The following is a 72,089-nucleotide window of genomic DNA, read 5'->3' as shown; positions in this document are numbered from 1 at the left end:
CCTTTGTAGCCTGGTTTTCATGGGATTCTATATATGTCAGTGTAAGGCAAGGGAAGATGGTGGTTGAGGGACAGAGGAATCTGCATGTGTCTCATCCTGGTGCAGACGTAATTGTTAAAGTAAGAAGAGGGACATCAGGAGATGGAGGTGCATGAAAAGGATCAGAGTTCATCCTAAGACCATTGAAATTGGACAGAAGTATATATAGTAAAGGGCAAGTATCTTAGTTGGGGTTTCCTAGAGGCTCATCCCGAAGAGTAGTTAATTTGAGTGGTAATGTCAGGAAGATCAGGAGAGTGGGAAAATGACCCATGGAAAGCAAGGAAGCAATACAGAATATGCCAATGGGCAGGTCGCTAGTGTGAGGAGTCAGAACTCAGTTGTCCTGGGATCTCTGTGGGGTGATAGGAAAACACCTCAGCGTTGTTGCACCCAAGGAATAAGAAGGTTGTTGAGGACCGTCCAACTTCCTGGCTAAGGGCTGCTTGCTATCTTGCAACTTCAAAGCATGCAGCGTCTGCCTTGCATGCAGCAGAGCATACCCTTAGAAAGCCTGGAGGTAGACAGTCACAAATTTGCACAGTATAAAACCATCACATAGTAAAAAATCATCTGGAGTTTACAGAGTGGTGAGTATGAACACGGGTAAGGCATCAACAGTGTCTGCTACTGGGTTATAATTATGGTCTAGGTGTTGTTCTAAGCACTGTGCATGTATTAACTCATACATACATGTAAGCCAATAGCAAGACAACAAGGTAGGTACTATTATCATCTTTTTATAGACTAGGCACAGAGAGGTTAAGTAACTGCCTAAGCTCAGTGGCTAGCAAGTGGCAGAGGAAAAATTATAAACTATGCAGTAAGCCTCCATGTAACTGCTATACCATACTACCAACACCCACTGCAATGCATGTTTGACCTTCACTACTTCCTTTGTTTTTCTACAAACTCTCTTAGATGCTTAAGATTTACCGTACATGGAACAACTTCATTTTTAAACAAGATAACAGAAGAACATTTAGGGGAGCAAGACACTTTATCCCCAACATAATAAAGTACTAGCCAACTCCGGACAGGATACCTGAGCTTCCAGGTAAGAAAGAAACACTCTTCTCTTCTTTAAGCCACTGTGTTTGGGAATCTTGTCATTACAATGGCCCAAATCCATATCCTAATTAACACAGAGAATAATGTTGGAGCTTTAGTTACAGCTCCCAGACACCAAACACAAAAGAAGATATGTGGAACCAGCCCTGCCACAACACTAAGAGCTTATATGGGAGGTGCTGAGTTAGCATCTGTATACCTGCTTTCCCGCCCCAGTTGTGCATGTTTCTTCCCTTGCTTTGAGTAAAGAAAGGCTCAGCCTCTTCTAGAATTTCCTTTCCTTGTACGGGGAACTGGTACAAGAGACAACATGATTGAGTCTTCTTTGGATCCTCCACAAGTCACTGCTTGATTTTGAGTCTGACTTACCAAACCAGTCCTGAGGTCTCAGCGCCCAGAGCTGTCAGTAAACCTCCTACTCCCTGTTTTTGTTGGCTTGTGTCACTGTGACACACTGGAGGTGTCGACTAAAGCTGTTTACTGGCTTAGTTTAAAAACACCTCAAGGTGTTCTTAAAATTCTGCTTTGAGCAGCAATATGGGATGAAGCAAGAAAATAATGGCGATAAAGAGAATATAACAAAATTGTGTTGAAATCACATGGAAGAGCATGAAGGAACTTTGAAAAAGTGATGTTATTTAAAACCACTCTCTCTCACAAGCACATGTATGTGTATACATATTCAAAACACACATATATGAATATGTACACACATATATAACTTCAGGAGATCTTACCGATTTTATGGAGCTCAGCCATCCATACCGCACACTATAGTGCAACTCCATAGCATATTCTTCTAGGTTAAGTAAACAACTAAAAAACAGACTAAAAATATAACTTTGATGCGCTTGAAAAATAGTCGCATCTAAAATCAGATTCCTGTTGCAAGAGCCACCACATAAGCATCCCTGCTGACTTCTGTAGGGTCAAGGACCATCTGAGAGTGAGATATGGGCAGAACCAGACCATACAAAGTAGAAGCTAACAATCTGCTGACGGAGAATCACGAGCTTTCCAGGTTAGAAAACCATCTATCCAATCTCCAGGAAACAGGCTCAAAGAGAAGATCACACCCTAGCCAGCAGCAGAGTCAGGGCCCAGATCTCTTCTCTTCAACACTCCATAATACTTTCTGGTCTCCCTGTTCTACTACCTGTACTTTATGACGGAGCACTGCAATGCCACATGAGAGGGAACGTCCTGAGACACAATCCTTTTCTCTCCACCACCCTCATATTGCCTTATCATGCTGCCTTTGCCACCTGCCTTACCCACCTCTGACCCATAGGGCCTGGCCACCCGTCTTGGTCCTTGCAGGTTGGGATCAGTAAAAAGAGGAAGTTAAAAGGGAAGTCAGGAGAGGAGTGGGGAATGCTCTTTGCAAGTGGGGAGGCTCAAGTAACAAGGACAGGAGTGGTCCTGCAGCCCAATGGCAACATCCAGATGTCCATCTCTCTGCCTCCCTCCCTCTCCCTCCCTCCCTCTCTGTGCTGACACACAGACTCTTTGTCTCGGATTGAAGCTTTCAGCACTAAAACCTACCGTCTATGTCATCTTTTCACCACAAGTTGAAGGAACACTTGTGGGGAAGAAAGAAGTGTTCCTAAGAATCACCTGAATGGAGGCTTATGACCCAAGCTTTCTGGGTTTTGTTCTTTCTCTGAAGTTACTCTGTAGGAGAGGAGCTTGCTGGAACCAAGGCACTGACATTCTCCAGCCCCTAGGTAGGCACAAATTGTCTTATCAGAGTAATCCACAAAATGCCAATATTGATGGACAGTTCTTTCTTTCTACTTGGAAAAGAAAGGACTTGTCCCTGATATGCTAGAAAGGGAGAAGTCAGGAGAGTGAACAGTCCAAGGCACATGTTAATAGCAGTAATGTCATCCAACCTTCACCCCAGCAGCATTTCTCAATGTAATATTCAATCATTGCTTTAAAAGTTACTACAATTCCACAAAACATTTAGGAAAATATGATCATGATTATCTTTCAGTAGTGGTTCTAGCTTACGACGTTAAAATACAATCACATGGAAGTAGGCCCTGCAAAAGACCAAAAATGGAGGAAACTAACATGTTGCACATTAGCACTGGTCTATATCTACTTTTGATTAATCTAAATATGTTTTAAAGCACTTCTCAGGGGGAACCAAGATGTCTAATATTTATACTACCACACCCCTAAATCTGATTCTCAGCTCTGGGTCACTAGGTTGATTGATATTACTCAACTCAGGCATACTTGGAAAATAAAGCTAAAGGACTGACAAATTTGAAAGATATAAAATGGATCCTTATATGTGTGCAAGTCTAAATTTTGTTCAATAACTATAAAAAGGGGAAAATAAAAAGGGAAAATTAAAGAAAGAATCCTAACACTCCCATGTGCTAGGTACTATTATTAGTCCCATTTTATAAACTGGGCTATCCAGCCTGGTTTGGTACTGCCTTGAGGCCACGCAGAGTCAAGAGGCGACCCAAGAAAGTCTGACTCTGGACTGTATGCTCCTAACCCATATGCTACATTGTCTCTCAATGCTTCAAATATTCTTAAATGTAGCATTTTTGAGATGTGTTCATTCATTTATATTTAGTGATGGTGTGTCTATGATAAGCATTTCACACTAGCTGCTAAGGATACAAATAGTTGAAAATGACCAGTTTCCTCTTCTTTGGAGTTTACATTCTAAACGCTTAGAATTAGGATTGCATAAAACAAAGAATAATTGTAGAAATAAAATTAATGTAAGTTGTGATGTAAGGCTATGAAAAAAAATTAAGACCCTAAGATATTAAATAATGGAGAGGATTCTCTTTATGTAAGTTCTCCATGGAAAGCTTGGCCAGGGATTACAAGAACAGTAGTTTATTTTGGGAAGTGACCCCTGAGAAGTGAAGTGGGGACTAGGGAAAGGAAAAGAAGGAAGGAAGAAAAGATGAAACTAGGGTAGAGGTTCAAGTTAGTCACTTCTGTGGTCCATGGGGTTGATCCTGCTGGGACACTAAGGAACTGTGTAGAATGCTCCTCAAAACTGTCTACCCAAGGGACAAAAGGGAGAAGCATTGGCCCATTAGCTTCTATTGGTCCTGGGTTGTCCATTCCTTCCCACTCCCAGGCTGCACGTGTGAAGGTCCTACTGTAGCATCAGAAAAATGTTGAAGTCTCTGGAACTCTGGAGCAGAAACTGAGAGAAGCCAAGTGCAGCTGAAGCTATCAGGTGATACCTGAACAAGGCTATTGTACCACAATGGCTGGAGTAAGAGGTGGGCTGAGAGGGTCTGACACAGGCACAAAGATGATCTGATTAGGTGGGTGGGTCAGAGTAGGCCACTGTAGAGGAGGATTCAAAGCTGAGATCAGGGAACAGAGAGCTAGATTAGCAAGATCTGGGAGGAGAGCATTTCTAGGCACAGAAAACAGCATATTAAAAGACCTTGAGAAAGAGCTTGCATCTTTCAGGAACCAAAAAATCAGGGCAGGTGTGGTAAGGAAGGGAGTGAGGGACCCAAGATGTGATAGTAAAAAGGACAGAGGCCAGATCATGCAGAAACTTGGAGGGCATGATCAGGATTATATTCTAAGTGAATATGAACTCATTAGAGGGTCATAAAAATGTAGCCTCCTAATCTCCAAGAACCACAGGTATGAAGCTGAGAAGTCATGCCACTCTGAGAAGGATAAACTGGTTGACAATACCACCGGCCAAAGATCCATACTGGGGCCCAAAGTGAAGACTTTCTTCCAAGTTGGGGCAGGGGTGATGGTTTGTCTTGGGCTGCACTGCCAGGCTCAACAGGCAGGAATCCAGTCATCAAGACATTGTCATGAGAACAACTTAGAACAAAGCTGGGATGGGACCAGGAACAGGATAGATAGATACTGCCCGGGGAACTCTTAGTGGTCAGAATGCCTTAATTTCCTTTGTCTGCTGTTAGCATTCATCATCATTTTAGAAAAAAGTGTCCAAGACCTGGAAGAGCAAGAATTCTGAAAGGAACTCTGGGGCGCCTGAGTGGCTGGGTCAGTTAAGCAACCGACTCTTGATTTTGGCTCAGGTCATGATCTCAAGGTCATGGGATCGAGCTCCCTCTGGGGCTCCATACTCAGCCGGGAGTCTGTTGGAGATTCTCTTTCCTCTCCCTCTGCCCTTCCCCCACTCTAAAATAAATACATTTTTAAAAAGGGAAGGCAAGGCAAGGCAAAGGAAGAAGGAACTCTGCACTGGAAGCTCCTCTCTGTCCTTGAGGTGCATTTTCATCCTCCCCTGAAAAGTCTTTCTGCTCTCTGCTGCAACTGCTGTGGTGGGCCCAAAGGAAGGCATTAACGTTCTGATCCAAGCCTCAACAAAACCCCTTTCCCTTGATGTATTTGTTGAAGAGGAATTGTTTGTCTGTTTATTTAAACATATTTGCCACATGATTAATGAGTAACATGAAACGCTTACACCTGGGAATCATTAAACCTGTCATTTCCATTTCCCTTGCCTATCTGACCTTTCCTTAGCTTACAGGTACAGCACTGTATATCCTATCCTGTCTCTGTAATACCTTTTATGGTTGTGTTACTCAAAGTAGGCTAGATGTTAACAAGAGTAAAATTTCAGCAGCTTAACCAACAGGTTTACTCTCATTGCTGTCAAAGTCCGATGCAAATTGCAGTGAAGTTCCACACAGTCATTCAGGGATCCAGGCTCATTCCTTCTTACAGTTCCACCTTCCCCTGAGTCTTTGGAATCATCTCCATTTGGCCAGCAAAGAAGCAAAGAGAGCTTCTGGGAAAGGTGCCTGGTCTTCAGTGAGGCATGCTGAGTCTGATGAGAACTAGTCTCATCTCCCAGCCCTGTTTTGCCCTGATACACAGGGAGTAAGAACCACCAAGAGTGGGAAATCCAAGAAGAGAGGACCTTGGATACCACCGGGAACCAGCAGCCTCCACCACAGTGATGAAAGAAAACGAAGCACCTTCTAACTTCTGTGACAAATATGGAAACTGTACATGTGCTGCATTATGTAATAAAGGGCAGGGACAAAGGCATATGCTTAACTTCCTAAAATACATAGAACAACAATACAGAGTACTCAAGCACATTTAGGTATCTTTTTTTCTCTCTATGACCCTATAGTTGTGAAACTTCGGAGCCTGCAAAGGTTTTGTTTGTTTGTTTTATTTTATTTTGTATTTTTTTAATTAACTTTTTTTTTTTTTAGTTGTGGTAAACTATATATAACATAAAATGTACTATCTTAACCATTAATTGTACATCTCAGTAAGTGTTAAGTACATTCACATTGTTGTGCTACTAACTTCAAAAACTCTTTCCATAACTTCAGAGTAATAAATTAACATTCAAGAAAACTTAAGAAGATCTATGTTTGTAATTCCCCACATGGAAACTGTAAACATTACTTAAGAGTTCTGTGACAGTACTGTTATTTTAATTTAAGATCAATTTATAGTACATGCTCATAATTAAAGAGTATTACTTATTCTTTTGTTTGTTTTTTAATTGTGATAAAATATATGACTCTAGAACCAGCCTCAGGTGGGGTCAAAGGATCTGCATAAAGTGGAGAGGATGTAGAGAGCTCCATCATTGATCAATGTCCAATATACCATTTGAATACATTTTTCCATGACTTTCTATAGTTCCTGCTTCATAAATGATAAATTATTTGAACTGAAAGGGACCTTAACTCATCGAGTTTCTGCAAAGACCACGGTAGGTTTCTCTCACACTGCTTTGAATTCAAGTCTGTATATAATCCTTTACTGGGCTGCACCAGACTGTGGGGATGATGGAACTACCCTATAATGCAGTCATCTGAACTTTCCTGCTTTTTGTCCCATGTTTCAACTCACCTCCAAGTGCCACCCAACAGGGAGTCAAGCAAGCAGTTCCTCAGGAAGGCTCCCCATACTCCTCCTCTAGACCTCCTTTAGGAGGGCTCTTCTGGCACCCCTCACCACCACTGCCTCCATTGCTGCTACCTGGTCCCATGTCCCGGGAGCCATCACCTAGGATATGCTTCACAGGGTGTGACTCTTCCTAATGGACAGGCTGTTCTTCACTGGGATCAAACCCCGACCATGACCTGGGCATACCTGCAGAGTAGGGTTCCCTTCCATATTTCTTAGAAGCTAGAGAGCCATCTTCCCATAGGACTAATCTCTACCCTATATGGTGACCCCAGAGAACAGTCACTGACTTGACCTCTTTTTCCCTCCTTCCCCCCCAGCAAGCCCCAAGTACTGAGCACAAACCTTACCCTTGTTGGCTATCTTCCCCCAAAGCAAAGAAGCTCAGGGAGAGGGTTCCCTGGACTTCCAGCCCCATCAGTCCTTCATGCAGCCTCTGACATGGCTGAATACGAGGTTCATGTGCTTTTTGGTCTTTCCTGGACGTCATTATCTCTCTGAGACAGAAGAGCTGGTGTCTTCTGTGTGCACAGCACAGAGAGCACTACAGCTATTAACTGCCTGACAATGAATGAGTAAAGGAGCAAAGATACACACTACAGTGCCTTGGTGGCCTAACCATTCCCAGACAGGTGGTAGAGAGGTGTCATATTATCTCTAAAACAACTGTTTTGATACATATGGGTTTTTATTTATACAACTTACTATGCTTCTGATCTCTCCAAATCTGACATTTTCCACTTGACTACTAGAAGTTAATATTCACCAGCACCATAGGATGAAAAATATGATCAGATTCCACCACAATGATTATTTATGATTTCTACTCAAATAATAAAAATATTCCTTTTGAAAAAGTCCTACCAAGATTGCTCCTGCCATGTGCTGCGGCCCAAACAACAGTGGAGAGCCTGGTAATCAGACACCTGAGTTCTTCACTATGTAGCAATGAATGATTCTTTTCTTTCTCTGTTTGCTGGTCTTTTCTAGTCCTGCCTTCCACTTCACAGCTTTGTTAAACATCCAGGTCAAGGTCAGAGCAAGGAACTATTTCAGGGTGGGAGGAGCTGAATTTGGCTTACACAGGGCCTCTCCCCATTGAAAACACTTAGCACCCAGCTAAGGAGTCTGTCTCTAGATTCCAGCAGAGAAGAAAAACAAAAACAAAAAACAAAAAAACAAGAGAACCTCCCTCAAGAAAATGTCAGTTTTGCTTTGTTTTGCCCCAGGCTAATCCTGTTTCGTGTTACAAGGCTGCAGATCCTTGCACAGAGGAAAGTACTAAATAAACCTGAACTCCAGTTCTAGCCCTCACTCCAATGCTCCTTGACCTTGTCCTGGCCACTTCATCAGCGTTGCCCTACCCTCTGCCCCATCCTGGCTCCAAACTGCCACCCTCTAGCATTCTCTCCTTACTGTAGTGTTGTGTGTAAGTGTGTAACACTAGGGGAAATTCTCTAAAACTTCAAACCCAAGTGGTCTTCATTACAAGAAGCCACGAGTACCAAAGAGCTGAAAGGGGTTTCTGGGAATGAGCCTCAAAAGTCTAGCTCCCGTACTTGTCACATTAAAAGTCTAAAACAGACCTAACATGACCACTAAGGAGTGGGGACATGGGAATATACAAGAATTTACCCCTTACCTTGAAGGCATGAAAGTATCCACAAAATCTCCTACAGGAAGCCATGGGAAACCAGTCTGTGCCCAGTCCCCACTGTAGGGATTTACTCTGGTCTCATGGAAGCCATTTGTAGCATTGGCATCCCTAAGTTGTTGACGCAAATAAGACTGATCCTACTAGTGAGGGGAGGGGAAAAAAAAAATCCCTTTTGGAGATGCCAGTCACAGTATATATTGTGAGAAGAAAAGCCATCCTGAGAAAGAGTAAGTCCATTTTTCTAATACTTTGTTCAGACCGTGATTACACATGGTGCTGCAGCCATGTCACTTGGGGCAGCACAGGCTTCCTTGAGAAGGCACACTCTGGAGGAGAGCAGCCGAATCAAATAGTGACTTTACCTCTTAGGCACTGTGTGACATTGAACACCCAGATCACATTCTGGGCTCAGAAGCTTCTATACATGGAGTTCCTTCATGGACCTAACTGATCATATTTTGAGACAAAAGAGAAAAAACCTACATAATGTTTTTAGCTCTGTGTCTGAACGTGCCAACCACTTTATGAATGTTACCTATTAACAATAATAGTTATAATAATAGGGCTCATGAAGAACAATGTCATAGCCAGGGAACTCATGAAAAATGACCAAAAGAACTAATCCTATTAACTCCTTTTGGCCCTAAAGCATCCTAATAGATAACCTCTGTCTTAGCACCTATAACATGTCATTGTACTCTTTGTTTACTTGTTTATATCCCCGCTATTCTGAATCTCCTCTCTTTCATCACTTTAACACAATATCTCTCTAGTACATTTCCTACAGAATCTTTATTGAGTGAATAGAAAATCAAGTCATAAATTAATGAGTGAAACAGTAAACAAAAGAAAGAACACTCTTTAGAAGGAAAAATTTGTCTTATTAAGCCAAAGCAATTGTTTCTTACACAAATTATTTCTAGAAAAATAGCATTTTGCTTATTTATTATGAACTGTTTTCCCTTTCCCTCCTCTGTCTGTCAGGATCACCAAGCCCCAGATTCAGAGTAATTTGCCAAGAGTTATTTAGGTGCTAAATCCATGAAAGATTTTTGATGGGATGAGTCCATTTTCAACCCGGTTGTGGCCTGCAGACGTGGAAGCTAGGAATTTCAAAGTGGATAAAAGGAAAGAGAGGTGCTAACTGCATGAATGAACATCTTACTACAGAACTATCTGGGTCTTTGAGGAGTGAACACCCTCTGCTTTCTAAAGGACTAGGAGCCAACAGTGTGAAACAACTCTTGCCCGGATGCTTGCTCTCATTCCGGCAGTGTGCTGTTGCAGCTCACCACAGATGTGATGCCAGGGGGCCCAGTTCAGTCTGTAGAACCTTGTCTGATCCATCACAACAATCGCCATACATATATGGAAAAGTACGAGAATCAGCTTCAGCAGTTTATCAACTAACGGCAGGCCATTATCTCAAATTGGAACTTAGGAACTTATTGAAATCATTATTCAAGCTTATTCAAAGGAATCTGAGCTCCCACTAATAGGACTAGCTATATAATTTGCAAATCCAAGTACAAAATGAAAATGCAGAATCCTCTTCAAAACTCATTAAGCGTCTAAGGATGGTAACAGCAGATCAGTAACCTAAGCATGGGCAATGCCCCAGGTCAGAGGCTCTAAAACCAGCCTTGCCTGCTAATGACAACTTCCTAAGTCAAGCACCAGCTACATACAACTCCTCCACAGTAGGCCAGCTGCTGCAGCAGAATAACAAAAAACTGACACCATTAAAACCGCAATGTCATCCCTCTCCAAAACGACCACATTGCCTCACAGCCTCCATCAGATGGCCAGTTTCCACTAGTGGTTTCCCTTGCAAGTAGTGTTCACAAAGCAATGAAAGGGTATCAAGTGTGCCCCCTCCCCACCCCAACCCGCCCGCGCGCGCACGCAACACACACACACACACTGCATCTAAAGTCCTACAGAAATACCTCCCTAATATTTGCAGTTGGTGTTGAATGATGTGCCTGAGTGGGGGTGTCAAGTAGAAACATCACACATCAAAGCCAAAGAAGCGAAATTCAAGGTTGCAAGCCAAAATCCCACGGAAACACTGGTAGGAGACACGCCCCCGAAGTCTCTGCCTCACACAGTAAGCTGCACAAGGAAACTGCTTTCTGAATATTCCTTTCAAAACTCGGCGGGGGGGGGGGGGGGGGGCGGCATAAATCCTGAAATGGCCGTAATTGCAGAGTGAAAAGAGAAGCTGAGATAACAGGCAGCAGGGGCGGAATTTCATTCTCGATGGTGTATAATTTGATAAGAAACCTGGATTCTGAGCGGCCGCACAATGGCCTATTTATCCGGCTCTCACGCACCACCCGCAGCCCGGGCTGGGAATCACGGGGGTGGCAGCCGTCCCCGGAAAACGGCGGCGCTCAGGCACAAGAAAGCCAGCTGATAAACTGATCTGCAGACAACGCTTCTTCCTTCCTGGGAAACAGCTACAAAGGCAACCAGCTGACCTCGGTCGAAAGCTGTTCCTCCGCCGAGGAGAGAGAGAGGGGCGGGAGGAGGGAGAGCGGCGGGGTAGGGGTGGGAGGCGGCAGGGAATCGCCTACCCCCACCCCCGCATCCCCGGCTTCCCAGTTTCCTTTGGCAAAAGCATCACACGGCGTGATTCCGGCAGAGCCCACGCTTCGGGGTCCGAGTCTCTCCAAGCCGGGCAGGCGGCGGAAAGGCGTCCGCGTCCCCACCCCCACCCCCTGCCCGGCCCGGCCCCTCTGCCTGTCCGCGGCGGCCGATAGGCCCTTCCGGCCCGGGCTGGGAACGAGTTTGGTGCGGGGAACGGGAACCAATTGGCAAGGCCCTCCCCGACAGTCCCTTGGGGTGGCCCCTCCCTACAGCCTGTGGTCAAAAGCAAAAAGAAACACAGACATTTGTGTCACCCTGTTAAGCACACAGGGCTTTGAATGGTGCACCAGGCGCAAAAGGTTCTCATCGTCCCCTTGGCAGGGCGGCCGGGTAAATACAATAAAAAGCAGGCAGAAAGTTTCTAAAATTTCCTCCTGAACTTCCCTGGAGATAGAGAACCTTAATAGTTAATTTCTTTCCTTTTCCTCTCTCTTTCTTCTTTTTTTCTTTTTCATGTCTTAACATCTTATTTTCCTTTTTAAAAAAAGACAATTAAAAACATGGGCAGGAGGTCAGATGGAGGATTTTGAGATGCTCCAGGCACTCCCCAGGAAGTTCTGTTTTGGGGAGCGTTGACCCAGCAGCTGGTCCCTGCTGCTCTAAGATGTGTACTTTCACTTTTTCACTCCCCAAACGATTTGGTTTGGAGTCTTGAAAGCCTTGGAAAGAACTGCCTACAGAGGGAAAGTTCTGGAAAGGGCAGTCCCCCAGAGAGCAGAAACCCAGGGAAGAGGAACTAGCTCTGTGAACTTGGGGACCTCTGCCTGCTGGCTTGGGGTGGGGGGGTCTTCAGGCCTCCAAACCTCCAGGCTGCAAATGGAGTGGTCAGCTGGGAGCCAGGATGCCCTTGATCTGCTTTCCAAATTGTGCATGACTCCGGAAGGGGACTAAAGGCATGGAAGGGGTCAGATCTTTAGTTGTTTGTATGGCCTGCAGCAGGAGGCACTATTTATCATTGGTTCACCAAAGCCCTACTCCAGAGCGCTCCAAGGAGCTCACATCTCTTTCCTCCAAGGAGGATCCTGGACCCCACATTCCATCTCCTAAACTTCTTTCTTACTCAGTATACTGCCATCAACAGCACTGTCAGCCTTCTGGGCTTGAGTTCTGGAAAGAATTTCCTCCAATTTAGTGCCTGCAAGGACATGCTTTGGAAAGCAGGATAAAGTATTCCACACCTAAGGCCACAAGGTCTCTGAGTTGATTCTTCGATAAACATCCCTCATTTCCAAGGGACAGAGTTGTCTCTTCACCTAGAGGAACAAAGAAGTTGCATTAAGACCCCTGATGTTCTAGGGTGTTTGGGAGACCTAACTTCATTAGCCCTACTAAATAAGGCTTTCAAGACCTACCAGGAACTGGTAGAGCTCGCTCTAGTGAGCCTGAAGGTCCTGGGACGCTTCCAAACCCCCCACATGATTTCCCACATCTTGGGGTTTGCTAGAGTTCACAGCAGAGAAAGATGTGAGGGCAGCAAACAGTGGTCACCTTTGGTGGGAAATGAACTTCTTTGGGGTTTTTATATCCATCTATCCACTGCGAGGCATTGTTTGCTATAATGCTTCCAGAAAAGGAGAAGTACTTCTTTCCTAAGAATACAGTGAGAATCCTGTTTGAGATTCAGTTATTCATATTATAATTTTGGGCAATATAGAAAAGAATATGAACTGTGGTGATTATTTTCAGATAAAAGACTACGCATTTGAAGGTCATAAATTTTATGATTTGTGGTATCCATATCTTTGCAAAGACATCTGGGTAAAGTTAAACCATTCCCTGGACACTTGTTTAATAAGCTCTCAGAGGAACCTGTTGAGAAAGGCTGTTCTTTGCCTCCCAGACTCTATCTTTGAATGTGGCCATCCTCACACCCCCAATGGGACAATCCCTAAGAAGAATGAGCTCTAAGAATTCTAACCCCATTCATAGCCGATGCCTCATCCAGTACCCTTGTCTCTGTCTTTGTTAGATTGTAGACCTGTCTCCTGACTCCCAATAGCTCTGCCTCCTGTTCCCACTCTGACCTCAACCCTCAGATATAATGGCAGACAGGCAGTTTCTCTGGCCTTGACTCCCCAAAGTGTCCCTCAAGTCTGGTCCTTTTCAGTAGCTCCCATGTTATACCCATTGGCCTCTATGGCAGGTGCTCCTGGGAGGCCTGACATACTCCTACCCCCCCCAGAACGGGGTTCTGACACATGCTGCCCTTCAAGTTGCTTATAATACAACATCAGACAGCTAATACCTAAGTGACTTTAAGATTGTGGTCAATTATTACCATGAATAAATGCACAAGAATATCACAGTTCCCTTACAAGGAAGTGATTAAGATCCAAAACCATCTACAAATAGTATGTCTACAGAATGGCCTCTTGCTTATACTTGGTCATCTTCAGTCTTCTTTACAGTCATCTCCTCTTTTCCCTCCCATTCCCCTTCGGTTTAGCAGAATGAGCTTTGCAAAGGGCAGAGTTAGTGCTTTCTTACAACGAAGGATTTAAAAGGCAGCAGAGAGCTCCAGTCCCCAACTTACCATTCCTCCAACCCACTAGTCAGTCTCTTCACCCCACAGGCCAATCTGCATCAGCAAGAATAGAATTCCAGCCACCAGGACTATTTTTCAACATCAAAGTCTTCCTACTGCTTACAAAGTAATGTAGCAGCATGGAAAACACTCTGATAGCTTCTCAAAAAGCTAAACATGGAATTGCCATATGACCCAAACATTCCACTCCTAGGCACATACCCAGAACTGAAAACAGGTATTCAAATACGTGTACACCAATGCTCATGGTAGCACTATTCACTGTAGCCAAAATGTCCAAACAGCCAAAATGTCCATCAATGGATGAATGGGTAAACAAAATGTAGAATATTATTCAGCCTTAAAAAGGAATGAAGTACATGCTAACAACATGGGAAAACCTCCAAAATATGCTAAGTGAAAGAAGACAGAAACAAAAGCCATACGTTGTATGATTCCATTTATATGAAAGGTCCAGCTAAGTCCATAGAGATGGAAAGCAGATTAATGGTTGTCAGGGGCTGAGGTATAGGGAGTGACTGCTTAATGTGTATGGGGTCTCCTTTGGAGGTGAAGAAAATGTTTTGGAATTAAATAGAAGTGATAGTTGCACAACATGGAAATGTAGTAAATGGCACTGAATCGATCATTTTAAATGGTTAATTTTACCTTATGTGAATTTTACCTCAATTTAAAAAAATCCTCCACCTTTGAGGGGTCAGTTTATTCAGCTCCTTCCCATCCTGATGGTCACTCTTTGGCTAATGGAAGAATGAATGGGGAGAAGTTAGGAGGATGAAAATGACAGATGTCCACTTTTCTTCTGTCCAGTTGATCATAGTGATGATGATGACAACCATAATGGTAATTTATGATGAAATGAAGAAAGGAGGCTTAAAACAGTTTCTGCAAGTCAGGGCAATACAGTACCCACAGCTTGCCTGGAGCAGGACCATATTCCTCAGTCATCCTGAACCTTGAGCCACTGTGCCACCAATGTTTCTGCAGCCTTGCCCAGAGTTGGGACTGGTAAGCGATGGAACCTGGATCTTCATCTGTGTTTGTCCAATAGCAGAGCCAACACTCCTTTAACTATACTACAGCATCTCCCTAAAGTGGTGGTAGATAATTATCATGACAGCTCTGGGATCATTAGAAGACCTTCTCCCTAGACTTGTATGTAATAAGAATATTAGCTATCAGTAAGTATTTAGCACATACCAGGCACAAATCTACATTTCTGACATATATTAAGTTGTTAATTCCCACTGTAGGCCCATGAGCTAGGCACTGTTGGTATCTCCATTTCACAGATGAAGAAACTGAAGAACAGAGAGATTATAATCATGCCCAAGATCCTGCAGCTATTAGGCAATGGTGTGTGGACTGACGCTCAAAGAAAGGGTTGCTAGCCTCGAGGTCTCTATCAGAGCTTGCTGTGTGGGCACCTGGATGACTATTTCAGGCTCTTCTCCTCCCCAGTGAAATTCCAACATATTTCTCCTTTGTTCTTTGCAGGAGGATCATGTCCTCCAACATCTGGCCATGCTGCCTTTGGCACCAAATCTATATACAGACCCTGGAGCAGAGACTTACTGAGTTTCCTTAACAATATTTTCATGCTGTTTCCTTCATTTGGGATATAAATATAAATGTTTCCTACATTTGTCTTTCGTTTGCCTTTGCTATTGTTTGTGGGATGAGCTCTCGGTGAAAGGACATTAAGACAGGAAACAAATAGATTTGGTTCTGAAATTAAAGGCTTTTCTTTGCTACTGCAGGAATCTCTCTATTAAAAGAAGATTCATTCTTTTTCTTGGGGATGGATGTGGAAGACTGATTCATGATTTTATTATAGAGTTCATAGAGGCTCGGGAAACTCATCTCGGATTGCCATTTTGCTTTTCTCCTCCCTCTTCACTGTTTGCGTCCCCCAAAACAGTAATACTGTGCCAGAGAGCCATAAATCTCCCTAGCAAATTCAGGGTATTGGGAATCCAGTTGGGGAAAAAGGCTACTAGCCTGAGGAGGAGCTGGATGTGGCCTCAGTAATATCTGCTCTAATACATTCCCCTCTTTAGTCAATAGATAAGAAACTTGAGCCCCAAATAGATGGTCACATTCATAGCTCATGGTAGACATAGAACTTAAACCCTGGCCAACTTTCTGGTTCCATATCCAAAGTTCTTCCCTACCCTGCCACCTTCTTCTTTAAGCAGCCTCTGAAAGCAGCAGAGCACTGTTAAAGGAGTCCAGGTGTGCCTGGCAGAGGTTAGGCTAGCAGCAGATACCAGAGGTGTTAGAAGTCAGAAGGGCCAGGAGCAGGGCTCAAGGCAGGGGTAATAAAGCAAGGTGTCTGGTCTTCAATCCAGTGAGTCACCAATTTCAGAGTCACGTGGCCCAAAATTCTTGGTGGTTTCTCAAGAGAATAATTGCTCTGGAAGTCATGCGAGATGGTGTGAAGTATGGTGCTCTTTCACTGAGTACCCAGAGTATTCCTGGTACTGGACAGTAAGCTTCCTGGGTATCATCTTATTTAATTCCCAGAACAATGCTAAGATGCATGTTTTATTAATTTCCTTTCACAGATGAGTAAACTAAGGCTCAGAGAGTTTACATAGCCTCCATACCCACAGATATGCTTGACCCTAAGATTAGGAGACTTTACACTGAGCCATACAGCCACCCCCAAATGAGCCTAGGGCTTCTTATCTCAGAATCCTGAACTTCTGCAGTGGGCTCTGTTTTCCAAGAGGAATTTTTAAATTGTTATTGGCATAGTAATCATTTTGCTAGATTTAGTCCCAATAGGATCAATAGGAAATCCCTATGGGAGAGTATGGCTCTTCCTCTGACCTCATTTAAGACACCCTGGGGACATATCTATGTTTTTAAGGCACTCAGCAGATCATCTGGAGGGGAAGGTGGTGGGCTTGCCCTCTTCTCTCTCAATGAATGGGTTTTCCAAAAGAGACGCTGGTAGAGTGGCAAGGAGCAGGAACTCTGACATCATACTACCTGAAATGAATGTCAACTATCGTTTACCAGATATGGAATCTTGGACAAGACACTTGGCCTTTCTATGTCTCATTTCCCTCATATGTAAAGTGGGGTAATAATACCACCTGCCTCACAGGATTATTGAGAGAACTAAATTACTTTATATATATATATATGGTGCAGAGGATTTCCTGGCACACCATATGTGGGTGTTTGCTATTAATATGCTCTGGGGAGCCATTTCCTCTAAGTCTTGGGTAGGACTGAAAAACAGCCAGAATCCTGGAACCAGCTACTACTTTTATTGAGCACCTAATACCTTTACTAGGCGTGCTTTATATATATACTCTTTCTAACTCTTACAGAAACCTTATTAGATAAGCGTTATTATAACCATTTTACAAATGAGGAGACCAAGACTGTGGAAAGTCAAGTGATTTGTACCTGGTCATACAGCCAGAAAGTGGCCAAGGCAGTGTCTGAATACATGTCAGTTGGGCTACAAAGGTCTTTCCACTAGCTCATCTGTTTCCCTAAGATTGGGATGTTGGTTTCAGGCCAAAGCCATCTTTAAACATAAGTGTCTTTTTCTTACTTTTCATTTCATTTTTTTTTTTTTTTGGTGGTGGGGGCAGTTAGCTTATTGTAGTTAAAGAGAGTATGAGCAAATGTACCCTAACAAGCCCCTTTGAAAACAAAATTAAAGAAGACAAATATGGTCATTTACCAGCTGCTAGACCCAAGAGTGGCCATGCTGGGCTACACACCCCTTTGTTTTGAGTTTATCCTTGACTGACCTAACCTCAACCCACATCTATGGTAATTAAGCAGAATGAGGTCCATGACCAAGTAAATACATTTTCATCAATTCAAGACCCACCCTCTCTGAGAAGAGTTTCAAAATGATCTTTACCCAAACCTCTTTGTTCTAAATGTTCTGTTACAGGGAGCTGGTAGTAATAACAACAATAACAATAACAAAAGGTTACAAGAGCTTGTGAAGTGTTGGGAACTGTGCTAAATGCTTTAAATATATTAGCCTATTTAATCCTCACAACTGTCTTTCACAGCCCTCTTTCATGGGGGAGGAAATTAATATTTAGAAAAGCAAAATCCAAAAAAAAAAAAAAAAAAGCAAAATCTGTAGTTCAAGATTACGTAGTAAGACATGGAAACAGGATTCAATTCCTACCCTGCCTGACTCCCGTTTAAAATCCTAACATTAGGCCTTATGGCCCCTGTGCTCTTTGGAAGGGCTTGACTACTACAGGGCCTATTAGCCAGAGGCTAAGTGTGAGAGGGACGTCTCATATAGGTTGAAAGGGACAAGCTGGACTCCAGTTCTTTCAATAGGAGACAGAGCTATCTATTCCTTCAAATTCTACCCTGAATTCTTTTTTTTTTAAAGATTTATTTACTTATTTGAGAGAGAGAGCATAAGCAGGAGGGGCAGTGGGAGTGAGAATCTCAAGTAGACTCTCCACTGAGCACGGTGCCGCACATGCGGCTTGATCTCACAACCCCGAGATCATGACGTGAGCTGAAATCAAGAGTCTAATGCTCAACCAACTGTGTCACCCAGGCGCCCCTCAACCCTGCATTCTTGAACTATAGTGGAAATGGTAGGTTCTACTTCAATCTCCCACGCCCTTTAAAGAGTGGAAGAACTCAGACTTTAATTACTAGGGCTCCTGGCTGACTCAGTGAAGCATGCGATTCTTGATCTCTGGGTTGCGAGCCGGAGCCTCACAAAGGGCACAAACATTAATCATATGACAAACATTTATGGCCCTAGTATTTTCCTAGGGGATGCTGAGAAGAAAGAGAAAAATAAAGGACACTATCCTGTCCTCAAGTTGTTTACAAATTTGCATGTACTGGTCAGAGATCTGATTCTACCAAATCCAAAGAAAAAACTCTCCAACTGGGTCCCAAAACCAAGATCAGGAGAAATTCAGTGATTCTATTACTTGTATAGCTTTCTGGGTAAGAAAAACAGGAAGAGTAATCGCCATAACTCTAGGGCTTTTTTAAGGCATGAATCATAAACCAGATCAACAGGTATGGTGAATGACTAGTCTGCTGAACAGTTGTCTCTACACAAATAGACAGCTGGTTGGTCAGAAAGAAATGTGAATGACCTCCCCCATCTCATCCTCCTTCCACTGAAGCCTAGCCTCTCTGAGCATGCCTGAAAGGTTCTCCAGTTTGTTTTGATTCCAGCTCCCTCCCTTCCCCAGCTGACTCTTGCAGGGAGAATGAAGCTTGCCATTTTGCACACAGTTTTGCCTTTTCTGTTGTTTATTTTGTTAAGACTCTTAAACCTGTCAGCGAAGCGGTTTCCAGCCTTGTCTGTGTAGTAATAATCTCCCTTTCTAAGAGATAAGCACCCTGAGTAAGGCATATTGGAAGACAAACCAACAAACCAAAGTTGCTGAGTACACATGACTCTCCAAAGATGCCTCACCACTCTGGCTTTATTAGCTTCAGGGAAAAGGAAAAAACAAACAAACAGCAAAAAAAAGGAAGTCTGGCTTGAAGGTTTCAGAAACTCACTTAGAAATTGCTAGAAACTGCATGGAGGAAAATGCCAATAGTGTACACAAGTCAAATGCAGATTTGCTGCTGCAGGGGAACACATGGAGAAAGACAAGAAGGGAGAACCTGCTGGAGACTTCCAGAGGAAAGGAACTTTTTGGCAAGCCTGGAGTTTACTCAGATGTCCCAATTTCTAACACATACACTAAACTTCTACCTTTAGGACAGGAAGATATGGATTTTACTGCCAGAAAATGAAATGAAACACTCAGATGAAAAATGTGGTTTTAGTTTCTAAAGCCAAATTAACTTCTTTGCTCCATGACAGGGCCTTTATTCTTGCCATTCAGAAGGAACTCCCTACCAAAGATAATGCACAATCCCTGTGACTGGGATCTTGTCACCAGTCCATGGCCTGTTCAGCAGCCACTGCATGCTTCCTCTTTGTTGATAGAACGCTAGTTTTATTCCAGAGTTGGACAGCGATATTCAAGGAAATTGGACCCTTCCCCAAAACTAGGTGAATGGAAAATAATTAGTCTAAGTGTATCCCAGCAAACCTACCCTCCCTCCCTACCTGTATAGTGTGGGATCACAGTGACAGTGAATTCTAGGATCTTCAGAGGAACAGGTTCCACCTTAATCAAAATAAAGACATGTGAAACAAAGCTCCATTCCTTCCTCTCATTGAACCTGTCCATGTGAGGCATGATGCATGATCTCCAGCAGTCACCTTGTTCTTCAGAGAGAGGAGCGAGAGCATCACCAAGCCACCTGGTCCCCTGAGTCATTATGTCATTGACCTTCCCTATCCTGCAAACTCTTGACATGTGCAATAATAAACCCCTGTTTTCCAAAACTCTTTTGTGTATTCTCTCACGTACTAGCTTAAATCATAATACTTTAAAAGTCCTTGAGAACCTTTTGGTCTTTCATCCACACTAATTATCATGGTTACTGTCCAAGCTTCCATGGTCCCTCACACCAAGATGGCTTATTATTTTAGTGCCCAAAGCAGACAAGGCATATCCATGGGGGGTGGAGGGGACTCTGCCAAAGATTGCCTCCTCAAATTCTAGTGTTCAGTGTCCCTGAGGCACCACATGGCCACAGGTGTGTCACCATCCCCAGCTGCCTCTAGGAGCCTACAAGAAGCTCCTGGGTAGCAGGAACGGTGCACAGACCTTGCTTCCAAGCCAGGATCTGATGAAGTACAATTTAATGTTGCCAGACCCCTCTCAAGGTTTTTAGTAAGAGGCAGCTCTGACTTGTAACTGGATTCTGTTCCCAATTCATTCACTCGGAGGAGAGAGACTGGACAAGAGAGAGAGAATGGAGGGCGCCTGGGTGGCTCAGTGGGTTAAGCCGCTGCCTTCGGCTCAGGTCATGATCCCAGGGTCCGCGGATCGAGTCCCACATCGGGCTCTCTGCTTGGTGGGGAGTCTGCTTCCCTCTCTCTCTCTCTCTCTGCCTGCCTCTCTGCCTACTTGTGATCTCTCTCTCTAGCTGTCAAATAAATAAATAAATAAAATCTTTAAAAAAAAAAAAGAGAGAGAGAGAGAATGGACAAGACAGGCTTTAAAATGATACCTAGGAATTCAAAGTAATGGTTTGTTTGAGTAAATGTCCAGAAGACTCAGTTCACCTCTCCAATTCCTGCACCAACCCTACTCCTTTCAGGATCAGCACAAAATTGTGACACTGATGAATGGAGAGGTGTCTGAGTACAAGACATTTCCCCATCAAGGACTCTCCAAGTGGCCCAGAATTGAATTAAGTGGTAAAGAATTGAATTAAGTGCCTATTTATCTTGAAAAACTAGCCAGCGAGTGGACTGAAGGGAGGCCAAAAGACCAGTAAAAGTGGATCACAGGGTGAAAATTCTGTCCCCTCTAGAAGTTTTTGCAGCTTGGTTGTTCATGACCCAACAGGGCCATTTCAAGTTGTTCAAAATGGTGTTTTTAGAAGTGGAGTTTTCACATGTCTATAAGCATAACATTCCCTCAGATAGTTTTGTGTGTGTGTGTGTGTGTGTGTGTGTGTGTGCACGCATATGTGTGTGGTTGTATTATTGTCTTGTTCATTTGTTTGCAGCAAATTTCTGGAGCCAAATTTCTTGCAGTTCCAATTCCTCAGGCCTGGACAACCTCCTCTGGACTAAACCCAGGTGATTCTGACATGGAGAGTTCACAGGTCCACTCTGAGATGCACTGCTCTGACTCTGGACCAGGCAGTTCATCTGATCAAAAGCAGCTTCCACACTTCTTCTAAGTAGGCTGTCTCTGTCTCTTCTTCTTTCTTCTTTTTTTTTTTTTTTAATCAGTTTAAAAATAGTTCAGTCAGTGGTTTTGCCAAAGCACTCAGTGAAAAATGTTTGAATTAGCATTTCTTGATTCCAGAACATGAAACATTAAATGAGCGTCCAAACCCAAATCCATTATTACTTTTTTTTTTTTAAAGATTTTATTTATTTGACAGACAGAGATCACAAGTAGACAGAGAGGCAGGGAGGGGGGGGGGGGGGGAAGCAGACTCCCTCCTGAGCAGAGAGCCCGTTGGAGGGCTTGATCCCAAGACACTGAGATCATGACCTGAGCCAAAGGCAGAGGCTTAACCCACTAAGCCACCTAGGCACCCCTCATTATTACTTTTGAGAGACTTTCTATAGCTACTCCACATTGTGTAAGAAGTAAACAGGGATGGTGTTCTCTAGAAGATGTTTTTTTGGCAGCTTCTGAAAACTTGTCTCACATTTCACAGTTCTCCCAGCCTCCCAGGGAATGACCTAGCAGAGACCCTCTATGCAAATGAATAGCTTGCCTTATCTGGTCCTCAGAAGTTCCGTTTTCAGTAAAAACCACTCTGAAGTTGGTTACAGATCAGGGTCTACATTAGAGGTCCAGCTGGGCAAGCACCTCTAAGTAAACAGAATGGGTCACATGATTTATCGGGTGATGAGTGTTTGCTGGAAGGCATGTGGTGTGAGGTTACTGTCCAGTCAGAGGAAGAGGAGAAGGGGAAAAAAACCAAAAACCAAAAAACAGAAAACTCCTACTTGCTTTTGTTTTTAAGGGAAACTCCCCTCCTGTGTGTAGACTTCCTGGGAGGTTCTTTCTGAACCAGTGCCTCCAGGCCAGGCATGATGTTTTGTTTGATGTGGTAGCTGAGCTGAATGGGACAAGGTACTCCGGGAACCCACTGGACAAGTGGTCGTCCCTGAGTGGCAGCTCTCTCCTGGGAAAGGCTTCTCTCCAAATATTTCCCAAAAGTCTTCTCAGATATTCCTGTTTAACAGGCCTTTCCCTTGACCAGGTAGAATGTTCAACTGGTGACCTGAAAAACATTTACTTGATGTTTAAGGATAAAACACCGCCTTGGCAGAAGAACCTACTTGCGCCAGGCTTTTTTTGGAGGATGAGATGGGGACCACCAAGCTCCCAAGTTAAACAAAAGACGAAGCAATGGGTTCCTCAGGCCCTGCTCCCTGGACTGAGTATACCAGTTATTGAATTGCTTTATTCATTATTAGTTTTCTAGAGTTCCAAATGCTGAATATCCATGTTAGGGGTCAACCAGAGTTGATAAATTCCAGCATACTGCTCATATCTTTTCTACTCTGCACTGAAATTTCCTTATCGTTTCTATGAATCAAGGGGGGGAAAAGCCACAACAGTTTAACCTAAAAATGAGCAAAGAATATGAACATATGGTTCAAAGAAAAAGAAACATAAGTGACTCAAACACATGAAATGATGCTTAACTTCTGTTAAGCCAATTTAAAATTATTTCAAAATAAAAATTGATGGTTTTAAAAAGATGTCTACTCAGAACATCTCAGCGACTCAGTCAGTTGATTTCAGCTCAGGTCATGATCTCAGGGTCCTGGGATCAAGCCCCATGTTGGGCTCTGTGCTCAGCAGAGAGTTTACTTTTTCCTTTCCCTCTCTGCCCCTTCCCCTGCTCATGCTTGCTCTCTGTCTCTCTCAAATTAATAAAATCTTCTGGGTTAAATCTTCTGGGGCTTCTGAGCTATAGGTTCTGTGTGTTTCTTGAAATGGGTGTTCATTATACAATATGTTTAATTTGTGAAGATTTACTGAACTGTATACTTATGATAAATATACTTTTATGAATACATGATATATCAATGAAAATTTTTTAAAATTACATAAGGATTCCAGTTTTTATCTAACAGAGTGAACAAAGATCAAAACGTTTGATAACACACAAGATAGAGAGAAATAGACATTCTCACATATTGTTAACAGAAATATAAAATGATAAGTGTCTCTGGAGGGCAAATAGGCAATATCTATCAAATATACAAATGCACATGCCCTGTGACACAGCAATTTCACTTCTAAAATTCATCCTAAAAAATTCATCCTATTCACACTGCACATAATGGTATGGATACACTGTAATTCTCTATAATAGTGTTTATAATAGCAGAAGATTCCTAACAACCTAGATGTTCACTTTAGGAAACATGTAAAATAAATCAGTGTATACCTATAAAATAGAATGTTACCAGTTATAAAAGATAGATTGGAAATTCTAAATGTACTACAACACAATACTCTCCAATGTATATTGTTGCATCAAGTGAAAAGTATGGAAAAGTGTGTGTAGTAATTCTATCATTTGACTAAATAAGGGGGTAATTACATACATCCATGCTGACACATAAAGAAACCATCTCTGTAAGAGTATGAAATAAAATGGTAACATGACTTCCAGGTAGGAGAACTGGGCAGATAGGGGACAGAATGAGACTTTTGATGTATTCTTTTTCTACCTTTTGAATTTTAAATTATATGGAGGTATGACCTAGAAAAAATAAATAAAATTTGAAATCTTAAGCTAAATACTCATTTATCAGGCCCTAGACCATGAACTATGATCACAAGGCAATCACTGACATTTTTTTTTTCACATTCAGAAAGTACAGTCACTTTCAAAGACATTAGGAACTACCTAATGAGTATGATGTGTTCCGGCAAGGGAAGTCTACCTGGAGATGATGCTAAACAGCCAATGAATGGTGAGAGTTGACTCCAGAGAGAAGAAGCTGCCAGAAGGTTAAATGCAGAGGGGACCTCAAATGTCCCACTTTGGCTGAAGTCCAGCCCTAAGGAAGCCACTCCTAAAAATAGGACTAAAGGAATCATTCTAGAGCCTTGATGGTTTAGAGGAGTTCCTTTTCTCTCAGTTTAGAGTTAACCCTGCAGAGGCATTTCAAAGGACAACTTCCACCAAACCAACTGTTCCCTTGGCTGAACATTATTTTCTAATCAGTGGCTGATAGAGTGCCCAGCACTTTGCTCATATTGAAATAGGGCAGCAATAAGGGATTTTCCCCTCCTCCTACTTTTTTTTTTTTTTTTTAAAGCAATTGCTACAGAGTAGGATACACACAAGCCACTCCTGATTGGATAGATTCCTGCCCAGCATGTAGAATAGGGCTTACACCATCTTCCAGGAGGTCAGAAGAATCTTACCTGGGGAAAAACAAAATTTTGGCTGCTCTCAGGTCACTCATGGTGCTGGCAGCAATACAGGCTGGCTAAGGTGCCTCCTCTACTGGCCAGCTTCTGAAATCCAAGCCCAGCGGTGAGGCAGGAGGGCCCCGGACACTGGTCCCACCCTTTACAAGGTTCTTGTGAGTAAGACATGACCATGCCTTGCAAAGTAAAAATACAGCACAGCTCAAACCAGAGCCTTGTTTTTGCTGGATTTTTCTTTGTTCTGTGAAAAGATTTCAATCTAAAACGGAACCCTGAGGATATGAAATATGCATGTGCCCTCAGAAGAACAGAACTTAAGATCTAAGAGACTGATTTCACATAAATGCCTGCTTTACAGAAGGCCAAAACTCACTCCTGACCAATGAATATCTGCCAAGCATGTTTTCCTATCCTCAAGCCAATGAACTTACTGCTTGAACTCTGACTGGACTTCCCCCTTTTTGCACTCCTTGTCCATAAACACAGCTTGTTCCAAACCCTCAGCAGATCCACCTGCAGCTTGCTACAGAATATTCCCAAAATTGCAATCCATTGCTATTCCCAAATAAATTCAATTTCTGGTCATTTGAGTTTGCCTCAGTTTATTTCTTTATTTAGGCTGACAGTAACATCTCCTGTTTGGTGCTCACTTCGGCAGCACATATACTAAAATTGGAACATCTCCTGTTTGTTACAGGGATAATAAATCAATAATTTTGGATTGGGATTTTGTTTCCCTCCTGTTAGGGGCTGTTTATTGGGAAAGTCTCCTTCAAAAGATGACAATAAAATGTTTTTACATTGTTTGATGGCTAGACAAAATCTCAAACCTGTCTCCTGGTCTATCTCTTAAACCTCAAAGAGATGGGCTCTATCTGAACTTTAAAAACCTCTAAGGATGCAGTTTCCAAAATTTTACATATTCCACTAGTTTATTTAAGTAAATTATTAATCATCCTTTTGCTAATCAAGAAGCTTTTTCATGTACTAGAAATTGCTGAATTGTAAAGAAGTAGGGTCACTGAACAACATTTTCCTAGAACTACTTCTCTAAATTCTAGAGCTGGGTAAGACTTTACCAGTCAACTTAATCTGAACTATTCATTTTATGAGCAAGCAAAGTGAGGCTCAGAACATTAGGACAAAGAATACCCAGGTCTAGAACCTGAGTTTCCTGACTCCTACTCATGAGGTCTAGCACTCTTAAAACTATACTAGGGTGTTTCTTAGACATTAAAAAGTTGCTAAATTCCTACTGTCTTCTCCAGGCTAAAAACCTTTATTCCCTAAACTCTCCTGACACTTTTTTTTTTTCTTCATCAGTATTACTAAGTAGCAGTACCATATAGCTGTCTCACTAGCTTTTGGTCTACTGTGACTACTGTATCATTTTCTGCTATTCCCCCTTGCTTCCTGAATAGGTCTTGTTTTCTTATTTCTGGGTAGTCTGTTTATTCTCTCCTCCATTGTACTATCTCCTGTGTCTCACTAATGAGCCTCATCCTGTTTTTGACAGACCGTTCTGTTTTGACAAGGTAAAATTGATCAGTGAATTAAACACATGTGAAACATCTCTAAATACAAACTCACTGCAGGGAAAGATTTGAATGCTGTCCATTTCCTTGCAGATAATAACTTGGAAGGCAATTTTCGTAGCCAGATGAATACTGAATGGAGAGCTCTGTTTAAACTCTGTGTTCCATAAATAGAAACAAAGTGCAGACATCCTGCCTCTTGACTTCTTTAGTCATTTGAAGCTTTCAGAAGTATGTTTTTATTTGTTTTCTTGACTCTTTTCTTCTGCACATTAGACTGCAGCCAAGGAGTGTCCATAGCACACCGAGGGCTGGAGTAATCCCTTACCTCCCTCCTGCAGGCAGGTCCTCTAACGAGACCGCATCCAACCCTTCGTCGCCTTTTGAAGCTGGGCCAGGTGAGCCTTTCATTCCAATCACCCACACAATCATAGATTTTATCAGTTAACCCTAAAATGAAATACCCTATTCACCCAAATGAACATTCTGTGTGAACTAGGATAGGAATTCAGGTGATTTAAGATTCTACAATTGTATTATTAAGTTCGCCTCAGAGATTCATAAATTTTCAGAAAAACTTTAATATTTTCAGATTTGGGATTGATGATCCAGGACACATGGAAAGCTCCAGCATCTGTGGATAGATTCAGGATGTATCAATCAGGATGTTATATCATTCAGGATGGGCTAAATAATGCTGTAGTAACAAACAATTCTAAAAATCTCAATGGCTGAAAGCAACAAAAGCTTATTTTTTTCCTCATGTCACATGATAATCCAAGGTTGGCTGGAGACTTAACGACTACACCACTGTCATCTTCATTCCTAGACCGGATGGAGAAGCCACTATCAGGAACATTGCTGGCTTTAGTGCAGAAAGAAACCAAAGCACTGCTCTTAAGTCTTTAACCCAGAAATGCCACCCAGGACTTTTGCTTACATTTGAACCACCCATGTCTGTGTTAAATGGGGTCAAGAAGTGTAACCTTCCTGTGAGGAAAACTACCTTGGAGAACAGTTTACTGAAGGGTCCGTGAACATTTGAAATTGTATGCAAAATTATATTTGATTAGGCGTAGGTACCTATTTTTGGAGAGTAGTTCTATAATTTTCATCCTATTCTGAGAAGGGACTTTGACCACCAGCCCTCACCAGCACTTCCCCTGACCCCCACCACCATCACCACCCAAGTTAGGAACCAGTGATTCTAGTCCAAACTCCTTGTTTTACAGATGGAAGAACTTGAAAGCCAATCTTTAAACAACTTGCCAAAACCCAAAACAACTTCCTTGAACTTGCCAAAATAACAATTAATTGGGAGCAAAACCGGCCCCTAAGACTGCATTAGGGAGAGGCCACACTTTCAGGCACAGCAAAAGGCTCCAGCCTCTGCTTAAGCAGCTCTCTGCATCCAAATTTAATTTAGGGAGGAAGAAAGAGGTCATGGGAAGGGGCTTAGTTTCCTGTAGGTTCCAAATCCCAAATGGAGGTTGGAAACTGGTAGAGGATCCTCCTTGGAAACTTTTGAAAAATAACTCATTTGAAAAATATTTCAATGCCAAGAAAAACGTGACCCCTGGTCCTTCTCCCACACTGTTTGCCTTTCCCTTCAGCCCTCTTTCCTCTTGTCAGGTAACCTGGGCGCCCATCGTATCCTTCCAGCTTCCTCAAATGAACTTCCCACTGGAGCCCAACAAAAGGCATTATCCTGGAAGAACTGGTTTTCCCATCTCTTTTCATAACTCCATTTCCTTTTCGGAAGAACATGTGTTTTTATTAATTCATTTCAACTCACCATCCTGTCACCTCCCTTTACTTTACCCCACTTTCACCTAAGGATGGAACATCACTTAGCTTCCCAACCAGCATGGCAATGCTTTATATTTCAGCAGTTAAAACAAACTTATTTGGGAAACTCCTCCTCTCAATCTCTAGGCATGAAGACCAATACTAATAGATGATGAGATAACTTGGCAATTTATCTATCTACTCAATAATTTTTCTCTTCCTTTTCACTTAATTTGGTATTTTCTCATTTCCCCCATTTCCTATTCCTTTTCTGGATTGTATTTGTGTCAGGTTATGATTGGGGACCAGGAAAACCAGGTTTTGTATGAAATCTAGAAAAAACTGAATATCAGGATGGAAGGAAAATTTTAAATGAGATTAAGAATTATGTGAGAGGTAATTTCAGGAGGCCTAAAATCCTGGGAAACCTGCCCAGGTTTTGTGGAATCTGAAGAATATAGGGGCTTCCAATAAGAAAAATAATTTTGAATTCCAAATATATAGTTAGATATCTAAGTAAATATTTATTGAGAAGTAAATTCAATTACAAGTGAATATTTATTAAGCACTTCCTATCCTCACTCCCACTGCAACCTCTATAGGAGGACAATTATAAGAGAGGGGATTTTAGACTTGAAGCAGAAGCCATATCATCCAAGTGGAGTAGAAATATCTCACATAAGATTTCTTGCAAAACACACAAACATGAAACACATTAGTAGATCAACCTCAGGAGGCTTTGGAAGGAGACCCAACAAAGGACATTGCCTCTGAGAATCAAAATTCATTAGAGACCCATGCAGTCAGAATATCTGAAATAAGAGTCAGGTCAAGGAACAAGCAATCAGTAACTCAAGTCTGAAGCAAGGTCTAGACACATACATTTTAAGAAAGGCCCCACTAGTTTTTCTAGACCTCGGCCTCTTAAAAAAGTGTTTACTGCTTTTTGCTTAACGCTCTGACATCTAAGGATTTAGTTTTGACAAAAGATTATCTAACTGAATAGAATCCTCCCCAAAGAAGTAATTTTAGGTATCACCAATATTGAAAGGGAACAGAATTGTGGAGGCTAGACAAAGAGTCTTTTACAGAGTTCTTGCAGTCAGACTAGGTACCCTGGACGTTGGAAGAGGAGGGTTAATGGAGCTCTCAGCACAGAGTCTTGGACAGTCATTAGATAAATTAAGAACATGGAGGCCTCTCAAACTCAACACCCAAAGAACAAATAATCCAATCAAGAAATGGGCAGAGGACATGAACAGATATTTCTGCAAAGAAGACATCCAGATGGCCAACAGACACATGAAAAAGTGCTCCACGTCACTCGGCATCAGGGAAATACAAATCAAAACCACAATGAGATATCACCTCACACCAGTCAGAATGGCTAAAATTAACAAGTCAGGAAATGACAGATGCTGGCGAGGATGTGGAGAAAGGGGAATCCTCCTACACTGTTGGTGGGAATGCAAGCTGGTGCAACCACTCTGGAAAACAGCATGGAGTTTCCTCAAAAAGTTGAAAATAGGGTGCCTGGGTGGCTCAGTGGGTTAAGCCGCTGCCTTCAGCTCAGGTCATGATCTCAGGGTCCTGGGATCGAGTCCCACATCGGGCTCTCTGCTCAGCGGGGAGCCTGCTTCCCTTCCTCTCTCTCTGCCTGCCTCTCTTGTGATTTCTCTCTGTCAAATAAATAAATAAAATTAAAAAAAAAAAAAGTTGAAAATAGAACTATCCTATGACCCAGCAATTGCTCTACTGGGTATTTACCCTAAAGATACAAATGTAGTGATCCGAAGGGGCATGTGCACCCAAATGTTTATAGCAGCAATGTCTACAATAGCCAAACTAGGAAAGAACCCAGATGTCCATCAACAGATGAATGGATAAAGAAGATGTGGTATATATACAAAATGGAACACTATGCAGCCATCAAAAGAAATGAAATCTTACCATTTGCGACGACATGGATGGAACTAGAGGGTATCATGCTTACTGAAATAAGTCAATTGGAGAAAGACAACCATCATGATCCCCCTGATATGAGGAAATGGAGAGGCAACATGGGGGGTTTGGGGGGTAGGAAAAGAATAAATGAAACAAGATGGGATCGGGAGGGAGACAAACCATAAGTGACTCTTAATCTCACAAAACAAACTGAGGGTTGTTGGGGGGGAGGGGGGAAGGTAGAGGGGGAGTGGGGTTATGGACATTGGGGAGGGTGTGTGTTATGGTGAGTGCTGTGAAGTGTGTAAATCTGGCGATTCACAGACCTATACCCCTGGGGATAAAAATACATTATATGTTTATAAAAGAATTTAAAAAATTAATGTAAAAAATAAAAGAGCATGGAGGCCTCTGTTGGGGGTGGGAGGGCAGAAGGAAGGACACATTCCATTCTTTGCCTGCTGACCAATGAATGGCCCTGAAAACATTTTACAGATGCTTCCTCCCATTCCATATTTTGATTTATTCTTCTCTGAATCATTACATGGATCTTCCCATTCACAGGTTAGGCAAAGAGATGTCTTTTCCTTTCTACATAAGAATGGGTGAGACTAGGAAGGACTCTGGAGGGATCTTATTCAGTGAAAATGGTATAAAGGAGGTTAAAAAAAAATTCCTTAAAGCTTGCAAGGAAAAATATAAAAAATTAAATATTCAGGTTAGATATCCATTAGAATCCATGATTCTCTCCAATTCATGGATTTTTTTCTAAATCTGATATCAGACTTTGTTTCTTATCTAGAATAGATAATCCTTTAGCACTATATGTTAGAACTGTTAAACTATGTTTAAAACATTCTTCCTGACTAAAATGAACCTGTGTTCTTATTGGCACATGACAGTGGTGCTTCTTCCCACCCACAAGAACCCAAACTCCCCTCCTGCCCCATCTGTACAGCCTGGCCTAATTCATAAGAGAGTATTTAAGTGTCCATATGCCTGTGATCTGACCATCGAAGTCAATGGTTACTCCACGAGCTAACAACTTCCACACTTCATTAGCTTTAGCACCTATTCCTTCATAGCAAGAAGACATCAGCTACATTTGGTATTCCCCTGTAAGAGATTCATTAGCTCATTTAAAAACAGTCTCTTTGGGGCGCCTGGGTGGCTCAGTGGGTTAAAGCCTCTGCCTTTCGCTCAGGTCATGATCCCAGGGTCCGGGATCGAGCCCCGCATCCGGCTCCTTGGTGGGGAGCCTGCTTCCTCCTCTCTCTCTCTCTGCCTGCCTCTCTACTTGTGATCTCTATCTGTCAAATAAATAAATAAAATCTTAAAAAAAAAAAAAAACAAAAAAAAAAAACAGTCTCTTTGCTAGGCAATGGAAAAAGGTTTTTTCCTCCAATCTAAATATAGACACAAATAAGAAATGAAACTATGGGACTGATGACAATACTGTGGTCGATTCTTTTAAAGATGCTATCAACAGGAAGAACCAGTGGGAGTGTCTAGAGGGGGTGGGGGTGAGGTGGAGGGAGAGTGTCAGAGATTCTAGGAAGTAGCTAGGTCTCAAAGCCACAGGCATTATTCAACATTAATCCTGTTCTGGAAACTTGTTCACTTCTAAATATGTTCCATTTTTATTTTGGAACAAAATCACTCTTGTTACTTTAGGAATATATTTTTACAAATTAGTTAAGTAGAAGAAGATCCGTCTTTGAGTAAGTTTTGAATTTGAAATGCTTTGGTTTAGGAGAACACACAGGTGGAGAGTGTATTAAAATAGATCTAATCCTAGGCTAAAAGTCACTCAGGACATCGCCAGCGGATGTGGAGGAATATCTCCTTTTCCTCACACCAACTCATTCCTTACATCTTAAGCCAACCTTTGGTGTCTGGCTTAGCCCTATTCATTGCAAAGACTGCCAGAGGAGGGGCCTTTATAATACCCTGGGACTGGGAAAAAAGTCAGGGAAGAGGGAATAAAACTATTTCCTATATTAATAACAGAAGCCACCACTATGAACTAGACCTACTTTCCACCACTGGATATCCTGGGGTACCTCTGAGCAAACTGGCTCATTCATGCTTTCTAATACTGTTATAAACACAATACCTGAGACAACCAAATGAGTGAGTCTGGATATAACCTGAGAGTAATGAGGGGCTGGTTGTCCTGACAAAGTTGAAGAAGCCCATCTAGGGCCCCATGGTGAGTGTCAGGTGATGGGATTTTATTTTATTTTTTTTAAAGATTTATTTCTTTGACAGATAGAGATTACAAGTAGGCAGAAGGGCAGGCAGAGAGAGAGAGAGGAGGAAGCAGGTTCCCTGCTAAGCAGAGAGCCCGATGCGGGGCTCGATCCCAGGACCCTGGGATCATGACCTGAGCTGAAGGCAGAGGCTTTAACTGCTGAGCCACCCAGGCGCCCCATGATGGGAGTTTAGATACAAACTCTGTTACCCACGAGCTGTGACACCTGAGACAACCAGTGCTTTGTTTTAGACTTCAATTTGTCATTTTCAAAGCAGCGCTGATGAGCTAGATAATTTTGGAAGGACCCTCCAGCTCTAAGGTTCTGACTCTAATCAGAAAGGTCCAGAGAGAAGGATGTTTAATGCTGAGGTGTTTGTTTAGACTGAAAGACACCTGGACTGGGAGGTGTTGTAAAGAAGAATTAAATAGTAGATCATGAATTGGGAGCTACTGTTGTTGTGATTACAGTCACCTTAAATCTTTCCTGAACACTCAATGGGTATAAGTACATAATAATGTTCACAAATGCCAGTCAATGTTAGTGGCAATGACCTGAATGGATGGTTGAACCAGGCTACCTCTAAGGCTCTTTCTAACAAAAAATTCCCCATGGTCCCAGGTTTCTCCTTGAGAAAATGTAAACAAGGTAAGGTTAAGGGTCTTTAGGAAAGAGAGTCTTTGTTTCTCTTTCCTTTTGCCGCCTTATTTTAAAAAATTCGGTTCTCTGGGGAAATTGTATTCTCTTGGAGATCATAGTCCTACTGGATTAGGGCCCTGCCCTTGGGAACTCACTTAACCTAATTACCTCCTTAAGGCCCTAATTCAAAATATAGTCACATTGGAAGTTAGGGCTTCAACATATAGATTTGGTGGGGCAGGACACAATTCAGTCCATGAGACACTCTAATTCTCCATCTAAGTTTACTTCCATAACAACACACTGCATGCCACTAGCAAGGACAATGTGAGAATGGTGTGAGTGTAGGGAAGAGAAAATTTTGTTATTAAGTTGTGGAAAATGGTACATCAGTGTTTTTGGAGAGATTTCAAATAATTATGACAGCCTTGAGTATACAGAAGCATTTAATAAAAGGGTAATAAGTGAAAAGATAAAATGTTCTCCCATGCTCTGATTTTAAGCCTGTTTTAATGATGTCTTGAAGGCCCAACTTTTGGCAATTTACAGAATTAATAGATTTCAGTATTTCTACAAGGTACTTTAGCCTGGAAGGGGGCTGCTGAGAGAGAAAAATATTAGATATTTAGGGGGTGCCTGGGTAGCTCAGTTGGTTAAGCATCTGCCTTCAGGTCAGGTCATGATCTCAGGGTCCTGGGATGGAGCCCCACGTCAGGCTCCCTGTTTAGGGGGGAGCCTGCTTCTCCCTCTCTGCTGCTCTCTCATTCTCTCTCTCTCTCTCTCTGTTTCTCAAATAAATAAAATCTTTAAAAAAGAGAAAAATATTAGATATTTAAAGGGCTGTCATGAGAAAATCAGGAATAGATTACAAATCACCAATATTTGGCCTCAGACATTATTTCCCCTTCTTCAACGCTCGGCAGACATTACTTATCAATCATGGTACTCACCAAACAAAGCCTCACAATACATTCAGGACAATGCTCCAAACAGCACTTTTTAAAAAAGGAATTGGTATATAAGATGAAATGATAAACACAACATTGCCAATAGCTAATATTAATTGAGTGCCTACCAAATACCAGAGATTGCTCTAAATTTTTTCATATATAAACCCATTTCTTCCTGATAACCACCGTATGAGGTAGGCAAAAAGGGAATTCACATTTTTCAGGTGATGACACTGAAGCACAGGCACTCAGTGAAGATGGTGAGGAACTTGGATTTGAGTTCAGGCCATGTGGCTACAGAAGCACAATTATCCTTACTTTTCTATAGTGTTTACCCACCATGGGTTGGATTTATCGTATATAATTAAAGAAGCAGAATGAGAGCCAGTGGGAGAGATGTTGCAGAGTCAAGCTGCATCAACATAAAAATAACTTTTGTGACAATTACATTGTTCTAATAATGACATCATAGTCACCTGCAATATTTAGTGCCCTATCACTGCAGACATCTGAGCAGAGTTGTATAGCTAAGTATTAGGACTGTTTTGCAATGGATTGTGTGAAGGGGAGGGTAGGTTGGATGACAGCATCTCAACTTCTCATCTAGTTCTAAAATTCAAGAATTCCTTGGCTTAAGCAGTACCAACAAAGTTAGAAGGAATCCACAAGTGACACCCTTCGTCATTCTTTCCTTTTTGCCATCTCCCTTAATGTCCAGCATTGTCAAACACAAAGAATGTCTAGGATTTTAATAAATCACACTGAATTTTAAAAATAGAGACTCAAGAGATGGCATATAAAGCCCACACAGCCCCCAAATATAAACAGTAGTCTGGAAAAGATTATTGAATTCTATAAACCATTGTTCTCTAATTATCTGAGCAGGCTTATTCCACTTCTTATCATCACTTTCTGGGAAAAGGAACAAAGTTATAGCAACAGTAAGAGATAGGTAAGTTTGTTAGCTGTTAAAGAAGTTGACAATGTCTCCCTCAAAGTTAAAACATTAACTCCCTCAATCTTTCCCCCAAGAATGGTATGCCTTGTAAGGCAAGTATCCTTTTCTGGAATGTGACCTTGGCCATTCCTAGCAGCAGCAGAGAAAAATGCCATCCCTATGAGGTTACCATTTAGTGATGAGAAAGAGATTAATGGCAGGTGCCAAATCATTTCAGATTAAAACTCACATATGTCAAATACTAAGGAAACCTCTAATCTATTATGTGTCATTCCTTCCAAGATTTTTACCTGAAAGGCTCTGCTTTGCTTCTGCAAGTGTGTGCCATTACACTCTAAGGCAGGTATGAATGCCCTTCATTATTTTTGCACAGGTCTTAAGACCTCCTTTTTTAAGATAGAGAGGACATGACCCTTTCCTTGGACTAGCCTCAATGTAGACTACAGATTTACCTCCTGAAACTTAAAAGAACAAAACTCACAGAGGAGTCTCTTATTATAGACTATCCAGTGTACTTCAGAGGATTGGCCACTAGAATCAGATTTAGTCCAAATTCCACTACTGAACCAAAATGGGTGATTTGGACAAATCACTTATGAGCTCACTAACATTGTCTCTCTGTTTTTGATATGTGAAGTAGAACTAGTGATCTTTCATCCTGGCTAAATCACCAAACATGAGGATAAAAGAAAACTCAGTAATGCATAAAGATTGATTAGCAATTCGGCTATTACAGAAACCCAAGGACAACAGAGCATTCTTTCAAAGGTGCCTCTGGTAAGTCCACAGAAGGTATAGTTACAACCAATAGCTGCTACTGCTTACAAAGGAAAAGTTGAGACGTACCCTCTGGATTTAAATATCTGAGAGTATTTAGACACTTAATATCCAGGTTTGGCTAACTATGAGAAACAGATGTAGAGTGCCACTTGAGGAAAAAAAGTTCATGATTTCTTCTAGTATTTTTCCAAACATATGCTCTGGGAAAGATTTAACAAATGGGTATACAGGGGAGCCAGCAATCTTCTACTTAACCAATATGTAAACCTAAACAATTTAGAAAATAGTATCATTCTGAAAGTTGAATTTGGGATCTTAAGAGAATTTGGAGGGATTGTAAGAAAAATGTTAGAGAATGTGTCTCCTAATCAAGAAAAAACATTTATGAGTTAATACATGATAATAATAAAAAGAAGAATGACAGACACTTCTGAGTACTTATGTGTGCCTTTTACTATCCTAAGTGCTTTACACCTACTTACTCATTTATTTCTCATAGTAACCTTCTAAGGAGGTAACATCATTATCATCATTTTGTAACAAATAAGTGGAAGCCACAATCAACCTTGTCTTACTCTTGTCAACCATCATCCCTCATGCTTAAGACCAGTCTGTGAGATATACATTATACATTCTCTATGTGGTTGGTTAAGGAAACAGATTAAGCAAAGTTAGCGTTGTAGGTTGGCAAAATCAGAACGTGACCCTGATCTTCTAACTTGGAGAACTCTCTCTCCTGCATTGGGATACCTCACATTTAAGCCACAACAACATTATAAAAACCTTTATTTAAAGCCTTGCTGAAATTAGATTTGCTGTAATGCATCAACTTCGTGCCTTGGTCCCACACTCCTCTTGTCAGGTCAGTCACATCTGAAAGTGTGGCCAGTCCTGGGGGCCCTACTCTATGCAAAACTTCAGGGTAAGGACATGGCACAGGGCAATGAATAGGTCCCCTTTGATACTCCCAGTCATCTCCCCCTTTCTTCTCAAATATCCAGGCACTACTGAGCTGTGACTTGTTCAGGTTACTGTCCAGTTATTATCGAGGATAACGTGAGTCATCCGAAATAAATTTCATAGTGACTATTTAAAATGGTTAATGTGTGAATTACTACCATGAGTAATGTGCATTTTCCTTCCTTCCTTCCACAGATTTTGTTAACTTAGCAAAGGCTGACACCCTTCTCTGGTTCTCCAGTGTATACATTCATGCTCCCAGGTTTTCTATTAGACTAGTAAGAAAATAAAGTATGCCCATAGATTTGATAACCTAGATGACATTGTATCATTCCTCGAAAGACACAATTTTCCAAAACTCACATAAGAAGAATTAGACAATCCATATAGACCTATATCTATTAAAGAAATTGAATCAGTAATTAATCATCTCCCAGAACAGAAAGTACCAGTACAAGATGGATTCACTGGTAAATTTTACCAAACATTAAGGAAGAAATTATACCAATTCTCTACAATCTCTTTCAGAGGATAAAAGGAGAAGGAATACTTCTGAACTCATTCTATAAGACCAGAATTACCCTATTACCAGAACCAGACAAAGACATTACAAGAAAAGAAAATTACAGAACAATATATCTCATGAACAAAGATGTAAAAATTCTCAACAAATTATTAGTAAATAAAATCCAAAAAAAATAGAAAAGAATTATATTCCTTTAAAACCACAACCAAGTGTGACTTATCTCCCAGGTATGTGGTACTGATTCAATATTAGAAAATCAATTAAGATAAGCCATCACATCAACAGACTAAAAAAGAAAAGTCATATGATAATATCAGTGGATGCAGAAAAAGCACTTAACAAAATCTAACACCCATTCATGATAAAAAAAATTCTCAGTAAACTAGGAATGGTAACTTTCTTAACTTGATAAAGAATATTTACCAAAAAAAACCTGCAAGTAATATACTTAATGGTGAAAAGCTCAAAGCTATCTCACTAAGATCAGGAATAAGGCAAGAATGTTTTTCAACACTGCTTTTCAACATTGTACTAGAAGTCTTAGCTAATGCAATAACACAAGAGAAAGAAATACAAGGTATACAGATTGGGAAGGAAGAAAACAAACTCTCTTTATATACAGGTGACATGATAATCTATAGAGAAAATCTGAAAAAACTTACCAAAAACAAAAACACTGTTAGCACTAATAACTAATGAGAGCAAGCTTGCAGGATAGAAGGTTAATATACAAAAGTCAATTGTTTTCTTATATACCAGCAATGAAAAAGCGGATATTAAAAACATGAGACCAGGGGCACCTGGGTGGCTCAGTGGGTTAAAGCCTCTGCCTTCGGCTTGGGTCATGATCCCAGGATCCTGGGATCAAGCCCTGCATCAGGCTCTCTGCTCAAGTGGGAGACTGCTTCCCCCCCACCCCGCCTGCCTCTCTGCCTACTTGTGATCTCTGTCCATCAAATAAATAAATAAAATCTTTAAAAACAAAACAAAACAAAAAACCCATTAGACCATTTACATTAGCATCCCCCAAAATGAAATACTTAGGTATAAACCCAATTAAAAAAAAAAAAAAACTTATAAGATCTATATGAGGAAAACTACAGAACTCTGATTAATGAAATCTAATAATTAAATAAATGGAAATATATTCCATGTTCATGGATAGGAAGATTCAAAACTGTCAAGATATCTTTTATTCCTAGAGAACTATAATAAATCCACTGCAATCCCAATCAAAATCCAGAAAATTATTTTATGCATATTAACAAACTGATTTTAAGGTTTATAAGGAGAGACAAAAGACCCACAATAGACAACACAGTATTGAAAAAGAAGAACAAAACTGGAAAATTGCCACTACCTGACTTCAAGACATAATATAGGCCTACAGCAATAGAGATATTGTGGTATTGGCAAAAGACTAGACAAATAGGTCAGTGCAATATATTAAAGAGCCTAGAAATAGACCCACATAAATACAGTCAACTAATTTTTGGCAAAGGAGCAAAGATAAGTCTTTTCAACAAATGATGCTGGAACAACTGAACATCTAAGTGTAAAAAAAAAAATGAATGCAGAGATAGAACTTACATCCTTCACAAAAATAAATTCAAAATGGATCACAGGGGTGACTGGGTAGCTCAGCTGGTTAAACATCTGACTTTTGGTTTCAGCTCAGGTCATGATCTCAGGGTCATGGGACTGAGCCTCATGTCAGGCTCCATGCTCACTGTGGAGTCTGCTTATGAGATTTTCTTTCTCCCTCTCCTTCCCTCACTGCTTGTGTGCTCTCTCTCTCTCTCTCTCTCTCAAATAAATAAATAAATAATAAGATCTTTTTAAAAATGGATCACAGACCTAAATACAAAACACAAAAATACGAAACTCCTAAAAGATAGCAGAGAAAACCTAGATGACTATATGTATAGTAATGCCTTTTAAATATAACATCAAAGGCCTGAGCCATATAAGAAATATTTGATGAGGTGAGCCTCATTAAAATTGAAAACCTCTGTAAAACATAGTATCAAGGGAATGAAGACAAGCCACAGGCCAGAGAAAATATTTGCAAAAGACATCTGGTAAAGGATTGTCATCCAAAATATACAAAGAACTACTAAAATTCAGTATAAAACCAAAAAAATGATTAAAAAATGGGTCCAAAATTCTACCAGATACCTCACCAGAGAAAACATACAGATAGAAAATAAGCATATGGAAAGATGTTCTACATCATACATCATCAGGGAAATACAAATTAAAACAATAATGAGGGACTACTTACTATCTGCCTATTAGAGTGGTCAAAGTTGAGAATACCAACCACAAAATGCTGGCAAGCATGTAGAACAAGAGAGAGTTTCATTAATTGTTGGTGGGAATGCCAAATGATACAGCTCCTTTGAAACACAATTTGCCAGTTTCTAACAAAACTAAACATATCCTTACCATACAGTCCAGCAATTACACTCCTTGGTATTTACCTCAAGGGAGTTGAAAAACTTATGTTCACCCAAAAACCTGCACATGGATGTTTATAGCAGATTTATTCATGATTGTCAAAAGTTGGAAGCAACCAAGATGTCCTTCAGGGGGGACTGGATAAATAACTTGTGGTACATCCAGAAAATGGAGTATTACTCATCATAAGAAGAAATGATCTGTCAAACCATGAAGACATGGAGAAAACCTAACTGCATATTACTAAGTAGAAGTCATTTAGAAAAGGAAAATATATGATTCCAACCATATGACATTCTGGAAAGGCAAAACTATGGGGACAGTAAAAAGATCAATGGTTATCAGGGGTTGGGAGGAAGGAGAGAAAAGAACAGACAGAGCAAAGGTAATTTTTAGTGCAGTGGAAATATTCTATATGATTAACACAATGATGAAGCATCCAACCCCACAGAATGTACAATGGGAAGAAGGAACCATAATATAAACTATAGACTTTGGCTGATTATGATGTTCATCAATTGTAACAAATATACTACTCTGGCAAAGGATGCTGATAATGGTGGAGATTATGTATATGGGATACAGGGATGCATGGGAATCTCTGCACCTTCCTCTCAATTTTACTGTGAACCTAAAAACAGTTCAAAAAACTAAATCTTGAAAGAATATATAATACTCAGAGTCTTGCCAAGTTCTTTCCTTTATTAAGGCAATTAGCTGACCACTATACACCCCTGAGAGTCACTTGACTGTCAACCTTGAGGTCATAAAGCACTTGGGAACACTTATGTAAAAGCAAAAGAGGAACTCGGGCCAGAATGTGGCCACAAGGAACAGCAGGACTTTTACAGTTTTATCCATTCAGTTCAAATGTTCTTCATTCGGATTTCCAAAAAGTTCATTCAAATAACTGATTTGATTGATAATGGAAACCAGGCCTCTTTCCCTTCACCATTTTTAGTTGGGTGGAATTTATATCCAGTTAAGTTTGAGAAGTGCTGCTTACTGAATACTACCTCTTAGAAACTCATCCTGTTAAGAGGCTAAAATGCTGCCTTCCGCTCAGGTCATGATCCCAGAGTCCTGGGATCGAGTCCCACATCAGGCTCTGTGCTCAGCGGGAAGTCTGCTTCTCCCCCTCTCCCTCTCTTTCTGCCTGCCTCTCTGCCTACTTGTGATCTCTGTCTGTCAAATAAAATAATATTTTAAAAAAGAGGCTAAAAAAAAATCTTTTGAATTTTAATTGACCTACTATACCAAACATACATGACTACGGGTCCTTTATTCTTTGTTAATATTCTATATACGCAGGTTCTATACATCATATTTTGGGAACATTATGCCAAAGGCACTCTTTAGTAACAAAAGCCACTATTCCAATTTCTCACACAAACCTCAAACACAGAATCTAAACCCAAACTCCTTAGTCTGGCTTTCTAAGGTCCTTCACAATATTCTGCCAAGCTAGTTTTGCAGCCTCATTTCCCATTTTTCTTCTACATGAATTTTCTGCTCTAACAAAACTTGTTTATTCTTTGTTCCCTAAATAGTCTGCATCCAATTCTGCCTCCCTATTTATATACATATTCTTTAGGGGGTCTTGAATTTCATTAGAACTGGAGATGTCAGAAGTTCTTAATTAGTCATTTAACAAATATTTATTGAGTGTTTGCTTTAACACTGTATCTCTTGGGATGCTTTGTTGCAAGCAACAGAAATAGGCTCTAGCTAATTTAAGAAGAAGAGGAATTTATTGAAAGGACATTGGGTAAGTCAAAGAATTTCTGGGGGGTCTAGAGAATAAGGCTTGAAGACTGTGCAGCCAGGAAAACTACTGTATATCCACTGCACAATACATCCAGGGAAGATAGCATATTCACTACCCTGTACCCAGACACTGGACCTTGCCCTAGCAGCACTAGCTACAGTGGTCCATGGATGTCAACACTAAAACCACTGACCCTGACACCTCTGGGAACTGGAATAGTTGCCTCTGTGTCTGACACTCATGCCAGCATGGATTCTGCACATTCTCTTCTTCCTACCAATAGCAGATTCAAGGACCATCTGATGGGTGGGACCTGGACAGGTCCATGTCCTAACTTCAAGGAGGACTGGGAAATCTGGTGTCTGGCATTTTCATCTTCAATAGGAGGACCTGAGATCTGACTTACAAGATAAGGGATTCCCCCAAAGAGAAGAAAAAACCAGAGATGATGGATGATCAAAAAGAATGACAATTGTCAGCTATGGTTATATGGATTATATATATATGGTTATATGGATTACAGGGAAATACAAAAGAGTCTCTTCTGTAACCTCTGAAAGAGTTTACCTAACAGCACAAGAAAACCAGATGAGACAATCAGAAAATCAGATAATTTAAAATAACATCATAAATTTGACTGCTTAATTAAAAAAATACTAAGGTGATATTGAACATAATCAACAGACTTAGAGAAAAGTATATTTGTACTTTCTAGCTCCAAGCCCCTTCTTTCTCACAAGATTTTTTTCTAGAGCAGAATTTATGTAAATAAGCTCCATTTCCACCTAGAATATTTCCGCATATCCTCCCCGTTCCATTTTTCAAGTTCATCTGCTCAAAGACAAGCTCCTTGGTCATCAACAGGATGCATGATTCTCAGAACTGAACCCTTTATAAATTAAGGATTAAGCAGAAATACCAGCTCTATTTCTCTCTCCTGGGAAGACAGACCTTAGGGCTGAAGAATCAGAAAACAGTGGCATAAACATGGGAATGATTGTAGGTTCTTGACCTGGAGTTAGACAGGATGAAAACATGCCTGGAGTCCTGGGAAATCCAATGGCACTCTTCTACATTGTGTTTTTACCTCCTTTCCTAAGGAAGGTCAGTGCTAGGCTGCACTGGGGAAAAACCATGCAGAGCTGAGAGTTGAGTGCTTTTCCAGTGCTTTATCAAGGTCACGGCAGGAGCGTGTTTGGAGCTCTGCTTCAGCAGTCAGCCAATGGCCACTTGGAATTAACAATGGAAGCCATGCGGGCAGAGCAGGGGAAAAAAAATGGATCATTTAACTGCTTGCAGGACATTCAAAGTCAGTAGCCAGGGCCTCCAACCACAGCAACCGCTCAGCCCCCAGGCCTTGCTGCACCTCCATTTTTCCTTTCGATGCCATGCAGCTCTCTCTGCCTCACATTCTTCACCTTCCTAGGAGTCAGTGTGGCTTCCAGAAAGAGGGTGTAAGTGAAAATAAAAACAGAGAGAAGGAATTAGATGACAGCATCACTCCATCAAGAAGGGAAGGCTTGGGCAATATGACAGAAGGAACACTGACTTGACAGCTTTCTCTAGGTACAAGCTGGGTGACATCTGGTAAGTCATTCTTCCTTATACCAACATCAGTTAAATGGGATTATGTGAAACAATTAGTATAAAATTACAGCAAACTGTAAAGAACACTACTTATCCCTCTACCTACAACTAGGTTAGTTCAAATACTAGTTATGCTTTCCTGTCCTAAATGACACTTGGGAGTGTTTGCAGCTTAAGCTGTGGGTGATGAACAAAAGCCTTTCGCTGACTCTTGTCTATTTGCAGCCATGAAGGTTCTCAAGGAAAAGCTCTTCTGTCCTCACAGCAGAGGGTGTAAGAGGAAGAGCTGTCCTGTAGTCTGGGCTTCTAACTCACCTGCTTGCATTCCCTTCTTTCCACATCACACACATGCACACACACACACACACACACACACACACACACACGCACGCACGCACCCTCTTTCTCTCTCTCTCCCACCCATCCATCCCTGATAAATATATGAGGATAAAGTAATACCTAATATTCTAACAAGTGCAATATGATAGTGTGCTCAGAATAGAGACACTGAATGTAGATTCCTTAATGTGGAAATCCTAATTCTGCAATTTGCTTGCCCTATTACCTTAGACACATTATCTTACCTTTCAGTGTCTCAGTTTCCACTTCTACAAAATAAGATAATAATAAACGTAACATATAGGGGTGTTGTGAGGATTAAATAAATTAATACTTAGCAGTTAGAACAGGACCCAGGACATAGCTCTTATTTGACATCATTAGATAATACTACTGTTATGTCATACATCTAAATGAATGTGGTAGTATACAAAGTATCAGTAAGAAAAGGTAAAGTTATTGTGTATATTGTGCATGTGTACATAGACATGGTTTTACTGCGTCCTTACCTTAACCTTCAAGCTCAGTATTAGTACTCTGACTATGGTCAGACAGGTTAGGTAAGATAGTCAAGCACTAGAAAGTGGGGAGTTAAGATTCAAACTGAGGTCTTCTGGCCCCAAACCCCTACAAAGCATGTTTTCCCTCCCCTGGGAAGCTGCCTACCTTTACTCAAAATATTCAGAATTCCCCTTTGGGAATTTCCTTCAGAGATCAATGACCTTGTCTTGAATTTCCTTAGCACTGGGAAAACATCTTCTTTTGAAAAAAAGGTTATCAGAAATTTTCAAAATTCATTGTTAAGGTGAATAGCCCAACTGGTTCATAACGTTTTGTGCTAAAAATAAGGTATAATTAATGTCCTTTGGTGTCTGATAACTTGACCCTGGAGACAAACCCCAGAGAAAAGTACTAAAATGATTCTGAAAAATTCAGTATCATAGGAAAATTGCATTTTCCAACCCTCATTTGGTTACTTTGGTTCTGATATGCTTCTGTAGATGGAGTTTTCAACAGCTTGGTTTTAACTTCTTGTATGCAAAAGAACATAGAGTAAGGCAGTCTGTAATATTTGAGGTCTGTGTTTCCATAATGATGCCCTCCTCTGTGGTCTCTGAAATATTCTTATGTCCCCAGGCTCTACAAGACCCAAGACCACTGTGGAGGTCAGCAGGACAACGGAAGAGGTACAACATGAAACTTGGCACATCTCAAACAATACCTGAGTGAGGTGTTATCTTAGTCTTTGGCAACAGCTTGTTTTACTGAGAAGAAACCGAGGCTCAAAATGGATCTATAACCTGCTGTAAGTCCCCCACTAGTTCAATGGAACAGAGGCAGGCATGGCCCTTGTCTCCAGATTCCCTTTCACCCCAGCCTGTGGCTGAAGCTATGTTCCAACCAGCTCAGCCCAAGTGCCTCTGTGCTGGGCCCTTTAAAGCAGACTAGATGCATGGGCAGAGCAGCGTAAGCTGGGGTATAATTAAGTAATCACTGAAACTCTTCAAGGCGGGGCCAGGCCTCCTCACCCACTTGTTCCTGGCTTTAGCAACATGTAAGATACCAGAAGATCATCCCCTTTCTGGAAGTGGTTTACTCAGAGGCCTGCACTCCACTTAGATGGAGCTCTTTGCCACCTCCTTCAGCCTCCAGGGCTTAGGCTTCAGAGACTCTGTGCCCACATGCCACTCCTCCAGAAGTAGGCTGCCATGGAGAAGCTGCTGGTTGTGTTTATGCCCTTGACACAGTAGTACACATTAACTTTAAGCTCAGCCAAACTGGTAAATTAAATAGAGAACAGTCCCTGTCTCGGATTCCATTTTACTTTATATCTTATTTACCACAGATGAACGAATACAGAGAAATAAGGAAAGAGGTGTGGAGAAGAAAGATGAAGAAAAAGGGTGCCAAGTGGGGCGCCTGGGTGGCTCAGTGGGTTAAAGCCTCTGCCTTCGGCTCAGGTCATGATCTCAGGGTCCTGGGATCGAGCCCCGCATCGGGCTCTCTGCTCTGCGGGGAGCCTGCTTCCTCCTCTCTCTCTGCCTGCCTCTCTGCCTGCTTGTGATTTCTGTCTGTCAAATAAATAAAATATTTAAAAAAAAAAAAAAAGGGTGCCAAGTTTATACTTTAATTAGAAAAAAGTCACAATTATTCCAAGGAAAAACATAGTTTTAGATAAGAGCACATGTTCAAAAACAAGACAGTCCAAACCATGTTAAGCATTAAATTTGTTATCTGTCCACATAACCTCTAGATTCTTGACTTGTTCCATTCTGCTGCCTCTTTTTACATTATACCTATTATAATTCACCTGTTAAAAGAAGAGCTTTGAAATCCTGTTAATATGTCTCTAGTAAAATCTAAGGTAGAGAGAAAACTTCAACTCCTCAACCACTCTGGAGAACTTGGCTCTCTAAGTAGACATTGTCTTAAAACCAAGAACAAGCCAGAGATCACCAAGATTAGGTTTCACTCTTTCCTTTCCAAATCCTGATCCCTAATCCATTAGAGCTAATTTTCTGTAATCCCTTTTCTGTATACAGTGGGGCATGAGGTGGGTTTCTCTCTGATGGAATAAGAGTCAGGACATGGGACATAAGGAAGGGAAAGGGGACCCATTTCATGAAGCTGCCAAAAATAAGTTCATGCCAGTATTAGCACTTATGATACAAACAAGCTCCTACATGCAGAATCATCATCTGTATGGGAAGTTGCTTATAAAGATGATGACATTTAAAGTTTGGCATCTCAGCAGTTTTTACTTTTGATCTTGGAAAATTGCCCAAAGTAAACAAGTTATCCACAATCTGGCTTGCTTGCCATTTTAATTATTGGGGGACAGGGTGGGGGAGTGCTTCTTCCCTTAAGCATATGGTACCAGAGGCCTACTTTCTGATCTAAAAATCAACAAAATGGATGGAACCCCAAAGTCTGTGATTAAACAACAGGGCAGACTTTGCTACACAGTGACCTTTTTTATGCTCCAAATCCAAGCCTGCGGCAGATTCGGTTTGACAAATTTTAAACCTATTAAAATGAAGTCTGAAACAGAAATTCAATATGCTCTTAATTACATTTGCCCCAAAGGTAAAATGAACACTGCTGTTCCTCACACAGCTCCGGTTAAAGCTGGATTCTCACTAGGCTGAGCCATTCTGACTCGAAGTGAAGGTTGGGTGGCAGCTGAGGTCTCTCTCACCTCCACTCAGAGACTCTGAGGGTGGGCTGAGGGCAAAAGGAAAGGAGCTAGAGTTCTAGAACAGCAGTTCCGGGGGGGAAATAGGGCCCTCTTGTTCTAGCTAGTGGTAGGTGCATGGTAGGAGGCAGAGAAGGGAAGCCCAGGTAGCTGAGATAAGTGGAGACAGGGAAGTTAGGAGGATTGGGAAGAGACACTGTGAGGACAACTAAATGTTTCCTCTGCTCTTGAGGAGAAAACATCAAAGAGAAAGTAATGGACATTGCTCCCTGAAGGCAGGCAGGCATTGCACAATCAGGCTTGGGCAGTCACAAAGCCACTGAGAAGAGACGCCTAGTCTAGATGCAGAGTTTGACCTATGGCTCCAACAATCATGACACCTTAGTGAAAGACAGTAGATCAGATCATCCTTCTTGCTAATAAGAAAAGAAGATTCTAACTTTTTGATGAAACTTAAAAAGAAATATCCTAAAATGCCTGACAATCTTGGCACCAGAAGTATAAAAAACATAGCTTTAGTCTTCCCCCACCAGCCAGCAGATGTGTGAGAAACCACTCAGGTGTCTCAGCTACAGGTCACCCTTTGTGTTTGAAGGGGCTTGAAGCCAAGACTGGTTGCCTTGTTGATATTACACATTTGCTACCTTGGGTGAACTCACTGTGTCGGAATAAGGATTCAGAAAGAACTGGCTCTGTAGGTGGTTCGTGGCTGGTGTCTGCTCTCATTGGTTAGGGTCATAGCAATACCTGTGGCTAAATACTTTGACTATCATCCCTCACTGAGATTCTGTTACAAAAATTAGGGTATGTTATTCACATTTTGATCATTCCTTGTATAAATGATCATTGTCACCTATTTGAAAGTCAGTGCTTGATTACAGAAATGCCAAATTTAAACACCAAAACAAAGTAGTGAGCCCCACTAAACTACACTTACGTGTATAAGAGAAATTAAATTATATTGCTCACTTCTGCCTTTGGGAACTATAGTGAACACCTTAATGGTGTGATGATTTTTTAATGTGTCAACTGTCTAGCCTATTATCCCAAGTTATTTAATCAAACAGCAATGTCAGTGACACTTTGAAGGTATTCTATAGATGTGATTAAAGTCCACAATCAGTCCACTTTGGATAAGTAGGATTATTCTAGATAATCTGGGTGGTCTTGATCCAATCAATCAGTTGAAAGGCTGTGAGAACTGAACTAAGGCTTCTCTGAAGAAGAAATTCTGTCTACAGACTGCTGCTTCAGCCCATGCTTAAGATTTCTAGCCTATCCTTCCTGATGGCTTGCTCTATGGATTTTGAATTTACCTGGCCAGCTTTCATAATCATGTAAGCCAATTCCTTGCAATATATCTTTTAATATATATCTCCCACTGGCTCTGCTTCTCTAGATGAACACTGACTGATACATGTATGCAGCCTGGATGCCCCTTAGAGACTGAAGTTGTCAGGAGTTATCAGAAGTTATCAGGAGTGCTGCAAGCAGAAGCTATCAGCTATCAGCCTTCTTCATCTTGCCCTTGGCCATATTCCCTTCCCAGGGAATCGTGCATCTAATGACAGGCTGATTATCAGGTATAAAAGCCTAGTCCCTTGCTTTTACTCTGGATAACTCTGAAGGGCTGCCTGGCTTTAGAGCCCCCCATGAGCTCATTTGAGATCTTCAGTGCAGCTGCATGACAGCCAACTTCTCCCTCTGCCCCAGCTTCCTTAACTTCCCTTCCTCCCACAGGTACCAATTCCAAGAGTACTGCCTGATAAATGTCCAGTCTATCTACTTCCCAGTGAACCCCACCTGCACAGTGAGTTTTTTCACTGAGTTTCCCTCTATGTCTTACATCTTTGAACTTCCCTTTTCATTTCTCTTTCCCCTTTGCACCTATATTCTAGGCTCTCCCATGTTTAAAAGAAACTCAACCAAAAAACACAATAAGCATTCCTAAATTCCGTGTCATCTTCAAGTGAAGGCTGGTTTTTTTTTTTTTCCTACATCCAAATTTCTTGAAGAACTAAATTGACACTGTCTCCACTTTGCTTTCTAAATGCAATACGGTGTGCCTTTAGCCATCATTCCTCCCCTATATTTTGCTGAGGTCCCAGTGACTTCCTATTTATTAAAACCCCATGGCACTCTTCAGCCTTCCCACGCTTGACTTGGCTGTTGGCAGTGTGACCTTCTCCATCCTTTCTTGAAACTGTTGCCCGGCTACAATACCAGCCATGACTCTCTCTGTGCCAGACTTCTATGTCTCTCTCTGGCTATTCTTCTTCACAGACCTTTTTCAGTGAGTGAAGCCTCTGCTCAGTCTACACTCTCTCCTGGGGCAAGTTGGCCATATCCATAGCTTCATCTATGACCTATGTGCTGATGACTCCCAAATCCATATCCCCAAACTCTTCCTCTGTATTGGGCTCTAAACCCCATATTTCCAACTATTGAACGTCTCCCCATGAATTTCTTGCCTTATCTAACACTGAGCTCCCTCTCACACATGTTCCTCCTTTCTGAGCTAATAGCACAACACTGTTCTTCCCACCAACAGAGCCTGTGATGATCCTCCACTCTTCTTTCTATCCCATACCACCCACTATTCATCAGTGGTTTCTTTTTCTTAAATACTAAATTCTTAAAAGTAGCCTGACTTCTCCCATTTTACTACTTTATTTCATACCTTAACTATTTCATACATTTCACAGAATAAAGAATAGTACCTACCTGGAAGCTGAACCAGCTAGGCCCCATACTTTAAAGGGATCTGCTTTGTCCCTTCTCTGGTCACATCCCTAATAACAGGTCAAGGAGTACCCAGGGCCAAAGACACATTGCCACAATGGGCCCACATACCCTAATTCTAGGCCATGTTTCTATACCTAGGACTGTAGATTGGTTCCCTGTTCAAATGACCCAAGTCTGCCTATGAAGGATTATTCTGTAGATCCATCCTCCCAAGAGTAAACTGCATCACTGGAGTATACATCTGAAAGCCTGAAGGTGGTCAAGATATAGCTGCCTACAGCAGAGTAGGAGAGTAGGTGGAGGTTGTATACATGAACTGGATTGTCCACATACACATAAGTGCAAAATCCTTTGTGGTTCTAGGCTAAGGAAGAATAGAGGTGAGCTATGAGTCTGAGGCCTCTAATTATACTTTCTCCCTGAGTGCCACAAATGCCACAAATGTTGGGAGGAGGATGCTGGTTATGAAGCGTGTTTTATATGTATCAAGTTAAATAATGGGAATCAAAGATGAACTAGACATAATCACTGCCTCAGTGCCTCAGTGGCTCAGTCAATTAAGCATCTGACTTCAGCTCGGGTCATGATCCCAAGGTTTTGGGATTGAGCCCTGCCTCAGGCTCCCCACTCAGCAGGAAGTCTGCTTGTCCCTCTCCCTCTGCTCCCCACCCCAGCTTGTACTCACTCTCTCATATAAAAAAATAAAAAAAAATTTTTTTAAAAGGAAACATATAGGAAGGGGAATATTATAAAACTAGAGGAAGTCGATTTTACTAAAGGCATGTTTGGAGTTGTGTGAGGAGGGTAACGTAGGAAGACTTCCCATGTGGGATCACATTTGAACTAGGTATTAAAGCTTGGAGTAAGTTTTCCAAGCTTGAGGAAGCCACTATAGCAAAGAAGACAGCACTATTCAAGAAATAATGTATACTTAATAAGCTGGGAGCACAGGGTTGGGAGATGGCTGTAAAGGCACCAAGGACTATCAAGGACTATTTATCAAGGAGCTTCTTTATCCAGAAGGCAGCAGGGAATCTAATGATTTAAGGCCGGGGACTGATACGGTCATATCCTCACATATGAAAGACTTATTCTCTAGACTAGCCTCTTAAGGGGTCTCCTGTTCTCCCCAACCTCTACTCCTCCTTGAGAATCCAGCCACCACCCTGTTGCCAAAATGATCCCTCTCAAATACATTCTGGATACTATCATTCTTCTGTTTCTTTCCATTGCCTAAAGGTTAGAGTCCAAACTCTTCGGCAGAGTTTCCAAGGCCCTTTACATACTACCTCTGCTTGTCCTCCCACTCTAATCTCACCTCACTCTCCCACATGCTTCTATCGTAGACATACCCAATGACTTGCCCCATCCATAAGGCACTGTGATCTCTGATTACAACTCCCAACTTATTGGCCTGAACAACTGCTTACCTTTCAAGCAGCAAGGTATAGAGACAAGAACGCAGTCCTTGATATAGATTGATCAGGATTACATCCTGGCTCTGCCACTTCCTGGCTCCACAGTCTTGGGCAGGTCATTTAAATTCTAAGCCTTGGCTACCCTGCCTCTTTAATGGATATAACACTCATTTTCTCAGAGTACTATGGATATTAAATGCCATAACATAGGTAAGTACCTGGCATGGACACAGTGGACTCCCCTTGGACTAAGCCCTCTGGATGTCCACATCCATTAAACTACAGCCTTTTCCTACAAATAACCCCAGTTATGTTTGCCCATTTTGCATATATGAAGTATACCTTGGTCCTTTGCTCTGACACCAGCCTGTTCCTGTCGATATTCTTCATTCCAAGGGAGATCCTCTTCCCCCAAGCCCCAGACACTGGTTAATGTCCTGCTCCAAACTCAGGGGATCCCCTGAAAGCACAATTCTGTCATTTGCCCAATGGCGCACAATGCTGCCCCCTGAGGATTCACCATCTCCACCATCACACCAGACCCTACTTGGAGGCAGAATGTAACACCATTACAACTGAGCGTATTGCACCCTCTGGGTATAATTTTGATTTGGTTACTATTCACCTAAGAAGTTGTCTTAGTTCCTAATACCAAGTTCTGCCTAATTCCATCTTATCTCCAGCTCCCCACCAACTAGCAGAGGATAAATTCCTTGCTTTATGACCCAAAAATAAGGTATAATTTATCATTCAAATCACTATGGTTTTGAGACTAAAAAGGCACAGAAAGATTTAAATGGATGTGTGTTCACCAATACACAAAAGCATCAGTCATTTCTTTGGGAGATGAAAGAGTGAGACCAAGAAAGAAATTTCCTTCTTTGTCCTATTTCCTCCATGGACTATGGTTATATTGCCTTCAGCTGTAAAGATGTCTATCCTAATTTTAGTTTGTTTTACTCAGCTCAGTCTGTTGTTGTGGTTCACCCAGAGGAGCATCCAGTCACTAAAAGAGAGAAAGAAGAACAGTGTTCTGCTGCCTGAAGTGCCCAAGGCAAAGAGCGGCTCCTAGCTGTTTCTGCCAGAGAGCTCTGCTGTGACGTGGTACCAACGCTAGATGTGGGTGGAAGGTGAGGCAGCTGCATTTTGTGGTGCTTGTCATTCTTATTTGACAACTGTTTTGGTTTTAGAAACTCCTGGCATTGGGTTACTACACCCCACCCACTCTGTTGGTAACTACCACTTGTCCTCCCTATAAGAGGTCATGCCAAGTCTGAGATGAGGCAAGGCCATGCTCAGCAGCCCTGGATGACTCCTTCTCTGGCATTTGAAGGGCTTTCTCTTGCATCTGGTCAGACCCACAGCTTCCTGTGGCCCTAAAAATCAAGGATGCTGACTCTCCAGAGACTGGCAACAGGACCAGAAACTTCCTTCTGCTTTTAACAAGTATATTGAGGGGCGCCTGGGTGGCTCAGAGGGTTAAGCCTCTGCCTTCAGTTCTGGTCGTGATCTCAGGGTCCTGGGATCGAACTCCGCATGGGGCTCTCTTCAGCAGGGAGCCTGCTTCCCGCACTCTCTCTGCCTGCCTCTCTGCCTACGTGTGATCTCTCTCTGTCAAATAAATAAATAGAATATAAAAAAACCCCCAAGTATATGGAATGCTGAAATATTCCTTAGTCATGTGCACTGCTATGTGAGTCTATGGGTGTGCACTAGAGAGTCTGAACACATTTCTTCTGGCATTTGATAATGCATCACCATTTAAAGGAAATTCCCTTCAGCCATTTTATTTCACCATCATGTAAGGCCTTGAGTCAGCCCACCGCACAAATCTCTCATGAGTAGAGTGATAGAGAAAAAAGGAACCAGGCCCACTTTACCCTGGGAATATGACAATAATCAGAGAGAAAGGGTACAAAAATGCCCTGAGGGGCTCAAATATACTCATTAATATGTCTCTTCATGTTCTGCTTCAATCTCAGTTTTGAGAATTATCCTTATTATCTGCTTAATGTCTTAAAAAAAAAATCACTGAGCAACTGCTGTGTGCTGACAATTTCTAATACATGTAGTCACCCTCTAAGCAGGCACTAGCATCCTAACTTTACAGATGGGGACACTAACGCCCAGAGATGAGTAAGTGGTGAGAGGCAGAACTCAAAGCCTGGTCTCTCAGCTTTGAAACCTATGCCTTGTACAATGTACTGTTTTCTTCCCAATTTTATGCTGCAGACATCTGGAACAACAGAGAGCGATTCAGCCCTCTATATAGTCCCTCCATCATAATGACTGCCATTACAGGCAGAACAGGGAAAGGACAAAATCTCCTCTCCTACTTAAAAAAAAAAAAAATGCATACTTGTTTGTCCTAGGAAATGGGGGAGACAGTGGGAGTTCAAATGAAATTATGGGGATGTGACAGCCTAAGGAAAAGACATCCCAAATCTTTGGATATTTGCTCTTTAGATTATTATTGAATTGCTGGGACCTCAAAACTTGGTGCAAAAAACAATGAGTACTGTTACGCTGAAAATAAATAAATAAATAAATAAATAAATAAATAAATAACATGCTCAGAGTTAATCCTACAAAATCTGAATTGAGGAAAATGGCGTTTGAATGCGATTAATGAAATGAAAAATTCTAACTCTTTTTTAAAAATTTTCCACTTGTTTCAAAAACATATTTTAGGCCAATTTATGGGTGTTTGAGATTATAGAATTCATAAAAGAAGGCACTGAATCTGCAATCTAAACATTTCCCAATAGAATACACCTGCATTGGACAATTATGCCCACATTAAAGTGTAATATTGCAGTCCCTGCTTTAGTGTAAATGAAATCATAGGAATCAGTGGCAAGAGCTACTATCATTAGAGACAAATTTGATGAAAGGGAAAGAGAAGGAAGGGGGCTCATCTTACAACACAGATTCCAGGGTCAAGAGAGGACTGTGTAATTTTCTGAGCTATGCCCTCCACTGGCCAGGTCTGGTCAGTTCTTGCTAAATGTTTTCAACCCAATGAGTCAAGGACTGGCCTGTTCCATTCCAGCTTGTGGGAATCCGCCTCTGATTTTATAACAAAAGTCAGTAGAACAATGGAATTTGCTTTTTGAAAATTTGCTTTTCAGACACCAGTCCTGCAAAAACACATATTTCTACTGGCTCACCAGTGAAGCTCCTAAAATTTTAATTTTTTTTTTTTTTTTAACACTGGTTCTTCGTAAATAAATACCTAACTTCTCCATAACCAGAACCAAGGCAATCCCACATTTGGAGCTCAAAGCCTGGGCTGAAGTCTGCTGTTCTGATTCATACATGGGTAAGGGCCACATAGGGAGGCAAGCAAACAGACAAACAGAAACCATGGAAGTCAAGTTTGCCTTTGGGCACTTGGTCCGGAGCAGATAATATAGTGTCTAAAAGCTTGCGCTCTAGGGGGAGACAGGTCTGGGTTCAAATCCCAAATTGAACACATAAATTACTTGAACTCTTCAAATTTCATTGTCTTCATCTGCAAAATGGGGGGTGTCGATGGCACTAATATTTGATTTGTTGGGAGGATTAAATGGGGGAAAAACTGCACAGAAAGTACCTGCCACAGGGAATATAATAAAACCATATTATATAGACACAGAATAATGCGAAACAGAGAACTCTGTGTCCACCGAATGAATGTGGTACTGTGTGAGGCCAATTGCAAAAGGCTCGTTCTGACTGGCTTTGTTGCTGACTTTCTCTACCTGCTCACCAAAGCACAGTCGTGTGTCTTAGAGAAAGCCAGCTCCAGGAGGGCCTCTAGACATAACCGACCAGGAGGCTAGAAACAGTGATCCATGTACATTTTCTAGACTCAGGTTGGAGGCGAGTCTCTTGACACACTCTGGACTTGACTAGGGGCAGAGCAAGCTGACCAAGCACCAGCCACTGACTGTCACCCCCTCAGAAGAATCTGCAGTCTTTTTCTAAGTAATTGGCCAATTAAATTATAAATTCATGAGTCTTTTTCTTAAAACATACAGATTTTTATTACTATTTCAAAAACATCCCAGATGTATAACTACAATTATTTATAACCTTGTAAAAACATGTGCCAGATGAATAGAAAATACTGCTGGTTTAGTTTGTTTTAGTCTCACTCTGGTACCTCATGTGGTTTAGAGCTATTGCTTTCTTTCTGTTGTTAGCAACTAAGTATTTTCCAAATAACCAATTATTAGAACTGAGCCTGTTTGGTTTAATACGTATGCACAGAGAGTTGTGTATACAAATACAATTTGAATGTCCCTCCATGGGTAAACACGAGGAGCTATCACAGTTGGAATATTTGTTTCAAGGCTTAAATTATAGTTATGTGATCTTAGGCAGAAAATTTAGCTTTTCTGGATATCAGATTTCTGAAATATAAATAAGTAGACCAACTTGGGTCCACAGATGTGTTTTATTTGGCCAACATTATTTTAGAAATGTGAATGACTTTTCTAAGCCTGCACTTTCCAGTTCCCACAGCTTAACCACCTCTAACATGGTCCAGCTGACTGCCTTTTCACATTTGCTTCACTTGCTCGGCTCCTGAAAGCATTTGGACTGCAGACCCTGGATGAGATGATCCAGAGGGCTTCCTCTAGCTACGAAACTCTGCTATGCTGATTCTACTGGGTTGCTGAATTGCTTAATCTCTTTGTCTGAAGAGTAAATAAAATCCTCATTCTTCTACAGTTAAGCTTCTGGGTTTGACAAGAACAACTGAAACATGGCTCAGACAAAAAGTAAAATCATTATTTTCTCATAGGAAATTGAAGTTAAAACTCTGCAAATATTTTTGAAGATCCCTGCTCTTTAACTCTAGATTCTTATCTGCAAGATATCATATATTTCAGTCAGGCAACAGCTATCTCTCCTTTTAAAGATTTTATACCTAAGACTCTCCCAAAAGTTTATCTTTCTTTCTTCCTTTGTCTTTGTCTCTCTCATTAAGGATACTGGACAAATATCCCTGACAATTTAGATATGTGACAAATAGAGATTTTAATTATATGATTAAGCATCATGATTCCACAAAAGTATAACCTGAGCTTCTAGTCGCTTTGGGCTTAGAGCCAACAGAAACTGAGCCAGACCCTCCTTTGGAATAAAGGCTTGAGCACCCAAGCTAGAACTGAGAAGGGATAAGGATCTTCACTAGTACTTTTTCTTGAAGAATACAACATCCTTCCTGCCAAACCAAGCTTAATGGCTCTGCCATACAAAAGCCGTAAGTTTTATTGCCCCAACTGGAATTCTACCATGAGAGCACAACCTGCTCCACCTTTAATCTCAAAAGTAATACTCTTGAGGCAATGATTTCAATTTTGTGTCCATCACCAAATTGCTAGAAACTGGGAGAGTTAGCTCAACTTCCTTCACCTGAATGTCCTTCATCATTAATAGCAGAGTCACTGCTCTAAAACTGACAGTAGCCTGGAACAATGCACATAGTCACCTAGACATTGTATTGAAATGCTGATTCCTATTCATTGGCTCTGGAAGGGGACCTGAGATTCTGCATTTTGACTACTGCCAGTTGATGCCCAGATTCCTGGTCTATGACCACATTTGGAGTAGCAAGGACCCAGAGGGCTCTGTTCATTTCAATTAGATGTTTATTTGCTTCTCAGTGCCAAATTCTGAGCTATGCACTGGGAATACAAAGATGCATGAGACACAATCACTTTCTTCAAAGAACTTGCCATGTAGTGAAGGAAGGAGAAACACAAATATCTAGCTATGATATACGTGGTATTGTTACAAAGGAACAAAGTACTCCAGAAGTCAAAGAGAGTGAGAAATAAAATTATAGCTAGAATCAGTGTAGAACTACTCCTATCCCTACGGGTCTCTCTTTCTTTTTTGCCTGTGCATGCTACAATAGGAAAAACTGACCTGTAACATAAAACCCAGATAAGACTCTTCTTAAACTCCCAAGAGTTTAAATTCCCAAGAGGTCAAGCTTTGAACAAACTACATATAAGCAGACACTCTCAAAACAGTAATTTTCAAAAAGGCAAAATCAAGAATCTCATGGAAATTCAAAATTAATATGTATCAAATATTTTAGTAAACGAACATTGCTTAAAGAACATTTGGGAAGCTATGTATTTGTAAGTAATGTTAGGATAAGACTGCTGGGTCAGATTAAAAAAACTGGTCAATGTCCAACAGAGCCATTAACTGTAAGATTTTAGGTTATTTGTTCTATTTGACAGAAATTATTTTTATCTCTAGCAGATATTTTTATCTCTACTAATTAGCATCTGCTTCTCTAGAGTTGTAAAACAGACCAAACAATGGAAAGCAAAACCCAGCTCTAAAAGAATCCCTGGTATTCTCTTTCACTTGTTTTCAAACTTCAGATAAAATTCTGATTGTATATTCAGCCTCCCGAAAATTAACATGGGAGAAAAATCTCCCTTCACCTCAACCACTTCAAAAATTGCTTCAGGATCTTAATCTTCCTCTAGTTTATCTGACTGGATCTCATTCCCAGATGAAATGATCTACATTAATAATAATATGTACAATTTACTAGGGTAAGAGACTCTGCATTTTAGGTACATTACCTCTCAATTTTCACACCAGCCCTTGAAGTAAGTAGAACTATCTCTACTTGAGATTGAAGAAATAGTCTCAGTGAGGTTAGATGATTTACCCAAAGACATGGCAGAACTCACGGCAGAACTAAGGTTCAAATATAATAATATTATTATAAAAACAGTAAGTATTTAGAAGACAAAAGTGAAGCTATCTTGCTAGATAAGAGTAAGCTGGATTTGGGACCAACATGACTTGGAAGATTTTTTTCCACAATGCACAAAGTTACCAGGATTTTAAAAATATATATATATTTATTCATTTATTTGACAGGGGGAGAGAGAGAGAAGAAGCAAGGGGAGCAGCAGGCAGAGGGAGAGGGAGAAGCAAACTCCCTGCTGGGCAGGGAGCCAGATGCAGGGCTCAATCCAGGACTTCTAGATCATGACTTGAGCTGAAGGCAGATGCTTAACTGACTGAGCCACCCAGGTGCCCTAAATTACCAGCATTAAAGCTGACCCTTTGGGTAAAGTCACTGTCCTCAGAACTCATATCAAAAATAAAATAATACTTGATAGAAAATGAGTGGACACACAGAGAGTGAAAAATGCTTAGGGGACAGACATTGTGGCATGCTGCCACAAAGGGAAATGGCCTATCAGACTCTAGAAGCCTTAACAGGGCTGAGGCAGGGTCTGCTCACAGCATCTCCATCTCCAGAGGCATCCTTGCTCCAGGCTGCATCACTGGTTCAGTTCTCTGCCACCACCTACACCTATTTCTAAGGATCTGAGATGAATAATCTAATTGAGAATGATTCTACTTTCTGGAGGAGTACTTTCTGTCTGCTACCTAGCCACCACCTCCAGATGAGGTCCCCAAGGGCCTATAATATAGTTTTTCTCCTTAGAGGAGGTAAAAGAACCCTTTAACAACAAACAAACACTGGATAAGTCAGAGGGAAAAGGTCTCTCACACAAAAGAGCTACATGGGTCCAGGCAGATAAGGGACCACCAAAATAATCTAAATGGTCACTTCTATTATTAGAGTTCCCTCAGACACTTGTTAAAATGCATTCTCCTGGGCCCTATCCACAGTTACTGATCAGGAACTCTGGGATGGATGGAGCTCAGGATTCTTCAGTTTTTTACAGTCTCTCCTGGTCATTCAGTCTGAAAACTTTTTGTCCCAAATCATTAGTTCTTACCTGGTTTCACATTAAAATCACCTCAGCACTTCCCAAAACAGCATGCCCTGGCCTGAGATCTACATTTTTTTAGTTTCTCAGGAGATTCTAAAGTAAAGGTAGGATGGAAAAACCATTGTTTGAAAATGTGACACTTCTCAAACTTCAGTGTGCATTCAAATCATCTGGGAATCTTGTTAAAATTCAGATTTTGCAGCAGAAAGTCTGGGGTGGTCCTGAAAGTCTACATTTCTAAAAAAGTCCCTAGTGTTACAGATGCTGCTGGTCCTTGACACACTTTCAGCACCAAGGTTCTCCATCACTGATTCTTCACTTCGGCTCATCATTAGCATCACTTCTGGAGACTGTATTAATTTCCCATAACTGCTGCGACAAACTACCACAAACTTCCTGGCTTACAACAACATGAATTTATTCTCTTACAATCCAAGAGGTCAGTTGTTCCAAATCTCTTTCACTGGGTCAAATGAACATGTCTGTTGGGTTTTGTTTCCCCTGGAGGCTCTAAGGAAAAATCTTTCTTTCCCTTATTCCAGTCTCGAGGGTCTGCCTATGTTCTTTGGGTTGTTGCCCCTTGTCCATTTTCAATCTCAGTTTTCCCTGTCATTCCCTCTGCCTCTGACACTTTCTATTATAAGGTGTTTTGTGATTATATCAGATAATCCAGGATAATCCCCTCATCTCAAGATTTTCAATCACATGTGCAGTCTCTTTTGCCATATAAAATAACATTCATATACCTACTCTTCTCAAATGATTCCAAAAACAGAAAAGGAAGGAAAACTTCCAAACTCATTCTATGTGGCCAGCATTACCCTGATACTAAAACCAAACAAGTAGTCCACTAAATAAAGAGAACCATAGGCCAATATCCCAGATGAACATGGGCGCAAGAATCCTCAATTAAATACTAGCAAATTGAATATAACAATACATTAAAAAAGTCACTCACCCATGATCAGATGGGATTTATTCCTGGGTTGCAAGGTGGATTCAATATTCACAAATCAATCATTGTGATATGCCACATTAATAAAAGAAAGGATAAGAACAATATGATCATGTCAATAGATGCATAAACATCAATGACAAAATACTACAGCCATTCATGATAAAAACCCTCAACAAAGGAGAGATAAAGGGAACATACCTACAAGTAATAAAGGACATAAATGAAAAAACCCACAGCTAATATCATCCTCAATGGGGAAAAACTGAGAGCTTTTCCTCTACCTTCAGGAATAAGACAGGGATGTCCTCTCTCACCACTGCTTTTAACATAGTACTGGAAGTCCTAGCCTCAGCAATCAGACAACAAAAAGAAATAAAATGTATTCAAACTGATAAGGAAGAAGTCAAAATTTCACTATTTTCAGATGACATGATACTCTATAAAAAAAATAAAACCCAGAAGCCTCCACACCAGGAAACTGCTAGACTTGATACATGAATTCAGTAAAGCTACAGGATATAAAATCAACATACAGTAATCTGTTGCATTCCTATACACCAGTAGCAAAGCACTGAAAGAGAAATTAAGGAATCGATCCCATTTACAAGTGCACCAGAAATAATAAAATACTTAGGAATAAACCTAACCAAGGAGGTAAAAGACCTGTACTCTGAAAACTATAAAACACTAATGAAAGAAAACGAAGAGGACACAAAGAAATGGAAACACATTCCATGCCCATGGACTGGAAGAACAAATATTATTAAAATGTCTATACTACCCAAAGCCATCTATACATATAATGCAATCCCTATCAAAATAACACAGCATTTTTCACAGAACTAGAACAAATAATTCTAAAAGTTGTTTGAAACCACAGAAGACCCCAAAGTCACCAAAGCAACTTTGAAAAAGAAAAGCGAAGCTGGAGGTATCACAATTCCAGACTTCAAGTTATATCACAAAGTGACCAAAACAGTATGGTACTAGCATATAGATTAATGGAACAGACTAGAAAGTGCAGAAAGGAACCCATAGCTATATGGCCAATTAATCTTCAACAAAGCAGTAAAAAAATACCCAATGGGAAAAAGTCTCTTCAACAAATGGTGTTGAGAAAACTGGACAGCACATACAAAAGAATGAAACGGGGCCACTTTATTATACCATACACAAAAATGAATTCAAATGGATGAGAGACCTAAATGTGAGACATAAAACCATAAAAATCCAAGAGGGGAACACAGGCAACTACTTTGACATCAGCTGTAGCAATTTATTTCTAGATATGTCTCTTGAGGTGAGGGAAACAAAAACAAAAATAAAAATTGGGACTTCACAAAAATAAAAAATTTCTGCAAAGTGAAGGAAATAATCAATAAACTTAAAGGCAATTTATAGAATGGGAGAAGATATTTGCAAATGACACAACCAATAAAGGATTAGTATCCAAATATATAAAGAACTTATACAACTCATTACCCAAAAATGAATAATCCAACTAAAAAAATGGGCAGGAGAAATGAATAGACACCTTTCCAAAGAAAATGTACAAATGGCCAACAAACACATGAGAAAATGCTCAACATCACTCACCACCAGGGAAATATGAATCAAAACTACAATGAGATATCACCTCACATCTGTCAGAAAGGCTAACATCAATAACACAAGAAACAACAGGTCTTGGCAAGGATGCAGATAAAGAGGAACCCTCCTGCACTGTTGGTGGGAATGCAAACTAGTGCAGTCAATGTGGAAAACAGTATGGAGATTCCTCAAAAAGTTAAAAATAGAACTACCTACAATCCAGCAATTATACCACGAAGTATTTACCAAAAGCATACAAAAACACTACTTCAAAGGGATATATGAACCCCAATGTTTATAGCAGTGATATTTACAATAGTCAAATTGTGGAACTAGCCCAAATGTTCATCGACCAATGAATGGATAAAGAAAAGATGTGGTACATATATATGTTGGAATATTACTTAGCCATAAAAAATGAAATCTTGCCATTTGTAATGACATGGATGAAACTAGAGAGTATTATGCTAAGTGAAACAAATCAGAGAAAGACAAATACCATATGCTTTCACTCATATATGTAATTTAAGAAACAAAACAAATGAGCAAAGGAGGGGACAAAGAGACACAAACCAAGAAACAGATTCTTAATTATAGAGAACAAACTAAGAGTTACCAAAGGGGAAGATGGGTGGGTAATGGGTTAAATAGGTGATGGGGATTAAGAAATGCATTTTTGGGGGCACCTGGGTGGCTCAGTGGGTTAAAGCCTCTGCCTTCAGCTCAGGTCATGATCTCAGGGTCCTGGGATCGAGCCCCGCATCGGGCTCTCTGCTTGTCAGGGAGCCTGCTTCCTCCTCCTCTCTCTCTGCCTGTCTCTCTGCCTACTTGTGATCTTTGTCTGTCAAATAAATAAATAAAATCTTTAAAAAAAAAAAAAGAAATGCATTTTTGTGATGAGCACCAGGTGTTTTATGAAATTTTGAACGACTATACTGTATATCTGAAACTAATATTACACTGTATGTTAACTAACTGGAATTTAAATAAAAACCTAAAATAAAATAATAAAATAATATTCACAGGTTCCAGGGATTAATATGTGGACATCTTTTGGGGTGTAGGGCATTATTCAGCCTACCACAGAACATTTCTTTGTTTTTAATTTTGAAGCCTGGACCCCACAGTAAAAATTCTTACATGTTTGGTTTAGAGATGAGGCAGGGCATAGGCTAGTAAAAGGTGATGATGGTGATGCACAGGAGTTTTGACAAACGCTATTCCAGGTGGACCAGTGTGCACTGCTGCTGGGCCTCCCATCTGCCTTTGCCACCAATTTCTCCTTGGATTTCTACTCAAAGACCCTGGCACATAAACCTGGGCCTTGAAGGAAAGGCAAGGAAGGCAAATTTTGGTTATTCCTCCTCCTCAGGAGTCTTTTGCAACTAGAAACCAGATTCTGGCCCTTTGTCCCAGGAATTAAAGATATGGGGCTGCAGGCATGGGGTTGATGAAGTGCTTTTTCCTGAACAGGTCTTCCTTGTTGGTGAGTTTCTTTTTAATTTGGTATTTATAGGATTCCCAGCCACATCTCAACCCTTATAATTATAACCCAGATCTCACTCAGTCTCTTCAGCTAGGGTTTAAAAGCTAAGAACTCTCTTGAAACAGCTAACTATTAAAACTTCATAGCCTTTTACAAAATATCAGTTGACAGAGGTATTATGAAATTCTGCCTAGTATAATTAAAATTATACTGCAATTGTCAACACCCATGAGTCAAGCATACTGTGTGAAGTGATAGTTAGGATCGCACGGTCTGTTCCCTAGCTGGCTAACCAGGCCTGGGGCTTTCCCAATCCATCTCCAAAGCCCAAGGGCCTTGCCATCAGCTACACGCTGCAAAGGCCAGTCACTCCACCAGAAATTGAGCAGGTCCTGCTTGTGACTTCTGCTCTCCTCTTCCTATCCAACAGGAATGCTGGCTGTCTACTACGCCTTCCTGGCGACTTTAGGAACAGCTTGGAACAGGGGCCAGGTGTTCCATTTTTCCCTTCTGACTTCAGCTACAGTGGTAAAAACAAACCTTTCTGACTCTCGGCATGACTACTTAAGTGTCTGAGGTGAGCACAGTCTTGATTGACATTCTTGAAACTATCCTATCTCCTAGCCTCCTATTACCACCAAACTTCTCCAAGAAAGGGTCTCCAAATGCTTCAAATCCCCAATACTGTAGACTAACTTAAACTACTATCCTCTCCTCTACTCCCTCAAAGATCACCAGTCCAGTCCTGTGGTTGACTCCCATTGTCTATTCTCTATCGGCACTCTCTTTAAGCTGTTCTCAGTTTCATGCTGTTGACCTTTGCTCCTACAATGAAGTTCAAATTTCATTCTGAGGGCTGGCATTATCTGGCCCTGCCTACCCTTCTGGTTTTTATCTCATAAACCTCTCCTCCTCAGTCTCCTGTCCAGTCTCCCTGGCCATCAGCCAGTACCTCTTCCCTCTGCCAGGAAGCTTACCCCACCCTTTCCATATGGCCAGTTTCTTCTCACTGCTCATCTCAGCTGAAATGATACCTGGTAAAAGAGGTCTTCCCTAACCACACCTCTAAAAGGACAAGTCATCCACTCTTAATATCCTCTAACACAGCACTCAGCTTATTTTCTTCATCACTTGTATTATTTGAAATTGTTGATTAGTTTATTTGCTTGCTTGCTTCATCTATTTTATCCAAGGGGTGGTGAGCTTCATGAGGCTAAGGAATATATCTTTCTTGCTCATCAAAGAAGATTTAGCAACAGGAGCTAAATATAGAGACTTACTGACTAGCCCACTCTCTATCACTTCTCCCTTGGCTCTGAGGTGTTTTGTTCTTCTGTTCTTCCCCTGAAACTCCTCCCTTTCACCTGTCTCCTTCACCATTTCTTTTTTTTTTCTTTTAAAGATTTTATTTATTTGACAGAGAGAGATCACAATTAGGCAGAGAGGCAGGCAGAGAGGGGGGAAGCAGGCTCCCTGCTGAGCAGAGAGCCCAACGCGGGGCTCGATCCCAGGACCCTGAGATCATGACCTGAGCCGAAGGCAGAGGCTCAACCCACTGAGCCACCCAGGCGCCCCTTCACCATTTCTTAAACCTTGGCCCTTACTCCTCTTGGGAGCTGGGTATCTTAATGAAAAACCTCCTCATCAGCTCCGAGAGGTACATCTCCATCCCACTACTCTCTAATGGTTGACATCCAGTTCTCAATGTCTCATTTTGTTGTGCTGGGCATTTCCATCAGGGTAGTCAAATTTCCCCCTAAACCAGCTTTTCTCCTGACTTCCTTATTTCTCTTCACATGCTATCTCTATGTCTTTGGTCATTTAGGCTTAGAATCTTAGCAACATTTCTAACTTTCATCCTCTACCTTCATTCAGTCAGATAAAGAGCTAAACAACAGCTACCTGTTTACCTCTGCCACTGCTCCTGTTCAGACCCACATCACCTATTCCCTGGACTATAGAAATCCCCATTGAATGAATTCCCAGCAATAGCTTCTCCCCACCAAGATTCATCCTTCTGTCACTTGATTAAATGAACTCAGCTTCACTGTATGACTCCAAAGCTCAAAAACTTTCAATGGCTCCCCACTGACTATGGTAAAGTCCAAACTCTTTAGCCTGACAATGAGGCCCCAGGTTCCCTTTCTCAGTGGCTATTACTGCCCTATCTGAAGTTTCCTTGGTCTAATTAGTATAACTTCCCATATCTATTTCTCATTCCCTCTCTGCATTCTCCCACCTCTGATTCTTTGCTTCTCCCATTTTCTTCACCTGAAATGTCCTTCTCCATCCTCCTCTGACAGACTATTTCAAGGTCCACTTCCAAGGCTACTTTGTCAATAACGATTTTTTTTTTCCTGATTCTGTCCAGCAAGAGTGGCTACTATGTCTTAACCATTATCACTCTCCAATGCACATGTGCACACACACAGAGAGATGCATGTTAAGAGTTCTTAATAAGAACTTGTAAATAATAACTATCCTCAAAATAATTGATAGAGAACTTACCGTCACACAAGAAAGGGTGGAGCAAGTTTATATTATACAGATGCCAGAATAATGCTGTGGCTTATTCTCTACAGAGCTTGGACCTAACTAATCCTAAACCAAACTAAAACCTAAAAAGCCCATGTGGTCATCCCAACCATGATTTTACTACATCCTCCTGGGATGAATTTATGGAAATAAACTAGTCTAGGTCTAGAAGAAAGTATACTGTTTACCTAAGAGGTTAGATACAAAGCTTGAGTGAGCACAGGCCTCATCAGTACTGACTCAGAGGTTGTATAGGCAAGTGTTTTCTGCAACATGATGTGGAGTATTTACCAAAGGAAGCTGGGAACTTTCACCAGCAACAAATGTTTCTCTCACCTCTGAACTCATGTGGCACTTTTCCCCATTCGTCTTTAGGAAACTTAATCAGAGGACATATCAAGTAATCACTGTGGTCCCTAGTGGCTAGCACACACCTGACACATAGTGGACAGTCAATATTTCCTTGAAGAAAGAATGAATGAATGAACTTCTCTATTACCCTCCTACCTGGGAAAGTCCATATATTCTAATAATAGAAGACTTATCTTTTTCCCACTAGTGATATCCCACCTGCAGCCACTACTGCTCACTTGGAAGCTTTTCCAAGGACGTGACATTATAAGGCTCCTGCTCCACAGAAAAAGTTTATCTCAACCTAGAGTTCTGTATGGGGGTAATGAAAAAAGGAAAGAATTTAAAGTCAAAGTGACGTAGTGTTGCATCCAAGTTCTGTGACCTTAGACCTATGTTGTCTAACATGGTAGCTACCTGCCACATGGACTATTTAGATCAATTAACTAAAATTAGATAAAATTTAAAATTTACTTCCTCAGCAGTACTAGCCACATTTAAGTGCTCAATAGCCACATGAGGCTAGTGGTTTCCACAACAGACAGAGTCAAGAGAATGTTTCTACCACTGCTGAAAGTTTTTTAGACAGTACTGCCACGGACAAGTCACTTAACCTCTTTAGAGGCTCCATTTGCTCATTCGTGAGCAGCAAATCAGTGAGACTAGATGGCACCTGAAGTTCTTTCTTCTTCTGAAAATTTTGGAAAGTCTAGAATCTATGCCTGTTTCCTTTGAAGCTCTAGAATACAACTAATGGCCCAAGAATAAGCACAAAAGAAGTTTAACCACCCAACAAGCTCAGGGCAAGACTTAGGAAAAGTGGAGAAGTTGGCTTTGGCACAGTGCCTTGAAGCTTGCACCTCTCTCAATCCCATCCTCGGCTTCAAAAATTAGATTCAGCTCTTTGGGTCTGCTCTCTGTTAGGAGACAGCTGGTTAATCTGATCAACTAAATACTACGACATTTTAGCACCAAAGCCAAAAGGGTCCAAAGTCACTGCTCACATGCTGCAGGGCATGAGCAAAAGTCAGGATTTAGCAGAGCTCAGAGCTCTGTCACTGCCCGTCTATTTAACTTTTGACAATTCACATGACAGGGCACAATTTATTTAGATATAACATTATGTAAGTCTATGGACTCCAAAGACACCCCCCGACTCCAAGACTCTAGATTATAGCATTAGATATTCCAAACAATGGGGAAGTTACATTTTGAAGGTAGAAGGAAAAGTTTGCACTGGCATTAGGAGAGATTAGCTAGGTCGTCCATGGAGAAACGGGGAGGGATGAAAAAAAGGGGTATGCTCCTTCCTGAAGCCTTAGGCTAGGCAGAACAGAACAATCTGCTCTTGTTTCACGTTGAGCTCCCTCCTGGTGATGAGTCACATGGTGGACAAGTTGTGTTGGGTGCCTGCCTGCCGTGTCTGGTTAATGCAACTCCTTATATGGTGCTTGTTTTTCTGACAGGTGACATGTTCCTGGACATGGAGCTTATTTTAAGTCAGTTCTTCAGGTGACACTCAGCCTATCTTCTTTTATTTTGTTACACAAATAACCTTTTCTTTGGAAGTTTCTTTCTGGACGTGTCCAGCTGCCAGAGTTACTAGTACCACAGAAGTAGCTCAGCTTCAGGAATCAAAGCAAGGGTCCCTTTCCCTCCCACAAATAGGCCCATGTTCTCTGAGACGAAAGCATTATGAAGGTGAGAGTGTATCCCTATTTCACATGTGAGGGCCAGTTATGTGTCATGGACATGTTATGTTCCTTACCACACTGCCTCTAAGTCTTACAACTGACCTGTAAGGTAGGTATTATTACTTTCCCTACTTTACAGATGAGGAGAGTGAGGTCAAATAACTGCTCTAAGGCTACCTTAGTGGGCAGTGGCTGAGCTCAGATGAGAACCAGTTCTGGGAGACTTCAATACCCATGATCTGGTTCCCAAAAGACTGGAGCCCTGCTAAGAATGAATGAGCATATGATCTGGCCATTTGAAAGTTTGAGAAAAAGCCTTGGAAGGAATATATTAGTTTCCCATGGCTGCTGTAACAAATTACACAAATTTAGTGATTTAAAATAATACAAATTTATTCCCTTAGAGTTTTAGAAACAAAGTCTGAAATCAATTTTGCTGGATTAAAGTCAAGGTATGGACACAGTTGGTTTCTCTGGAGGTTGGAGAGGAGAATCTATTTTCCTCTGTTTCCTAGCTGAATTCCTTCTGTACATCACTCTAACATCCTGCTCCGGTCCACAACCTCACCTGCTTGCTCCTTTGACAGTCTTGCCACCTTCTTATAGGTGCCTTTGTGGTTACATTTAGGGGTTACTCGGATAATCTGGGATAATATTTTCCTTTCAAGGCCCTTAATTTACTCATGTCTCCAGAGTCTCTTTTGCCAGATAATAGAACATATGCACAAGTTGTAGGTATAAAGACATAGAAATCTTGGGCGGGGGGGCAGGGGGCGACATTTATTCACTACTGCAGAGGATTCTTCATTTACCTTGAGAATCAGGAATAGTTGCTGGAAGTACTTTTTGGTTTCTTCCTTCAACTCTGCTCAGATTTTTTCTTCTCCCCTTGGGTGGCAAGCAAGTCAAAACAGATCCCATAAGTCATGAGAGGGTAAAAGGAAAAGACTCTTGTATAGAGGCTGTGTGTAGATGCATCCAGGTCTCTTCTTGTCCCTACTACCACATTCCTCCTGGGGAGGAGGTGGCAAGAGAGTGGGAGGTCAGGATCATCAAGCAGCTGGTGGCCTGAAGGTACATAGATTTACTTTGTCTACACGGCAAGACTTTTCACATGAAGGAGGGGCCCCATTCCCTCCAAACTTTCCCCCACCCTCATACTCTGACTAGGAAAAAGAGCACCTATTTGTTTTATCTACCTAGTGTCCCACTGTACTTGGACAGTGTCCGGTTTCCTTCCATGATCTACACAAACTCCTACAAGATGAAACTCCTGCCCACATTTCCTACATCAATTCATTCCACTTCCCTCCTATCCATGTTCCAACCACACTGGAATGGTTGACAAAAGGGAATATTCATGATTTCAGCAGAACCAGTCACTATTTTTCTGGTACTGCCTGATGATAAGACATGTCTGCAGTGGTTCAATTAGTCAATTTACATTAGAGTCATGGTTTCTAGAGGGCATAGACTTTCCTTGAAAACAGAAATCTTATCTTAGCAACCAGCCCTCTAACAGAATTAAAAATATATATGTAAACTAATACCTTTAGGCCACTCAAGTTGTAACTAGAAACTATTTGAAAGTTTTCCTCCTTCAAAGACTAATATATATCTTGCAAAACTGCTTTTGCATCATTATGCAATACACCATGTGTGGTCAGAGGGTAGATAATATCATTATCTTCACTTCACAGATGGGGAGAAAAATCTAAAAAAAAGAAAGTCAAACCACATTTAAGTGAGAGTCCCAAGGCAGAACCCAGCCTTTCTGACTCAGAGTAGAATACTCTTTCCTCTAAGTGTTGAGTCTCAGAGGCTTGACAATAAATTGATATGGTACATTGTAAAGGACAAAGGCAAATAGAAAAGTCCATAAAATGATAAGCAGCACAAACTGGCTTTTGTTAACTGGATGTTAATTAAGCACAACTAAAAAAATATGTCACTGTAGGGTTTGAGTTGGTTGGGAGAGGTAGAAATCAGAGGGTAAGAACTTCCCAGGGAATCCCAGCCTATTTGACCTACTCCTTTCTGCCCATATGTGCCCTTCATTTCCTTCCTGGTACTTCACCTACTTCCTTTCAACTCCCCACAGTGACTCTGAGGTCAGGACAGCAACAGAGGCCACTGGGAAATGGGAAGAGCAGAAGGGTTCCTGAAACTCTCTTCTCTCCATGTCCCACCCAGTCCTGACAGTCCTTTTGAGGGCTGTTTATTAATCATGGCCAAGTAGTCCCTGGAATGCCAAGGGCTAGACAGCAAGAATAGAGACTCTTCTTCCAGGGTTTTCTTTCTTTTTTTTTTTTTTTTAAGATTTCATTCATCTATTTGACAGACAGAGATCACAAGTAGGCAGAGAGGCAGGCAGAGAGAGAGAGGAGGAAGCAGGCTGTCCGCAGAGCAGAGAGCCCGATGCGGGGCTCCATCCTAGAACCCCGGGATCATGACCTGAGCCGAAGGCAGAGGCTTTAACCCACTGAGCCACCCAGGCGCCCCTCTTCCAGGGTTTTCAATGGAACGGGCCTTCTTAAAATATTTTCAGGGGTGCCTGAATGTAAACTTTAAAACTTGGGTCAGTACCAAATGCTCTATTTTCTGTTTCCAATGCCCAGATCATAGAGGGGAATATGAACTCTGCTCTCTGACCAACAGGCTCCAAGCCCTACACCATCTTAGGCAGTTCAAAAATGTTCTAAGCCCCATTTTTTTCATCTGTGTGATTGGAAGGATAGTAATACTTTCAGAGATCATAAAGATGGGTTAAGATAATGTATAATTCAGAGCAGTTTCTCAATAAGCTAGAGTTACAGAGTTCATCATATCCACCATCTTGAATATAGTAATTCTCACTAGACATTTATTCAGTAATCATTAAGACAGGGTAAATCACGTCATCAACATTGCACACATGAACCAGAGCTCTGGAATGCAAGTCCTGGCATTCTACTCTCCCTTCTCAGGGATAACTTTAATCTTCAGGACCCAGGTATAATGTTCACTGTGAGGATAATGTGGATTAGCAGTCAAGACTCACTAAGCCTTCAAGAGGATACAGGAGCCTTTTTTCTGACCAGGCTACAACTATTAATAGATATCAACCAGTATTTTTTAAAAAAACAGTTTTGAATAAAAGAATACTAGTAGTAAGAATATTAATTCAGTAAAATTTTGTTTCCACGGTGCCTGGGTGGCTCAGTCAGTTAAGCCTCTGCCTTCAGCTCAGGTCATGACCCTGGGGTCCTGGGATCAAGCCCCATTTCAGGCTCCCTGCTCAGTGGGGAGTCTGCTTTTCCCTCTCCCTCTGTCCCTCTACCTCACTCATGCTCTTTCTCTCTCTCTCAAATAAATAAATAAATAAATAAATAAAATCCTTTAAAAATGTGTTTCCTTTTATTTATGTTTATTTATGTGTATTCATATACATGCATGTGTATAACATACTGAATTTATGCTATATAGTTCCTCCTGTGGGTTGTAATCCAAAAACTTTAAGAGACACTATTTTTGAATGGGCATAGCTTTTGCCCAATCTTCATAGAGCAATAGTTACTACAGATTGTCTGTTTTCCTGACTTTTTGGTTGTATACTTTGACAAGTAGAAAAAAGCAACAGTGAGTGTGAATACAGGAACCCAGAGTCTAGGGAAGATTCATGCTCTCAAACTGCTCCCTTCTTCAGGGAGCAGCGTTAATGGTACATTTTAACTAGTGGAACCACTGAGTGATGCCTGGGCAATTAAGGTCAATGAGGATATGTCAATGACTGTGTGTGTATGGCACAGGCTGGACTTCAGAGAAAGACACAAAACACAATGTTCTCTTATATTTCTTGCTCAGCAAACCATATCTCCAACTCAACTCCTGGCACTTCCTGAGGTGTATGGGAGTGCTCACTGTGCACAAGGAAAGGCTCAGAGCAGGAAGAGGAAACCTGTGGCAGAGCTAGGAAGCATTCAAGCATTGGGTGATTACCTATCCCCTTGTAATAAATTAATTACCTCTTCTAGTAATGTCCATAATTGTTCCATGCAGGAGCCTAACTCACAGATTAAGTATTCATGCTAGTTTGCATTAGACAGAACCTAAGGAAATAATACCCACTTTTCTGGGATCCTAAAGAAGACAAGGTTAATGTGAAATTCAGGATAATTTGATGATGAGAAAAGATGAGCAGCTTTTCAGGGTAAAGCACTAGTGCTCAGGGTATAGAGCAATGGCCCAGGAGTGAGAAGGCCTACCATGCAGTTCCACTGACCAAACTGGTCTCTATGACATACCATAACCTCTCTGAATTTCATTTGTGAAATGAAGGAATTAGTATAGGTTATGAGTCAGAGCGAGGAGAGGGTACATTATTTAATCCAAATTAAGGGGCACCTGGGTGGCTCAGTCAGTTGGGGCTCTCATTCTTCATTTTGGCTCAGGTCATGATCTCAGGGTGGTGGGATCCAGCACAACTGGACTCTGCCCTCAGCAGGGAGTATGCTTCTCTCCTTCTCCTTCTCTGTCTGTCCCTACCCCCACTCACATGCTCTTTTTCTCTCTCTCTAAAAAATAAATAATCTTTAAAAAATAACTAAATAAAATAAATCAAAATAAATGTTTATTTACTGAAAAAAAATTACATAAAGGTACAAAACAGAAAACCCATCAGAATGAGGCAACTCTGACTAAGGCAAAATGGGGGTCTAACCCCACTTAGATTGCTTCTATGGTATGCAAAATTCTAAAATGGACCCCAAGATTTCTAGCCCAGTATACATACACTCTCTCCTAGTTATTCAGCCAAATGCTAATCTGAGTATTGTGTAAAGGAATTCTGGAGATGTATTTAAGATTCCAAATCCACCAAACTAAGATACGGAGATAATTTGAGTGGGCATAACCTAATGACATGAACCATTCAAGAGTGAGTTTGTTCTGGCTGATGGCCAAAGAG

Source organism: Meles meles, chromosome 3 (genome assembly GCF_922984935.1).
Source record: "Meles meles chromosome 3, mMelMel3.1 paternal haplotype, whole genome shotgun sequence".
In the NCBI taxonomy this organism is placed as follows: Eukaryota; Metazoa; Chordata; class Mammalia; order Carnivora; family Mustelidae; genus Meles; species Meles meles.
Note: the sequence above shows the minus strand (reverse complement) of the source record.